General features: G+C 34.8%; 2 protein-coding genes across 3 annotated transcripts; both read left to right on the top strand.

The window, feature by feature from the left end:
- Positions 1 to 11,801: 11,801 nt before the first annotated feature.
- On the top strand, positions 11,802 to 18,967 carry LOC145061995 (receptor-like serine/threonine-protein kinase SD1-8). The gene is made up of 7 exons (XM_079009601.1): positions 11,802 to 13,192; positions 16,130 to 16,303; positions 16,455 to 16,648; positions 17,203 to 17,410; positions 17,499 to 17,736; positions 17,812 to 17,962; positions 18,635 to 18,967. The coding sequence occupies exons 1-7, from the start codon at positions 11,893 to 11,895 to the stop codon at positions 18,941 to 18,943; spliced, it is 2,574 nt and encodes an 857-aa protein (XP_078865727.1). The 5' UTR covers positions 11,802 to 11,892; the 3' UTR covers positions 18,944 to 18,967.
- Positions 18,968 to 28,613: 9,646 nt separating this feature from the next.
- Positions 28,614 to 49,387, top strand: LOC145063175 (receptor-like serine/threonine-protein kinase SD1-8). 2 transcript variants are annotated; one of them, XM_079010759.1, is made up of 7 exons: positions 28,614 to 29,973; positions 42,467 to 42,682; positions 42,898 to 43,079; positions 47,975 to 48,185; positions 48,275 to 48,512; positions 48,631 to 48,781; positions 48,922 to 49,387. In XM_079010759.1, the coding sequence occupies exons 1-7, from the start codon at positions 28,680 to 28,682 to the stop codon at positions 49,228 to 49,230; spliced, it is 2,601 nt and encodes an 866-aa protein (XP_078866885.1). In that variant the 5' UTR covers positions 28,614 to 28,679; the 3' UTR covers positions 49,231 to 49,387. The 2 variants fall into 2 exon arrangements, with proteins under 2 accessions (XP_078866885.1, XP_078866886.1); XM_079010760.1 differs by lacking the exon at positions 42,467 to 42,682.
- The last annotated feature ends 22,702 nt before the right edge of the window (positions 49,388 to 72,089 follow it).

The following is a 72,089-nucleotide window of genomic DNA, read 5'->3' as shown; positions in this document are numbered from 1 at the left end:
GAGAAGGTATAAAGAGAGAGGAGGGAGGTTAGAATTCTTCTCTAAGACTTCTTTGGAAGGGATACACGAATTCATGACCCTAGGAGTGTTTATATAGGTGTAAAGATAGGGTTTCAGTCATTATCCTTATCTAGTTGATTATCCATTAAGCAACCAATAAGATAATCCTTGAATCCTTATCATACTCAAATTCTAAGTGATTATCACCTCAAATTCGTTCACCATATATATAAGATAATCCTTACCTTATTTTGTAACTATCACATAATTACAATTCAACCCCTCTAGTTTAATTAATTACATTTGATCACAAAACTAATTCTTAATTAATTATTGACCAATATTAATTAAACAAATATGATTTCTCCTTTAATATATTATTCTTATAACATATTTGTAACGCCCGCAAATCTGGGCTAGTCAAATTAGAGGCAATAGGGGTCGAAAACGACTTTTCGACAAAAGATTATTTAGAATAAATAATCTTAACCAAGTTGTAGAGTATGTTACAAGGTTTTCGTACATATAAAGAACGCCGAAAACCGAGTTATAACGAAAAAGTTATGACCCGTTGAAGTTTCGCGATGGAACCGGCACGATACCGGGAAGCGTAAATAGTGAATTTACGATAGAGCGAGATTTAGCCTTAGCGATCTAAACGAAAGTCGTAGAATATGTTAAACTAAGAACATCGATAAATAGAATGCCTAAATCTGACTTCGTATGAGGAAGTTATGATTTTTTTAAGATTTAGCATAGCAGTGCACAACCCGAAATCTGAATTTTAGATCGGTCGATTTTTAGCCGACGGGATCTAAATGAAAGTTGTAGTACTCGTAAATACCAACGCGTGGATATAAAGAACGTCGATAATAGAGCTCGTATGCAAAAGTTATGGACGAAGCTTAGTCCCTACTTTTCGAGCGCGGCGAATTCGATACAGTTTCGTAAATACGAGATAGAATGAGAATTAGCCAACGAGGTCTAAATAAGAGTTGAAGATCTCATTAATAGGAACTCAACGGTAAAAAGACAGACAAAAATGGAGCTCGTATGCGAAAGTTATGGACGAAGCTTAGTCCCTACTTTTCGAGCGCGGCGAATTCGATACAGTTTCGTAAATACGAGATAGAATGAGAATTAGCCAACGAGGTCTAAATGAGAGTTGAAGATCTCATTAATAGGAACTCAACGGTAAAAAGACAGACAAAAATGGAGCTCGTATGCGAAAGTTATGGACGAAGCTTAGTCCCTACTTTTCGAGCGCGGCGAATTCGATACAGTTTTGTAAATCCGAGATAGAATGAGAATTAACCAACGAGGTCTAAATGAAAGTTGAAGATCTCATTAATAGGAACTCAACGGTAAAAAGACAGACAAAAACGGAGCTCGTATGCAAAAGTTACGGACGAAGCTTAGAGACTACTTTACTATAAAACTCCTATAAATACAAGGGTGAACTCCTCATATTTTCTTCACACCATAAGCCTCTCTTTCTCTCTCTAACTTCTCTCTAGCCTCCCTAAACCCCTCCCAAGTCTACGGAACCTCCCTAGCACGAGAAGAAAGCCCCTGAGCGCCCGACGGCTCCGAGAAGAAAAGCTTTTGGCTTGGAAACGCTACTCCAGCGAAGCCCGATTTTTAATAAAAACTCGCTGTAAGTGAGCTACGCCTATACTATATTTAATATAGATTTTATTTAATTATAGTAACATTATTAGGACCTTAAAATAATTATTTGGGCTATTATTATGAGTTATATTGATTTTTATTTAACGCTTATATAATAGTAATAATAGCTAGACTATTAATTAGTCGTGGTTAACGTTAAAAACTAAACCCTAGTGGTATTGATACTAGGTTTTGTCGAGGAAAATTGTTTTGAGATAACGAAGTGCTGTCTGAGTTCGGAATCACCACCTAATCAGGTGAGTGCATAGTTACTTTCATCTTACACATAGATATGAAGTATTTTATTATAAATTTACGTGCTATGTGTGCATATTGTCTAAATACTTGTTGTCTATGCTGGTGAAAGATTTTTATACATGTTTTAAATGATGTAAACTGTATAAAGTATTTTATATCTACAAGATATGTTGGGTAAAACATGGGTAGATGAATGATGATGGATAAAAGCTGAAATAGAGGAACATTAGTAGTACGGACCTAGTGCCCTATAGGTATACATTGGCAGCAGTGTACCTAGTACCCTATAGATGAGCACTGGCAGCTGCGCCACAACCCGTAGATGATTTAGATCTACGGTAAACGTCCTAGCAGCTGCGCTCCAAGGATAGTATCGGCAGCTGCGCCTAATAGGGAGCCTTATGACCATGACAGTAGTGTTTAAAGGTTAATACCGGCAGAAGCGCCTCATAGAAAATGTCCTAATTCTGGCAGCTGAGCCTAAGTGACAATATTAGCAGCTGCGCTTGACCAATGTGTCATTGGCAACAATGGACTTCATGTTGTTTCCTTAGGATGATCCTTAGGAATGAATGAATGAGAAATAGCTGATTCTTAGGGTAGATCCTTAAGAATAAAGAAGATAATGGGGATGGGTAATTGGGTTGATTGTTTGATTGTTTAAACATAATAATTATATTATTGTGGGTTGAAAACCCTATGTACTCACCAGGTTTCCCAACCTGACCCACTCAGTTTATTTATATCACAGGTGTTGATATGAAGTGACATTACACTGAGAGATTTAAAGAGATGTAGATCACTAGTGTAAATAATTGTAAGTTCTGTTTATGCTTATGTTTCTGTATTAACGATGACATCCCAAACGTTTTAAAATGAAATAAATACGTTTCTTCGAAAATGTTTTAATAACGTATTTACCATGTTTTTCTGGGAACAAATTCCGCAACATTTTTATAAAATGAAGTACTCTGATTTTTATAAAGCATAAACAACATCGGTCTTTTTTGGCCGTGAAAATGGGGATGTCACAATATTAATAAATCATATTATCCTCTCTCTCTTTATTCATTTCTCCAATCAAGTTGCTTTGGTGAAGGCAACCCAAAAGGACCATGCACCATCGGGTCAAGTACATACCAAAATAGTTATGGACTTAGACACTAATCCAACAAGACTAGCTTCGTGAATGAGGCCTACTAACGGTAAGACTGACTTTTACTCATACATATATATAATGTTAGACTTTTAATGTTATATATAGTATAGGGTGTATTTTATACTTTCAAAATACTAGTTGGTCTAATTTAACAATTATACTTTTAATTCAATTAAATTGTAGACCTAAACTTTTATGGATTTATTAAACTTCTTTTAATTATACACCTTAATTAATTAACAAAACCATAAGGTGTGATTTGAACTTTTTCAAAACTATACTAGAGTTTTAGAATTTAACATTCCTAATTAAACTTTTAATCGACTTTTAAATTCCAAAACTTGAGGGCAAGTTTTGAAACCTTTTTTCAAAACATTAGGGTTTCAACTATTTAAATTTCAAAACTACAAAACTATTGGGTTCAAATTTAAACTATAAAACCTAAAGGGCAAAATATGAAACTTTTCATAACAACAAGGATCAAATAACAAATAATCTAAACTAACATTTAATTACATAATTATCCATATTTGATTTGTTTAATGATTTCTTGCAAAACAATTTATCAATTTACTCAAAATAATTAATCAATTATCTTATAAGGAAACAATTATCTTATTAATTGATAAATATCTTCAATTAGATCAAAAAAAATAGTAAAATATATCATATAATCGGATTAATATTGATCTATCATGATAAGGTAACTATCCCAATGCAAAAACAGCAAGAAATCCCGAGATAAGCTCTATCTGACGAGTTGACTCGTCGAGTCACCTTGGACTCGGCGAGTTCAGCTATGGACTCGGCGAGTCCAGCCTCCAAAACACCAAAAAACGAATTTTTTAGATATACAATGCATCAATACAATTGAAACCAGGCTAGGCTCTGATACCACTGATGGGTTTTGGTCATAAGACATCCTATGTGCTCATACAAACCCTAACGCTTGGATCTAGGTTTCTCTATTGTACATGGTTTGAATCCAAGACTATAAACCCTAATTCTAGCATATGGAAATCAATATTAACATATAATTAGGTTTAAGATATTACCTTGATTGTTATGTAGTAATAACAATCCCAATTCCTCCTTGAATTGACTTTGGAAGGCTTAGAGTCACAAGTGTCACTCCTCTAATGACTTACAAACACCATAAGCAAGTGGAGAAGGTATAAAGAGAGAGGAGAGAGGTAGGAATTCGTCCTTAGGACTTCTTGGGAAGGCATGGACGAATTCATGAGCCTTAGGGGGTTTATATAGGTGTCAAGATTAGGGTTTTAGTCCTTATCCTTATCTAGTTGCTTGCCCACCAAGCAACCATAAGATAAGTCTTAGAAACCCTTATCCTAGTCGAATTCTAAGGCATTATCTCCTTAAATTCGTTCACCCTATATTTAAGATAATCCTTACCTTATTTTGTAACTATCACATAATTACAATTCAGCCCCTCTAGTTTAATTAATTACACTTGATCACAAAATTAATTCTTAATTAATTATTGACCAATATTAATTAAACAAATATGATTTCTCCTTTAATATATTATTCTTATAACATATTAATAAATCATAATAACCTCTCTCTCTTTATTTATTTCTCCAATCAAGTTGCTTTGGTGAAGGCAACCCAAAAGGACCATGCACCATCGGGTCAAGTACATACCAAAATAGTTATGGACTTAGACACTAATCCAACAAAAAGTTTCTTGGAAGGTGATTTGTGAAGATGCAACCCGTGAGTAAGAGTACCTTTAATACACCTCAAAATTCGTTTAAGAGCATTAAAATGAGATGTTCGGGGTGCTTACATATATATGAAACTTGTTGAACTGCGTAGCTTATGCCTGGCCGTGTGAAAGTCAAATATTGGAGAGCCCCTGCCAGCTGACGATACTGTATTCCCCTGGCAGGTAAAAGAGTTCCATCGGTGCTGCTCAACTTGGCCTTACTGTCAACGGGTGTGGAAGTTGGTTAACAAGAGGTCATTCATGCTCGTTCCATAATTTATGTGGCATATTTTTGTTGTGACAAACAAATGAATCTTTGTAACGAGACACCAAAATTCCAGGAAAATAGTTTAGGGGTCCAAGATCTTTCATGGCAAACTCTTTTGCTAATAGACCCATAAACTCATGATGTAAGCCGAATGAGGAGATGATGAGTAAGATATCGTCTACGTATAGACAGAGGAAGGCCATATGGGTTCCCTTGGAGAAGAAGAAGAGAGAAAAAATGGCGTATAGGGAAAAACAAGAGGCGGAAGTAGGGTTAATGATATTTGTGCTATGATACCAAGTTAATTGGTATATTTCGGTGTCTCATTCCAATGATTTACAATTCGTATTTATACAACATCATATCGCTATCTACAATAAAGATAAGGTCTATCAACTATAACAATACTTCATCAATATGAGGAAGGATATCTTAATATTTACTATAAAAATTTAAGTAAACTTCGCTAGACCTTTATGTAAATAAAACATATCCATAAGAAAATATAATGCAGTTTCAATTATAAAACAAATGTAAAAGACTAGCTATATCTAAGATACTAATAGAGAATGAGTTATGAGTCTTATATCAATATATGGTTAAACATGGGGACTTAATTTTAATATTTATTATTATCTATTTTGCACCCTACCTAGAATTATCTCAAGGATAGCATACATAGAGTAGTGATGTGAGTAGTGGAGTATCCAATATTTCGCATTTTGCTAGTCTACGGTGATTATTTGGGTAGAAGGTTGTCTCTTTAGAGAGCCATTTTGATTAGCGCAAGAAGAACCATTTGGGGCTTCAATGATTTTTTCTTTCGTTTATCTTCATTCATTAATATAATCATAGGCTTTCATTTGATCCATGGGGGGCTTTGAATGGGGGGAGTTGCATAGGGCACAATTTTTTTATTTTATATATATATATATATATATATATATATATATATATATATATATATATATATATATATATTTAAAATAAAAATTTATAATAACGATAATAGTCCTTTTTTTCAAACTCGTCATGTGCCTTTGAAGATATCTAATTCATCAAGACCGGCCCTGATTTGATCTAAAGAGTCTTATACTCAAGTTGTTGTTGAATTAATTCATATTAATTGGTTCCATTATCGAGAATCGAACCCGAGTCTCCCGGGTGAAAGCCAAATATCCTAACCGTTGGAAGATAATGGAAATGGAATCAATTGATAGGAATGAATTCAACAACTTGAGTATAAGACTCTTCAGATCAAATGAAAGCATATGATTATATTACTTCATACATTACTAATGAAGAAGATAAACAAAATAAGAAATTCAATGAAGACCCAAATGGTTGCCCTAATCAGAAAGGCTCTCCAAAGAGACAACTTTTTGCCCAAGCAATCACCGTAGACTAGCAAATTGAAAAAATACCAAATGCTCCACTACTCCTATCAGTACTCTACTTATTCTATCCTTGAGATAATTCTAGATAGGGTCCAAAATAGATAATTATAAATATTACAATTAAGTCACCCATGTTTATGAAAGATCTTGTATGCTCAAGAGTCATATTAAAATGATATTGCTAATTAACATATGATCTTAAGGGTCATACTAAAAGGGGCCGTAGAACTCAGATTCATTGTGTGCTTTACCATTGCTTTGTTCATATTTAAAACCGACATTCGAACTATGACTTGGGATTTCACGAACGTCACTTTTTCAACGAAACAATACTTGAAGGCTATAGATCGGGCAAAAGCGAGTAGGAAAAACTATTTAAATTTGTCGGAAAAGTTGTTCAGAATGGGAACCGGGACGCATCTTACGATTTATAACTTTTCACCATACTCGCTTTTGGATAAAAATGCCTTCACAGGGTCGTAGATCGGGTTGATACATGTTGGAAAAAGTATTTTTGGTCGTTGAAAATTTGCCCGGAGGCTCGCCAAAAAATTTCCAAAAATCACTTGTTTGCTAAAAAAATGGTTGCACAAGTGGTTTTCAGGCGGAGGTTTGAGGTGAGACCTAATTTCGAGTGTTAAGGGGGTGGATGTAACATACACGTTTTGAAATCGTGTATTGTAAATTATAAGAGTAAATAATATTATAAAATATTATGTCAAATTGAGTGTTGAGTTCTAACGGATAGTTTTTACTAGAAATAAAGTAAAACTATGTTTAGAATCACTCAGAAAATATTGGAAGTCTTATGAGATTCCGATTAAAAGCCAAATAGTGAAATTTAACGAAAATATAAAATTTGAAATAAGTAAAATTTTATTATTGAAATTTGTAAATAATCTCGTTAGAAACATTTAGGCGAAAACCTCATCGAAATCCGAGTTATAACGAAGAAGTTATGACCAATCGAAGATCCGCAACAAAACCGACACAGTGCCGAATGACGTAAAAACTGAATTTTTGATAAACTATTTGTTAGCCTTAGTAATCTAAATGAAAGTCGTAGTATTCGTTAAACCGAGAAGTTCAATAAAAAAACGTCAAAATCTGACTTCGTATGAGGAAGCTATGATTTTTCTAAGTTTCAGCTTAGCAGTAGACAGCTAAAAACTCGAATTTTAGATCGAGTGATTTTTAGCCGACACAAGCTAAACGAGAATTGAAGATCTCGTCAATAGTAGTACAACGGTAAAAAAAGTCTGACGAAAACGGATGTCGGATGAAGAAGTTATGAATTTTTAACGGATTTACCAGTCCCGATCTGTTAAAAATAAAAATATTAAAAATAAAGTCAAAATTAGCCGACGAAGTCTAAATGAAAGTTGTAGAGCATAATTTTACCTACTTGTGCATATAAAGAACATCAAAAACGGAGCCCGTATGCGAAAGTTATGGATTTTAGAAGTTTGGGGCACAAAAATCAAAATTAATTACGAAATCCGAGAAAATCGCATGGCTCAGCTTCAGCCACGTCGCTGGATCCGCGCATGTCCGACCCGTGTCCGCCTCGTCTCCGACGTCGTCGATCCTCATGTCCGATGCATGCGTTGTGCGTCCGAGCGTCCGATGCGTGTAGTCTCGCATCTGACGCTTGTTTGGTCTGGAGTCTGAAGCGCCAGCTGCCCCCCTTCGCGTGTCCGAGCCTCGCACAAGCCACCTGGCCCTCGTATCTGCTGCCGCGTGCAGCCTTTTCAGCCCTCGGATGCGAACCCTCTCACCCCTATAAATAGAAGGCTACGAGCCTTCCCGAGTAATTTTGGAAATTAGCCATTTTCACCCCCATTTTTTATATTTTTATTATTTTGACATCCCCTGAAGCCCCGATATTAATTTTAGCACCTGAAATACGTCCCAAAGTTCCCGAGAAGCCCGAAAAATTTATCTTTTTGGTTTTGAAGCTCTACCTTTGCAAAGCCCGGTTTTCAATAAATCTCCCGGTTTTCAACGAATAAAGTCATATTTGGAGCCGAAATGCTGCTCAAATTATTATTTTAACCCCCGGTTATTTCAAGGTGAGTTTAATATATAGGAACGATTAAATGTTATATGTTATATGTGCTATGTGCTTTTCAGTGTTATTATTCCGGGTTATTTTCCCGTGTTATTTTTATTCGCTATTTTTAATAGCAAAGAAATACATATGACCATGTGATCAGTGGAAGGACTTAGATTCACGTTGGTACTGGTACGTAGCCTTTGGCCATGTAGAGCATGTCTCCGTAAGAGAATGACTTCTATTCTATGGCATTGACAGATGGTTAGACAGGGCTATAAGCCTGAAATCTACCGAAATGTTTAAATCAGAAATTGTATGTTTTCTGTGCCATTTGGGCCAAAGCTTTACTGATGTATATCAAGTATGTAAATTGTTATGTCTCATTGATTACATATATTTGAATCAAATTAGTGATTGATATGAAAAATTTGACACATAATTCACATATGCTCTTGTTGTTCCTTGTTCCTCTTTGCTTCTGCCATATTGAAGTATATATATGACATAACGTTATATTGTATCTATTATTGAACTCACTAAGTGTCACCGCTTACACTCTCAATGTTTAACAATTGAAGGAGATAAGTAATCAGTATGGTTATATATTGATAGAAGATTATGAATAGTTTGAAACTATTGTATTTTGCACTCCCATATGTATAAAACTATAGAATCCTGGGAAGTTATGTAATATATAACACTTTGAAATAGTCGGTTTGTATCCAGTAGTTTGTAACCTCTTTGTCCATGTAAAATATTGTTTTTATGAATATGCAAGTAGCATGTTTTGGAGTAACTTTATTGTCAAGTATGAAAGTATGGGTCTTTCAGAAATACAAAAGTGAGGGTCTTTCAGTGGAGGAGAACCTTCTGGTCGAATTTCATGTAATTTGGCGGTGGTTGACGACTGCAACTAGCGGCGGTGGTTGTTTCCGACAGTTATAGGGCTTATAAGCCTTGCCTGAGTTGTTGCTGGTCAAAGGGAGGACTATCGGATATGAGCTGCTGGTCTAGGGCTACGGCTTCAGGAAGCAGTGGCGGTGCACAGTGGCGACACGACACTAAGGAGTGTCGAAACCTTCTCATCGACGATGGTTAGAGAGAGAGAGAGAGAGAGAGAAAGAACCGAAAGGTAGATATAAATTGAGGATGGGTGAAAATTGTGTGAGATAAGCTTCTTATGTATAGATGGAGAGAGGAGGTGAGAACCTTTCTCTATGTGACACGTGTTGCCTCGATAACCCTGCCCGAAATTCGATTATGTTCCAACTTTTTGATTTTGCCTGTCAGATGTATAGAACATGCTGACTTCTATGATCGAAATTTCAGAATTAATGATGGTACTAGGTTACAATTGTATTCAAAGTTCTAACATAATTATATTTATGGTTTTCGAGAATGAAATCAAATAATAAAAAAGTATAGTCTTAGTCCAAAAACTTGTTAAAAAAATGCTTAACAAGATGTATAGCTAACCCAACGAATCGATATGATGTTTGTTTCTGGGAAAATCAGTTATATTACTGATTTTAGCTTTCTTAAAAAGAGTGTATATTTTGCGTACGATCTTCGTTTTCAACGTTCTTTATATTCACAAAATCTTGTTAACATCATCTATCCATTTATAAGTATGGAAACTTTATCTGCATGAATATGATGAAATTCAATACATTAGGTCTATTACCAGTGGTGTTCACGATGACTGAGATAGGTGAATGATTACCTAATTTTCTTGTTATAATTCTACAGTGTCCCAAACTCAAATTTATGTTGAATTTATTGGACACTTTAGCTTTAATCTTCCTTAAACTCATTTTGGCTTCTTTATAATTTCACTCATAAAATGTTTTCAGATCTATCTATAAGTCCCTATTGACCCAAGCTTAAAAGCCCTACAATAGTTATGTTCACTAACTAGAGATTTGATCTGAAATGTCTTCTCTTTAGCCGTCCAGGAGGCCCGAGGTATAAGGTATAAAGAGGTAAGATAGTGACTTGTTCTTTTCGTAACATTTAACTAAGAATCTTTCATAGTCATTTTTTTTCAAACCAAAGATCATACCCATTAGCAATTGCATAGCTGCTTAAGATATGCTTAAGCTTAGTAGGATTAGAAAATCACATACCTAACATTGGTTCAATCTTATCCCATGGTTGTCTGTCATCATGAACATCATCACGTACAGGGTATTAGGGTAGAACATTCTCATCATCTTCATTCCTAGGTACATCATTCCTAGGTACAGGAGGAAAAAGAATGTTTAAAAACCTGTCATTTATAGTTTTGTTGGTTGCAAAAGGAAAAGAAGCATCAACTTTTCTTGGTCAACAAGACATGAATATGAAAAGACTGAATCTTCATCTTCTTTATAGTATTGATCTTCATCTTCATTTGTTTCTACGGGTTCCTCAACCTCAATCCAATCAAAGATATGTCCATTGAGGTGGTCCACATACACATTCATTAGCATATGCCATATCCAAAAATTCTTTGTAACCATCGTTGTGCAATATACGAATGCCCTAAGTCAATGATTCTTGAAGAATGCAGAAGTACTCATATTTTCAACTCTTTCTGGTGAGTCTCTCAAGGAAATCAATGAACTCTATGTACCCAAACCCACTAAATTCTACGTCACGAACGGATTCTCCGTCAGGATCAAAGTAGACTAGGGCACTTGGTACAAACATCCCATTGTAATGGATGTCCACTACAATGAAGTTCCGATCACTAAGAGAAGATACAATTCTTTAGAGTAAGGAGTGAGATGAAGAATCGAAGCCCTAATTGAGTTTAGGGATTAAATGTGAACTCAATGTCTATTTGTGTGTGTGTGTGTGTGTGTGTGGTGGTGGGGGGGGGGGGGGGGGGAGAAATGTCATTTCCACATAATGTTTCTTTTAAATGTAATTAAAGACAAACATGTAAAACCGATTATAACCGGTATAATATACACATTTGAATAAGTTTAAGGGTAAATAAAACACGAAAAATAATTCAATAACCAAATATGAACATTTATTAAAGTAGGTTCCCATTATCCCTTTAATATATATCAAACTCTTTATCTTATTCACTATTTTCCACAATCACCCAATGACTATGACGAACTTAAGATATGATTTCCATTACTTTTTTCTTGATAATCAGGCAATTATCATTTGTAAAAGAAAATTCAACTTACCAAACTGGATTCAAGAATTAAAAAAATGTAACACATACCCTATTAACATCTGGAGACTTATTCCACCATTTCCATGAATTCTTTAAGATGAGAACCAACATAAAATCTCCAGTACCCCAAATTAGTAAACACAAAACAAAATTATATTGGTGTATGTAACTTTCAAAGAATGAAAACCCTCAATCGCCATGGCACTGCCTTCATCTTCATCTTCATATTCTATCTCATCTCCTACCCTTTTCTCTCTGTAGCCATTGACACCATCACCCCCACACAACCCCTCACCATGAATCAAACTCTTGTCTCTAATGGTCAAGTCTTCGAGTTGGGTTTCTTCAATACAAGCAATAATTTTTACATCGGAATTTGGTATAACCAAATTCAGCCGAGAACGATTGTTTGGGTAGCTAACAGAGACACCCCCATTAATTCATCCACCGGGAAACTAACCATCATCGACAACGGCAACTTGATGCTCGTAGATAAAGCAGACACCGCAGTCTGGTCGTCAAATCAATCTACACCGATGGTGAAGACGGTGGCGCAGCTTTTGGACAACGGTAACTTTGTGCTTCGTCCGGAAAACGATGAGAATCCAGAGAATTATATTTGGCAAAGCTTTGATTATCCGACTGATACTCAATTACCTGGGATGAAACTTGGGTGGGACAGGAAATCTGGAATTAATCGGGTTCTCCGGTCGTGGAAGACAAACGAAGATCCGGCGACCGGTGATTACTCTTATCAAGTGAATATGATTGGATTCCGGGAGCTTTTGTTACTGAACAACGACGGAAAAATAATCTGGCGGACTGGGCCGTGGAACGGGAGAAAGTTTAGCGGTGTACCGGGGATGAAAACGGTGAGTATAATGCAGTTTGAATTTGAGGAGAACTCCGAGGAGATAATTTATTCATTTGAAATGCTGAATGCTTCTCTTTATTCACGTGTGGTTATGAATTCTTCTGGTATTGCTCAACGATTCGTTTGGGCTGAAACAACGAAAACATGGAATGTATTCTGGTCTTTCCCTGATGATTATTGCGATAAGTTTGGTGAATGTGGTTCGTTTGGGTTTTGTGACGCAAACACTGCGCCGATGTGCAATTGCATGACACCCGGATTCGAGCCGAAAAACAAACAAGCATGGGATTTTCGAGATGGGTCGGATGGGTGTGTTCGGAATCGGAGCTCCAAATTGGATTGTGAGTCGGATGGATTTCTGCCATTGAAGAACATGAAATTGCCGGAGAGTTCGAAAGCTTTTGTAGATCAGACGAAGAATTTGAGCGAGTGTGGTGAGATTTGCAAAAAGAAATGTTCTTGTGCAGCTTATGCTAATATGGATGTCACTGAAGGCGGGTCGGGTTGTCTGATTTGGGAAATGGATCTGGTCGATATGAGGCGATATGCTGATTCTGAAATTGGTGGACAGGATTTTTACGTTAGAGTTGCAGCTTCTAACTTGGGTATGTTTCAATTTTCATAATGCACATTTATATTTTGTTACACCCTTCGATCAAGATTTTGAAAATACTATGTCATATGATTCTTTGATTCTTTATACAATCATTCTAATTCAATTAAACACAACAATTTATTAAGAAGACTAATTTTCTATATTCTTCATATGGTCGCTAGTTAATTTTATTTTTATCATATTATTAATAAGCCGTCCCAATTTTTTTATTAGAGTAAACTAATTTTTCGGTCCATGTGGTTTGTACTCGTTTACATATTCGGTCAAAGTGTTGAAATTGATACGGATGGTTCTTGTAATTTTAAATTCCATCGCATTTGGTTTTTTTTTTCTTAAGACTCTCATAATTTATTTATTTTTGCTATTGGACTAAATATAATAACATCTATAAACTTCATGAACTATTTCTAAAATCATTAGCGAGTGTGAAAGAAAGGTCATACTCTAATGGACTCTTTTGTTCAACATAATCCCTCCACCTCCATCAATGTATTCATTACTTGACAACATCTGTTTTCCATTAACGGCTACCTCGACCCACATCTCTCTCCCTCTCCCTTAGGCCAAATCTACAAAGTGCAAACCACATGGACCAAAAATATAATTTGCCATTTTTAATATAATATTATTATTTATAGTCCTATTACAATTTATTGTTTAAACTTATAATAATGTTAATATTTTTAATTTTAAAGAAAAAATAGAATAAACTTGTATTTTTATTGTTATTTTTAAATTTTATGATTATAAAAAAATAAAAAAGTTTATTAAAATATGTAAACACTTATGTATCAATCAAAAAACTATTATAGAACGAGTTTGATCCTCTTTCTTGGTATTCTTCTTTATAAGTACGATTTTGATTGCTACAATACATGTGTATATGCTAAAAAAATATTTATATTTCTAAACATATTAATATATGTATTTAGACATCTAAAAAACATATATACATCTAAAAATTTATATATATATATATATATATATATATATATATATATATATATATATAAAAGTATTTTATTATATATATATATTTTTAAAAATATATTTATACTTCAACATGAATACATATAATATAAAAAAATTAGGATAAAAACATAAATATACTCCATTTTTTAATTAAAAAAATCATAAATAAATATGTTTTATTCTATATGAATTAATACATATAATATGAAAAAAAAATCTATATATTCATGGTAAAAACGGAAAAGATTACAAACTTAGAAGTATATTTCGAATATACTGAAACATGTGATAACATAATAGTGAAAATAGAAAAAGTTTCCAAATTTATGCATCTAAAAAAATTGCTCTTTTAAACCTTCATTTCCAACATATTGTAGGGTTTATCTTAATATCCCAGAAATCAAAGCTAACCAAAGTCTAGTTCTAGAATGGCTTCGTTGATTTTTTTTTTCTCTTTTTTATTCTTCTTTTAATTAGTAATTAATTATGTGAGAATCTTTGACAGTTTTAACGACCCATTCATCAATGAGCTTAGCATAACAAAGACAGTTTGTTAATTAAACTTTTAAGCAACATCATAAATTGGTCTTTTCACGAAGCGATTGGGAAAATTGTTCTAAATGTGATAATTAAAACAAACATCAACATCACTGATTCACAAATAAAAAAAAAAAAAGAACCATTAATTAAATATTAAAAATGACCGATGAAAGAAATTATGACACCATTGTATGTTATGGTCGATGTGTTAAAACTATAATCAGTAATATTAAATCTGTGAAATACTTAAAACGTTGTTTTTCTGAAGAGAAACTTATTACATATAGGTTTTGCCTTCAAATTCTTTTGTTTGACATGTGAGTTCGTAGGTTTGACCAGAAAAAAATGACCAAAACTTTAGAAAAAAAAAAAGATTGACATAAGAAACTATATATTGTTATATACTGCCAGAATTGTTTATATTTTTATGAAAACCATTAATTATTGTGGTAGTAATCTTCAAATACCATTTTCACAGGAAAAGTAAAGATTTCATTGATAAAATGAAGTGATTTTAAAAAAAAAATAGTATATAAATAAAAAAACTGAAAAAACTAATGAAGGCATGTGAAAGTAGTGGTTATTTAATAAAAAAAAAACTTTGTTTTCATCTATATTTCGGAAAAAGCATAACAATTGTCTTTTTCACAATAAAAAAAAAAACATTTTTTGTCGCATGAACATCATTTCAAATCCAAACCTCGATACATATAAATACAATACAACGGATTATGTTTTGCATAACAAATATTACAAACCGTAGTTTATTTTCTTGCCCATGAGGCCATGAATGACCATACTTCAAAATAAGTAGCTATCTTTTATTCCAAAAGTTTCTTTAATTTGTCATCTTGATAATATAATCAGTAGTCAAAAGTTTTATTTAGGCATGTTTTACCCAACGTTGTTCTTTTGGAAGAAAACGGACTCACGATCAACCAACATTTATCGAATTTGGAAAATAGTCAGAGGAGATGGTTTGATCCTCTTATTTTTTTTTCTCGAACCAAGAGATCTATGAATCGGGATCCTGATGCATATAGATACAAATGGTCCACTGGGAGCAAGAATTTACAGGAACATTTCGTTTCTGAGCAGAAGAGCCTAATGTGTATCTCATGCATTAAATATCCTCCTAAATTTTATTTCTACAAATTCTTCTACCATATCAAATGTTGACATGTGTCACATTTAATCAAATTAATACTAATTTAACACATTTGTCATCATTTGATATAGTAGGAAGATAAATAAAAATAAAATGTAGGAGAATATTTAGACTTTGTTACTTTGGGGGAGACACAAAAACTTACTTTGGAAATTTTGTGAAATTTATTATATGTATTAAAAGTTGTAGATTTGCCTTGGATTTTACAATTTCAAATATCACTAAGTACGAATCTATTCACTGTAGGCGAATCACCGATGACTAAAAGTTCTAAAAATAGCTCCAGCAGCAACAACAAAGTTGTCAAACTTGTCGGCATTACCATCGGTTCTTGTGTGGTGCTGATATTTCTAATTATACTCTTTCACTTGATGAGGAAGAAACTACAAAGGTTGAAAAAACTAGAGTCAGATATACCAGGTAATTTTTAACTTTGAGGAGTATAAATATCATTAAATTAACATACAAAATAATTTAAAATCACATTAACACTTAAAGATTTCTAAGGTCAAAACAGGTTGTTTTCTCGATTCACATATGACTAGTATACTTTTTTAATGATCCAAATTAGCTCCAGAAAAACGAGTCAAAGATTTCATATTAAAAGATGGGGTGGTGGTGCCAAATAAAAGAGATTATTATGGTGAAACAAAGACAGATGAACTTGAGTTACCTTTGTTCGATTTTATGACACTTGTTATGGCTACAAACAACTTCTCGAACTCAAGTAAACTTGGGCAAGGCGGATTCGGGTGTGTTTATAAGGTAAAGTATCTCTTCTACGTATTAACAATTGAAATACCCCCAAATTGCATAAAATAGCAAATTACTTTACTCTTTTTACCCATATAAACAACATACTATACATTTTACTCATAACGACAAGGTACTTAACAACATACTTTCTTTTATCTACGGATTATACCAACATTTTACGAAAGTTACAAAATACTTACTAGTGTTAGATTACATATTATTATTATAGGAAAAAAAGAACAAGTGCATTGTTATTATTAGTAAATAGATGTACTTATTTTGCTACTATTCTATGGCTAAGAAATGCATTTAACTTGTTAACATGAGTAAGAAATTAAGTATATTTTTATAAGTTTCATGATACATATTTTGTTGTTATCGGTGAAGAAATATAAGTATATTGTTATTATGGGTACAAAAGTATAACTAGTGTTCTCGGAAAAAATAGTGCATTCCCTATATTGATATCAAGAGTATAAAATGTTATTTAATTTTCCTTTTTAAATTATTGTGTCGTGATAAACATGAGAGCATCAAGAAGATTTTTGTTGTTGGTAATACAGGGTACATTAAAGGAAGGTGAAGTAGCAGTAAAAAGGCTCTCAAGAATTTCTGAACAAGGGATTGAAGAACTTAAAAACGAGGTTCAATTAATCGCAAAACTCCAACATCGGAACCTTGTTCGAGTATTAGGTTGTTGCATTGAAGCCGAAGAGAAGTTATTGGTTTATGAGTTCATGGAAAATAAAAGTCTCGATATGTTCCTTTTTGGTAAATTTTTCACAGGCTTTATATATTTTTTTTTCATTCGATACATATTTTTTATTCAAATCTAAGGTGTCTTTTGAAATAATTATAGACAAAGAGAAAAATGTGACACTCAGTTGGAAAATCAGACTCGAGATCATATGTGGGATTGCTCGAGGGATTCTTTATCTTCATCAAGATTCAAGATTTAAGGTCATTCACCGGGATCTAAAAGCTAGTAATATTTTGCTCGATAGACAAATGAACGCGAAGATATCTGATTTTGGTATGGCACGGATTTTTGGGGGTGATCAAAATGTAGCGAAAACAAAGAAAGTGGTTGGAACATAGTAAGTAACAATCTATTTATGCAAACTAATATCATTATAGTTTTAGACTTATTATATTTCTAAAATTTCTTGCAGCGGTTATATGTCACCTGAATATGCAATGGATGGACATTTTTCAACAAAATCAGATGTGTTCAGTTTTGGAGTTTTGGTTCTCGAGATAATAAGCGGTAAAAAGAACACCGGATCATGTTATACAAGTAGTCAACACAACCTTCTTAGACAAGTAAGTATTAAGATAGTGTTTGAGTTATAGTAATACAAAGGGAATAAAATGAAGCATTATGTGGCAATAAATAGATCTTCTTTGTTTATCCTCATGTACAAATGAATCTGCGCTTTCTATGATGATTGTGATTATTTCTCTTTAGGCAATTTTCATTTTGGGGAGATCTGTTCTTGCCATTTCCTTTTTAATGGAATAAAATATAACTACTTTATAAAATTCAGTAATATTTAAAAAAAATCAAAACTTTAACTAAGTTAACTTTTGTTATTTTATAAAGATTAAGAATCGATTTTGATTATAATTTTACTTTACTTTCATTATACTCAATTTTGATTTTGTTTTATTTTTATAAACAAGCTTTTAAAGATTAATTACTTTCCACTGTTTGAAATATTTATTATATATTCAAATGTTATGAAATATGTTCGTATGTAATTTTTTCTTTCATATATTTTTAATTTGTTAATATTAATTTTCTAATAATTTGTTGCTTTCGTTTAAACTAATAAACATGATAATATAATATAACGACTCATTAAATTACATTGTTCATTCCATTGCTTTGTTAATTTTATTTCATCATATCAAACATACCTTAACTATGATAGATTAAGAAATTCTAATCATTTCTTGATATTATCTCATATGTAACGATTACAACGATTTTAGACATGGACGTTATGGAATGAAGGCAAGGCTTTAGAACTACTAGATGAATCTATCAGGGCCAATATTTTTGAGAACGAAGTATTAAGATGCATACAAATTGGATTGTTATGTGTTCAAGAACATCCAGAAGATAGACCTAACATGTCAAATATATTGTTGCTACTGTCTAGTGAAATCGCACAAATATCACTACCAAAATATCCTGGATTCTTTATTAGAAAAAGGAACACTGAAACGGAATTTTCAAGAATACAAGATGATTTAAGGAGCATAAACGAAATCACAGTATCAATATTACATGGTAGATAGTGAAAGTAGGTTAGGAACAATCTACATTTGTACAACAGTTTATTCTATTTCTTTATTACTTTTGCTTTATTAAATATCTTATTACAAGAAAGTGGAGATTATGTTATTTTTTCCATATCCATGCTCTTCTCATCTATCCTTTCCTCATCCCAAAATGAATGAGTTTCAGGGACTCCATCAATTATAATTTGACTATCTATTCATATATCATGTAACAAGCATAACAATAAATAGTTAATAGATTAAACACCATAAGTGATGCATATTACATAACATGAAGAATGAGAAAGCATACCACAAACATATCAAGCTCCATATGTACTTATTTTACCAACTTCAAACTCTTGTAATTTTGCTTCATTGATTCTGATACAGTCTATGATCTCCTTTGTAGTGTACTTTGATAGTTAGGATCCTTTGTAGATTCAAGAAGACCCTAGCATATGAAGAAGTAAGTTATTAATTGTGATGGGATGTCAAGTCCACCAAGCAAATTACACCATTTGTTTGCAAATAAAACGTAATATAATGGTAAAAAGGGGTATCAATCATCGGGGAAATTGTTGTATTCAATCACCAATGCAATCTAAAAGAACTAGTGTAAATAAACTAATTAACTACAATTAAACTAAAAGGGGGGTGTTATGATTGATTGAAAACTAAAAGACTTGAATAACTAGAAAACTTGCAATTAAGCAAGGCGATGAGATACTCAAATATTGGAGTGAATTGGTAAACCAAGGCAATTCAATACAATGAACATTTGTGTGTTTATCATTGGGATTTAATATGAAGCTTATCATTCATCCCAAATTGGTTATAGCAATCATGAAACATGATATGCCAAGATTTCTCATAGGTAGTATGGAGGTTAGGGAAGCCCACAACACACCTTTTTAATCAAAATCAAAGATCCAATTAAAGCAATTGAACCCAAGAAGTTGATTAGCCTTAAGAATGAAGAAATACCCAATGCCTAGAGGATGTCAATGCTTACACATCCAAAAAGGAATTATGATTCATAAGCTAGAGATGATTTCTACCATCATAAAGCCCTTGTTCTAAGTAAAATTCAATGATTCAATGCCAAACCAAAGAAATAAACTAACAATTGCTTATTAAAGTACCAAGCTCATGATCAAAGCATTAAACAAGCATATGAGATATGAACTAGAATGATAGAAATAAGACAAATGATAAATAAGCATAAATCCTTCAAAAACCCACAAACATTCAAAGGTTTTAGCGAAGGTCTACCAAAATAGAGAGTTTAGCCACACATGGCAATAGAAAAACAATCACAAAAGTCTAATTGCATAAAGAAACTACCAATAACTTGGAAAGATGAAAAGAAATGAGTCTTGAGCTTCAAAATCGCCTTCTCTTGGTCTCCAATGGTGTAAAATCGAAGTTATGGCTGATAGATCTGATCCCCCAAGGTAATGGCAAGCCAAATGACCAAAATGCCCAAAACTGGGTAGTTGCGCGTGTACCCGCGTGACGGAAATTCCACCCGCGCAAGTTCTGCTAGAATGCAATTGGCTCATTTTTCTTCCATTAACCATCCCACTACCAAAGATTCCCTTGGTCCCCTCCATATCCCACATGATTCAAATTAACCAATCATCTTTTAGCTTCAAATATGGATGCTCCAAGCGCAAATTAACAATCCATGATCTATCTTTACAAGTCCACTCCATCCAAGTCTTTAGCCTTTTAAGCCCAAATTTCCTTTAATGGATCCACAAAGCCCAATAATGCCTCGGAAGCCCACAAAGCCCATTTCCACGCTAAACTAAAACCGTAACAAGCTCCAAAAGCCTACAAATTACCTCATGCAACATAAAAAAGTATTCGGTATGATCCATAATAAAAAAATATAAATAAAATACAATGCAATAATGATAAAAAGATCTAAAAATCTAAAATAAACCAATAAAAATAAGAAAATAAAATAAGCTATCAAATCTCCCCAAGCTTAACCCTAACTTGTCCTCAAGTTAGAACAAGACTAAAATGAGCTCGGGATGAGCTAAACTAAAAAGGAAAGAGAAAGATACCATAGAACTTTTTTAACATCAGTCAACATGGTCATAATCAGTCGGTCATGGACCATACACATCTTCAAAATTTTCCCCTCTTTAGAATCATAGACCACATTCTCAACCACTTGATGGGCGAATAGGTCACGGATGGATGTAGTTGCGGTGTGCAAGACAAAGGAAACAGAGGATGTGCCCAATAGAGGCACTTTAAATCATCAATGTAGACCATAGTGCAAGAAGGAAAGACGCCTCTTCACACACTATGATTCCTACATTTGTCAGACTAAAGTGTATAGTACGAAATAGGGTTTTGCAGCGCAGCCTCCGGGCAAACATCCGATTTCAGAGGTTTCTCCCTTGTATTGTCCTTTACAGTCTACCGTCTCATCGTCATGACCTTTTCTCACCAAAAAATCAAAAATAAAATAAAATAAAATAATAAAAAAATCTACTCGTCCTAAACCTAAACCTAACAACTTAAATCTTCAATCTTGAACTTCTGTTATTTGGTCTTCAACCTTCTTTGCAACTCGATCTTTTTTTTTAAAATAAGATAGTCTTGAGCTTGGATTCTTGTTCTTCTTTTTGTGTTGCTCTCTTTCTTCATTTTTTTTCTTCTTTGTGTTTGTTGCTTTTCTTTAATCTTTTTCATTGTTTCTTTTTGTCTTCACTTTTACACTTTCTTCATTTTTTTGTGTTTTCTTCTTAGAAGGTCTAAGGAATTTCACCATGTAACATAGGATGGAGGCTAACATGAACACCTAATGATCATTGACAATGTGCCAAGATCAACTAACAAGGGTGGGATATGACTCAAAAATGGGTGTTACCGAAAAAACTTGGTCCGAAAAGATGTGAATTGGGGGACTAACTTCAAAGTTCATCAAGCACCTCAATGCAAGGTGTGATAAACAAAATATATATAACTATCTACTCTAGAGCCCTAGAAAAATGATGACCTATCCTAAAAAGGTGGTGAGAATCTAACTAAGCAAGGCTCGGACGAGACTCAGGAGTACTAAGGGGTACTCCCCCCAAAACCAAGATGTGAGTCTTCAATGTCTTCAAAATACCTTACCGGGCTAATCTTTGCTCGCACACATCGGTTTGACCAACCACATCCCTCCGCACCTAGACCCAATCAAGCTACCTGCATCTGACCCCCACACAAGCGGTCTCAAAGTGGTCTGTGAGGCTAAAAACGTGTCCCATTTATCCAATACAAGGAATTCCATATCAAGACCCAGGACCAATCTATGATTCAATACTTATGACTCGGCGCTATGGTACCTGTAGGGATGAGAAGACAAGAGAAAAAAAATGCATGAACTTAAACTAGAATGCATCTAAAAAATATGAAAATTAGAAAAGAAAGAAAGAAAATATGCAATATTTTTGAATTTTTATGCAATTTTTATGAATAACCTAAATGACTTACTCTAAATGCAACTATATACAACCTAAATGCAATAAAAACATAAAAGATAAAGAACACCTCACCCTAAGATTAAAATTAAGCATTGTCCTTAATGCTTAGGATAAGAGTAAGGAAGGATCTGACCGGGATCAAGGTGGAGGAGGCTCGCGAGGACGGTATGGAAGCAACACATGGGTCATACAATGATGTGTGGGTGGAGTTATTGGGTGCAAATGGATCTTCAAGAAGAAGACCAACATGGATGGAAAGGTGCACACGTTCAAGGCACGACTAGTTGTGAAAGGCTTTACTCAAACCCCAGGGGTTGACTATGTTGAGACCTTCTCACCAGTAGCCAAGATCAAGTCTATTAGGGTTATGTTAGCCATAGTTGCATTTCATGATTATGAAATCTGGCAGATGGATGTCAAAACCGCTTTCCTTAATGGGAAGTTGACTGAAGATGTTTACATGTGTCAGCCAGAAGGTTTTATAGATGCTAAATACCCCAATACAGTGTGGAAACTTGAGAAATCCATTTATGGATTGAAGCAAGCATCTCGCAGATGGAATCTTTGCTTCGATGCGAATGTCAAAGAGTTTGGTTTCTCTAGAAGTGAGGATGAGTCTTGTGTATATGTCAAAGCTAGTGGGAGTATAGTTAGCTTTCTAGTATTGTATGTTGATGACATACTAATCATAGGAAACGACGTTCCAACATTCCAGGAGGTTAAGTACTGGCTTGGAAAGTGTTTCGCTATGAAGGATCTAGGGGAAGCTGCTTATATTCTAGGGATAAGGATTTTGAGAAATAGGAGTAGAAGACTAATTGGACTTAGTCAAAGTACTTACTTAGAGAAGGTGCTAAAACGTTTTAGCATGGAGAATTCCTAGAAAAGGGAGTTACCTATCTAGAGCAATACCAAACTGATTAAGACTCAGAGTCTGAGTATTGATGCAGAGATAGCGAAAATGATTCGAGTGCCACATGCTTCCGCCGTTGGCTCGATCATGTACGCTATGACATGTAATCGCCCTGATGTGGCTTTTGCGTTGAGCATGGTAAGTTTATATCAAGGGAAATCGGGTAAAGCTCACTAGAAAGTAGTTAAGAACATTCTTAAGTATTTACGAAGTGCTAAGGATTGGGTCCTTGTACTTGGTGGCAGTGATGACTTGAGAGTGACAGGGTATAGTGACGCCAACTTTCAAACCGACCGAGATAACTTCTGTTCTCAGTTAGGTTGGGTGTTTACCCTTAATGGAGGAGAATTTACTTGGAAAAGTTCCAAGCAGGAGACCATAGCTGATTCAACGTGCGAAGTGGAGTATATAGCTATGCATGAAGTGTAATGCCCGTAGATCCGGGCTAGTCAATTTAGGGACGATAAGAATCAAAAGTGACTTTTTGATAAAAGATTATTTAAAATGAATAATCTTAACTAGGTTGTAGTGGTCGTGACAAGGATTCCAGATATATATGAAGAACGAAATCCGAGTTATAACGAAGAAGTTATGACCTGTCGAAGTTTCGTGACAGAATCGATACAAAAATACGTGACGTAAATAGTGAATTTACGATTAGTAATCTAAACGAATGTCGTAGAATACGTTAAACCGAGAGTGTGCATAAAAAGAACGTCTAAATCTGACTTTGTATGAGGAAGTAATGATTTTTCGAAGTATCAACATAGCGGTATGCAGCCCAAAGTTCGAATATGAGATCAAATGATTTCTAGCCGAAACAATCTAAACGAGAATCCAAGATCTCGTTAATAGTAGTGCACCGGTAAAAAGACAGACGAAATCGGACGTTGGATGGAGGAGTTATGAATTTTTAACGGACTTTTCCTGTCCCAGCCTGTTAAAAATATAAAAATAAAGTCAAAATTATCCGACGGAGTCTAAATGAAAGTTGTAGAGCATAGTCTCACCTATGTGTGGATATAAAGAATGTAAAAAACAGAGCTCGTATGCGAAATATACGAATTTTTGAAGTTTGGAAATGCGGAGTACGCCCAGTGTACTCATGGTTCATGGTCTGGGTTGGTCCACGTCGCCCTACTCCACCACTCAAGTGCCCCGGGTCCGTAAGCAGTGACACATTTGGTCTAATTTGCTTAGTACGCCCAACGTACTGCTTGTAGAGGGAGTACGCCCAACGTACTTTGAAGTTACGCCCAACATAATCGCAGGGATCAGCCCCTATAAATAGAATTCAAGGGCTGCCGAGTTTTGCTGCTCATTTCTTTCCTCTCACTTCTTATTCTATCGTTTTACGTGAAAAATATACCCTCGAAACCCCGGTATCATCCCGACACCCGAAGCAAGTTCCGAAGCCCCGAAGATCCTGAGAAATAGAGTTGTCGAGCCGAAACTCTGCCCGCGAGAAGCCCGATTTTTGGAAGATATCCCAGTTTCATGAAAGATTATTATTTTAAGAGTCGTAGTGCTGTCCGAGCATCGTCTTATCATGTGAGTGCATAGTCCCTTTTATGAACATGATTTTAATACAAGTAATATTTGATTATATTAAGTATATGTTTTGTGAGTTATTTGATGATGTCGGAATTATGTGTTAAAGATCATACCTGATTTTTTTATGATAACTTGGGTTAAAGGGTAAACCTAAGGTTTGTTATAATGGTTATGGGGTAGTATCTCTTTCTGAGTACGAGCGAGATATATACGGAGAATATAACTTTAAAATATGTCATTGATCTGGAAGCATGGATTAGACATAGTTATTCGTCCCTAGTCCGAGAGTATAGATTGGACTTAGTTAATTGTCATTAATCCGGGAGTATGGATTAAGATATAGTCAGTTGTCCTTAATCCGGGAGTATGGACAGGACATAGAATATGTCATTAGTCCGGGAGTATGGATTTAGACATGGACCAATTGTCCCTTATCCGGGAGTATGGAATGGGCACAATTATGGACTCGAGAACATGGGTTAGATCCGAGAGTAAGAGTTAGAATTTGAGGTCCAGGGGTATGGATATATATATATATATATATATATATATATATATATATATATAGAGAGAGAGAGAGAGAGAGAAAATTTTATATTGTGCGAATTCTAAATTATATATATATATATATATATATATATGTTATAACATTGTGGGATTGAAATCCTTATGTACTCACAAGGTTTTCCAAACCTGATCCACTCAGTTTTCTTTGTATCATAGGTAGTGACACAAAAGCATAAATTGGTTGACATGATGAGAGATTTTGGATTAGAGATCAGTAGTTATAAATAACTATTGTAAGGTCTATTTTATATTGTTTATGCTTTTGGTCTGTAGCGGAACATGACATCCCAAGATTTTGTTATTTAATGAAAAGACATTTCTTTAAAGAAATGTTTTTATAAATTCTTATCACGTTTTGTTTTGGGAACAAATTCCACACCAATTTTCTTTAAACAATTACTCTGATTTTAAAACAAAGCATAAAAAAAATCAGTGTTTTCTGGTCGTGAAATTTGGGGATGTCACATTAAGCGTCAAAGGAGGCTATATGGTTGAAGAACTTCATTGGAGACCCTGGAGTTGTACCAGCCATAAAGGAGCCCATGGAGATTTTCTAAGATAATGAAGGAGCGGTTGTCTTAACCAAGAAACCAAGGGATCATGGCAGATCCAAACATATCAATAGAAAATACCACTTCATCAGACATCGGGTAGAAGAAGGACTCCTCGTCGTCAACGAGGTATCGTCAAAAGAGAATCATGCGGATCCCCTCACAAAGGGTCTAAGTAGGATTAAGCATGTTCAGCATGCGAGGAGCATTGGTCTGAAGGACGATATTAGTTTTAGTGATTAGATGGATATTTTAGAAAGTTATAACATTATAAATGTAACTGACATTTGATGATTAAGTAATGGAAGATTTATTTATGAGTAAAGTTTACTATCTTTTCTCAGTTGTTTATTTTGTGTTTCACTTTTGCATGTTTTACTTCCTGAATAATTGGATTATTCAAATTATCCACAGTCGATCATACTTTGGAAGTAAGTAATGAGGTAAGACTTTCATGAATTGGCTTGTAGATTGTCTAAGTGCTTAGACATAGCAAACGTTTGTTGCAACGTTCATGAGTACTCCTGAAATAGGATTTGTGTATTGGATTAAACCCACGCTCATTTGAATTACTTCATGGAATTTATAACGAGTAATTGTGAGACGATAATATCGTATAATCTTTAAACTGAGATATATGAGTTGTTGTTTACGAGTTGGTTTTGCATTGATAATGTGTAAACGCATCAATAACTTCATGTTATAAAACGTATTGTTGTGTATGATTTAATGAGTAAATAGTATAAGCATATAAGTCAAAATTTATCTGCTCCTTTTGCCCTAACAGGAAAAGCGATATCTTGGGCCCCTCGATGATTTTTTGTTGACTTACGTGTCGGGCCCGGTCAGGACTGAGTTGATGAGTTCAATTAAGTTCCTTGTCATACAAATCAGAAATCGGGAAACAAATTGTTGGACAATGAGAATGATTATATTCCATGTCTTTGTCCATATGATATCTTATAGAAGGGAGGATTATATGATCCCTTATCTAAAGGATGCGTCATTGACCGGGTCAGAGTTCGATAGCGGCTTTTGAGAGCTACGACAACATCATTGATTACACGGTGAACAATGGGAATATCACGACGTTGAATAAAATTTATTAAAAAGAAAGAAAAATGAAAAAGTTCAGAGATTAAACAGAAAAGTGATAAGAGTTATAAAATACTAGGGTAACAGAAGAAATTGGAAGTCTTACATCAATGTTGAACACAACAGTTTCATCTGCTTGAATAAGGTTTCAACCATTTATAAGAACATAATCTCCCTGAAAATATATGAAGCAGAAATTAAAGAATTCATACATCTGTTTAATGTGGAAACTTATAAAGATTTGTATAAAGATTGTACATTCTCAAGTCAAAAAGAAAAGTAATAATTGTGCGAACTTAAATTGGCATGTCACCATTAAGCTTAAATCTAGATTGTTATTTACACCATTTAGCAAAAACCAATAGTTATTCGAGTTGTTTCAAGAAACAATCTTGATTGGATCCAGATTCTCATTCACAGATATATGAACTTAAAATTATGAGTTATACAAAGAGGTTTTTGCTTTATCTTCCTAAATTTATACAATACGTAATGCTCTGAAACTACTCTGTCAATGCAAATTTAGGTTTACCGCATAGGTATAAAAAATATGAGTACAGAATAATCAAGATGCATGAAAATGGGGATAACAGAATTCTCGTATCATCTGCAGAAATCAGAAATAAGAAATGAATGAGTGAAGGTATGCATCTAGGTTACATGTTGTAGAAAGAGATAGGATAATGTACCCAGAGTGATGGCCTGCTCTAAGGCATGTATGACATTAATGAACTTCAACGAACTGATTGAATCTTCGATGAAACCCATCCTCCTAAAGTTTCAATCTTTCTAAATTCTAATTGCTTCCAACTTCACTTTCCGATTTCATAAATCAACCTTTAACAAGGGTTGGATGATTGAACGTCTATGGAATTCTCAGCAATTCTTTCAATACTAATATTTAGATGTCATACAATTATATTAAACAACTTGTCCAAACGTTAACATGATAGCAAATTAATTAAACAACAATGGAATCATAAATTCCCAAATCATATTAACATGGAGAGAGAGAGAGAGAGAGAGAGAGAGATGAGCGGCTAAATTAGGGTTTAAAATCGATTTGCGGCTGCCTCCCGATAGTAACGAATGAATAAGAGGCACAAATGGTAGTTTTGGAGAATCACTTAAGTATTTTAGGCCGGATAAATCGATGGAGGGGAGCTAATACAATACCACGTGTCAAAATTGGTTTTATTTATTAGATTAGGGGATTTATATATCTTTTTACCTAAATAAATAAAGTTCGTAATTCGACTAATAAGTATGTATATACATTAGTATTTTAGTATTTTTAGTATTTCTTTTTTCCCAATTTGACTGTTTCTATGTCTGTCCCTAATCATCCACATTAGTTTACTTGCCATTGCTCTTGACTTCTTGAGGTTCTTACCATATAATTTCCGTAAATTATTAATCAAGTTTTATTCGAAAGTCAACTGATCAAATTGGATTCAAGAATTATAAAAATATAAACACCATCTTCACGAATTCTTTGAAGTTGACAACCTTCATATAACCTCCAATCACACAAATCATTGAACACAAAAATTCTGTTAGTGTTAATCTGTAACTTTCAAAGAATGAAAACCCTCCATAGCCATGTCAGCACCTCCATCTTCATCTTCATCTTGTCACTCTTGTACCCTTTTCACTCTCTAGCTATCGACACCATCACATTCTCACAGCCACTTACCATCAATCAAACTCTAGTTTCTAAAGATGAACATTTTGAGTTGGGGTTCTTTAATCCAGGCAACAATAATTTGTATATAGGCATTTGGTACAAGCAAATTCAGCAGAAAACATATGTTTGGGTAGCTAATAGAGACACCCCCATTACTTCATCCTCCGGGAACCTAACCATCATCAGCAACGGCAACATGGTGCTTGTAAATCAGACGGGAACCATCGTCTGGTCGACAAATCAACCTACACGGGCGGGGAACACGGTGGCGCAGCTTTTGGACAACGGTAACTTTGTGCTTCGTCCGGAAAACGATGAGAATCCAGAGAATTATATCTGGCAAAGCTTTGATTATCCGACTGATACTCTGTTACCGGAGATGAAACTGGGGTGGGACAGGAAATCTGGAATTACTCGGATTTTGCGGTCATGGAAGATGAACAACGTAGATCCGGCAACTGGTGATTATTCTCTTATGATCACTGTTCGTCAGTTCCCGGAGATTTTGCTTATGAAAAACGAAACAATAATTCGTCGGAGTGGGCCATGGACTGGAAGAAGGTTTAGTGGTGTAGCGGAGATGAAAGGGATGAGTAGAATGCAGTTTGACGTTCAAGATAATTCAGATGAGGTTTATTATTCATTTAAATTGGTGGATAATGCAATTTATTCGCGACTGGTTGTAAATTCTTCTGGTGTGAATCAAAGATTGGTTTGGGCTAACACAACAAAAACCTGGATTGTGTACTGGTCTTTCCCCGGTGATTGCGATCACTATGGTGAATGTGGTCCGTCTGGCATTTGTGCTGCAATCCCTGCACCGAACTGCAGTTGTATGACCGGATTCCGGCCGAAAAACAAAGAAGCATGGGATTTCCACGTTGGGAGGGATGGGTGTGTTCGAAACTCCAGCTTGGATTGCAGGTCGGACTCGGATGGATTTAAGCTATTGAAGAACATGAAGCTGCCGGAGACTTCAAAAGCTTTTGTAGATCAGACAATAAATTTGAAAAAGTGTGGTGAGATTTGCAAAAGGAATTGTTCTTGTGCTGCCTATGCTAATATGGATGTCACTGAAGGCGGGTCGGGTTGTGTGATTTGGGAAGGGGATCTCATTGACATGAGGCGGTATGATGATTCGGATAATGGTGGAGATGATCTTTACGTTAGAGTTGCAGCTTCTGATTTGGGTACGTTTTCTAAATCAATCCAAAAATCTATAATGATTAGTGCATTAATAGCTTGTACAACCCAAATCTCTAAGGGTGCGTTTAGTTAGGGAAAAATTGGCCGTTTTCGGGAAAAGAATTTCAAGAAAAATGAGAATTTTGAAAACGCGTTTAGTTTGTTTATTTTTTAAAATTTTTCACATAAAATGAAAATTTTCTGTTTTCTAAAATTACAAAAAAGTTGTAAATTTTTGGAAAACTGATAATCATTGTTTTTCATAATTTTCTAATTTCAAAATTTTTCTAAAATATAAATACACACCCACTCTCACCCCATCCACCTCTACCTACCCTCACCTTAACACCCCCCCCACTCACCCACCCCCACACACACACACATACATACATACATACCCACCTACCCACACAAACACACGCACACACACACTCATCCCCACTCCCACAAACCCACACCTACCTCCACCCCCATCCCCACCCACATCCTACCACCGTTACCGTTTTCTAAAAATAAAAACCGACAGAAAAATACACATCTAAACACGTTTTTTAATTTTCTAAAACGGAAAATGAAAAATGAATAAGTGTTAACTAAACGCGTTTTCTAAATTTTTCAACAAAAAATGAAAACGGAAAACGAAAACTAAAAAGAAAAAACAAAAAACGGAAAATGAAAGCTGTTTTTTTGTAACTAAACGCAACCTAAGGCATTATTTTTTCAAGAAAAATGTTTCTTAAAAGTTTTGGAATGATGGTTTATCTGAACATAATTTATGTGGATTTACTAAACTGCAGTTATTATATTTATTTTTCAATTTTTTCAATAAGTATTAATATTATTAAATAAAGATAATGACCCACATACTCACCCCACGCCCCCTCCCTCCCAATCCAAAATCTATAATGATTAGTGCATTAATAGCTTGTACTACGCAAATCTCTAAAGCATTTATTTTTTCAAGAAAAATGGTCCACAAAAAAGATTTGGATTGATGGTTTATCTGAACATAATTACCAAAGGCTTTTAGCCTAACGGTATCTAGTATTGCCCTCACTCCTTAAGGTTAAGGGTTCAAGTCCCGTTGTGGACATAAATGGATTTAAGGTATAGTTTATGAGCATGTTAGATTTGTCTTTCAAAAAAAATCTAAACATGATTTATGTGGATTTACTAAACTATCGTTATTATATTTATTTTCCATTTTTTATATAAATATTACTATTATTAAATAAAGATAATGACTCACATACCCACCCCGTGCCCCCTTCCTCCCAATCCAAAATTGAAATAACTAAATTGTCATTATTACATTTATTGTGTAATAAAAAGAAAATGAAAAAAATTATATAAAAGCAAATTAAATTTCAGTTTTAGGCGGGACTAAAACCATATACAACATGTCTAAAAGAACCATATATCCAAAAAATTTAAGGTTTGGACATTTTTCTAAAAAAATGCAAAGCATAAGGACCATTTGTAACGTCTCATTTTTACGGCTGAAATTTTTTCATTTTTTTAAAGTAAAATTTCCCAATTATAAAATTAATTTTTAGAAAATCATATGTCCCAATATTAATTATTAAAAATCAGAGTATTATAATGAACGCAAAATAACAATCATACAACTCACTACACCCTATTAGTCCTCATATCACACACTGTACCGCTACCAACCATCCTTAATGAAATGCAAACCATAAATGACCAGAGGTGAGATAGCCAATCGAATATATGATCTTACTCTAGAGTCACAACAAAACCAGGAACATGCAATAAATCTTAGATCAAGAGTTCTCAGACTATCACTACAAATAAAATGACAATTAATGACATAGAAAAAGTACCACTAAAGGGGGAGCGGCACAAAAAAATAGTTCCACTAAAACCGTTGTCACTAAAGGCATTTAGTGACACTTTTTAGTTGTGTCGCTGCAATCCTATTAGGTTTTAGTGACACTTTTATTATGTCACTAAAGCATTTGTAATTTTAGTGGCACTATTTTTATACCACTATTTAACTATTAAAATAAATATTATTTTCTTGGTGACACTTTTTTTTACCACAAAAAAAAAAACTATATTCATAAATTAGGTCTGATTTTTTAATTTTAAATGGAATATATAATAATAACAAGAAATTTAAGATAATAAATGAAAAAAAAAATAATATCATTACTTTAATTCAATCTCATCAAACAACAATTTTATCAATATTTAAACACAAATTTCTTCAAGAGAGTTAAATAAGTCTAAATGCTATGCTAGTACTCAAAGCATAATATTATCGAACTAAATATTTATTGCGGAAGAAACACGGAACTTTGTTAACCTCAAACTAAATATTAGCTTGTGAACTTCAAGAGTTCCCGCTGAATGTCAGTTTTTACTTTTTTTAGTTTTCTCGTCTTTACATCTAAAAGCTTTAGTAAATCTCCATCTCATTGGACTACCATTTCTTGCTCTCTTTCTTGTTCTCTTCCTTTGAAACATGGAATTGGAAAGGGAAACAAAATTGTTAACTACAATAATTCATAACTTCATATATGTCGAAGTGGAAGCATGTACCTAGAAAGATACAAGTGTGAGTAAACTCATAAATATGCCCCTTTATCAATCATATCATATTCCCGTTTATGTATCATTAGAACTATTTAACAATCTAAGGGGAGAAAAATGCAGATTACCATACCATGCAAACTGGGGCGGAACACACACATTAAAAATGGAGGGGCCAAAACCAAGTTTTCAAACAAAAACAATATAAAGATGTTTATGGATTTTTTTTTCTTGATATTAATGTATATTATATAATGAAATTAACTAATATATAACATATAACAAAAAAAATGATCAAATAGATATTATCAAACAATTAGTTATTTTTACAAAAGTATATGCTAAAAACACAAAATGAAATTAAAATTAAACAGTTAATAAAGTTCTTTGATAGGTTTATGAATTAAAAAAAAAAACTTATGCTTTAATAATTAACCTAACTACTTAATACAAATCAATAAAGTGTATATTTATTTGTTTATATTATAAAATATTGATTAACAAAAATAAATACGGTTATAAGTTAATCAAAACTAATTTCATGAATCAACATTATTAAATAAGACATGTAATAAAATTATTGTAAATATATAAATATAAATATAAACAAGTAACAAATATAGTTATATCATAAAGCCACAGATCTCATCGTCACAATAATTACCTTTACTGAGTGTATAGCCCATTTGTCTCTTTACCTTCTAAATATTTGAGAGAGAGAGAGAGAGAGAGAGAGAGAGAGAGAGAGAGAGAGAGAGAGAGAGAGAGAGAGAGAGAGAGAGTTCATATTACTCTTTGGCTTGAAGGTCTGTTTCAAAGAAGATATGGGCTACGTTGATTAAAAAAACATCACTTAAAATATGATTCAGCTTCACCTTCTTCTTGATTAAAATATGAGCTTTAACTTGAACTTTTTATCTTAGACATTTCATCAAACAAGTTGGGTGCATCAGAAAATTCATTTATATTTTAAAGCCCTTCATAAATTTCTTCACCCAAAATTGTTTCAAAACATAAAAATAGGATTAAATACTTGAACTTTTCACAGAAATCGAAATTCTATCCAATTATTAATTCATCCTTTGAATATTGTTGATCCAGTAGTTGATGAAAACTTTAGGAGCACATAAAGAGCATAACATCTTGAATACCTTTTAGGCGGGGAGAGAGAGAGAGAGAGAGAGAGAGAGAGAGAGAGAGATTAATAGCAAAATTGAAGAACCTAATACTTCAAACAAACATTAATACCCATGGTGTTGAATATGTTTTGAGTATTGTTGATCCAACACTTTGAACAAGGATTAAATCTTTAAGGGTTCTTCAAGAACTTCCCAAATATCCAAGCCTGAGACTGAAGCAATCAGTTGGCCAATTGTTTTCAGGTTCATCAATCAAAAGGTGAGACTGGAATCAAGACTTCCCGTAATGAACAATTAAGACCTCTGCCTATATGACTATAAAAGTCTCAAATTTTATATCTACACAAGTCATTACTAAAAGATAAATATTTTTAAAATCAAAGAGCATATAACATCTTTCCACAACCTAATACATCACCTATTTCAACAAATCAAATGTAGAAGGGTGGGGGTTACATGATATGAGAGATGCGAGTGCTAGAGTGAACTAGGAAAGATTGTGAGGAACATCCTTCTTGATGAAAGGCAAAGGTCTGGAGAGACCTAGTGATTAACATCGCATGTAACTCTATTAATAGATAGGATGAGCTAAACATTTTTATTTTATAAACTGAAATGAGCAAATTGTGACTGTATACATTATCACCTCGGAAAAGAAAAAATATATAAATCTACAATCACAAATATAAATCATCAAACTCCTACCAAATTAGAATATAGAAAGGAGATGGTCGAGTGGTTGAAGGAGAGCGAAATTATTGAAGAATGCATACCTGATTAGGATTTGTGTTCATTATGAGGGAATAACGGAAACCCTAAATCTACTCTAATGTGCGATAAATATGATTTTATATTCGATACCATCCGATCCTTTGTGACATACATTATATTTGAATATCTGATGTGGTAGAAGAAAAAACCTTGATAATGGGGGGATTATTGGAGGATTATGCTTGATCCATAGAAGATCAAGACAGTGTTCCAGTGTTGTTGGTGACGTCCGTGAGGAGGATAACTAGTGGTGCTCCAATGATCGTCGTGGGGAGGAGAGAAAGAGACGTGGAGAGGTGACTTGGAGAAGCGGCAGTGAGTTTATGAGATGAAAAGATGAGTGCTCTATTCCTTAGTTCCATTTGATTTCACGAAAAAAGAGCGGACCATTTGATTTCACCAAAAGAAGAGCGGACCATGGAGGGAATTAGGAGCGGTACATTAAAAATAGAATTTTAAGCAGATATAGTGGCACATAAATAGATGTGCCACTAACACCTCGTTCCCGAGTTTAACAAAAGAAAAGAAGAGAAGAGAAAAGAAAGTCCCGAGAGAAAAGAAGAGAAAGGAAAGGAAAGCAAATTTTTTTTTGTGTTCCCGAGTTGGAGAGAAGTGGAAGGAAAATGAATCATTTTGTTCTTTCTTTCCAAATCCTCCCAAATCGGAAGGAAAGTTAGGAGAGAAAGTGATCATTTCATTTCCCTCCACTTCCCTCCTTTAATGAAACTCGGGAACACCAATTTCACTTATTTTCTTCTCATTTCCAACCATTTCCTTTCCTTTCTCTCGTTAAGTTGAACTCGGGAACGGGGTGTAAAAGAATTATATAGTGGAACAAACAAAAATGTGTCACTAAAGCCTTGTGCCACTAAATGTAATTTTATTTGTAGTGTATCCTACGTGACCACATACAGTCCTTAAGACACTCCACTAGATAATAACCAACAAGTACAAACAGACATACAGATCTACAGATTACTACTGCATAGAAACATCCTGTATATCAGGTTATATATCTAACAGATCACTAAGACATAACAACATCCTATATACCAGGATACATATCTAATAGAGGACTACAACATAGCAACACACTATATACCAACAATCTAAGGAATGCATAACCGTATATACTCAAAGGTGAGATAGACACCTGGACATGTGATCCTACTCTAGAACCACAACCAAACGAGGAACATGCAAGAAATCCTAGATCAAGAGTCCTCAGTCTATCCTACATGACTACATACAGTATCTAAGGCATCTTTCTACTATCATATAACAAAAACCAATAGGCCGACATTGGTGCCTTCGACCCACAGGTGCAATGAGGCAAAACTCAACTGAATCAAAGAGCTTTGAACACATCGATATGATCCCTTTTTCAACACTGCTTGTTCTCGCAAATCTACTAACACAAGAACCAGATCGAATCTCAATCAATAGCCAAAAATCCTAAAGTTCAACCCAAAGTCAAACTTGGTCAAAAAGTCAACGGTCAATGAAAGTCAATAGTTAACAGAACCTCAGGACATGACCATCTATAGTTCACATCTGAGCCATTGCAAGTCAAAATAGCTGGGTATTATAATCCTCACGACGTGACATGCATCTTCCTCACTTCATGAAATTCGTCTGTACGCCATTTTGATCCAAAAACCTCTTAATTCGTTAAGCCACTAGTCCATCTTTTTTAGGAGACTTCCTAACACTCCTAGGATCATAAAAATCAATGATTTCAGGTCTTGTATGTCTAATACAAGACTTGAGCTCAAATTAGGTCATTCATGAAGAAAAATGATGTAATTTTTCAACCATGGACTCAAACATCCTTCAAACTTCAGATCCATGACATATAAGCACCAATGGACCCCTTGGACCCATAAAGTTGCCAAAATAAAACTCGGTCAAAAAGTCAACGACCAATGGTCAACGAATGTCAATAGTCAACAGACCCTCACAATGTGACCATCTATGGTTCACGTCCTGAGCAACTATAGGACAAAATAGCCAGGTCTTACAAACCTCACTATGTGACATGCATCTTCGATATCAGAAAAACATCTCATCCCTACAATTGGGTCCTTGACCCCATCAAACTCTGGATGCTTCGTATTATCGAAGTCCCGATACTTGAAAGATCTCTCTCCTCAAACGCCAATGCAGAAACAACCACGGTAGCTGCAACAACTGTAACCTCAGAAAGTGCAGCATAGTGATCATCGAATAGCTCGACCATGGCATCTGGAGTAGCCTCCCTGATCACATCCGCTACTTCTGCAGTAATGACCCTACAAATCTCCTCAGACCTTCCCTTCCCATGATGCCAGCTCAAAATCTAGGTTTTACTATTATAGCAACCTACATTCAAAACTACAAGAATAATGCTACAAGAGGGATATATAGAATTACTAACACGAAAAGTTGATTGCTTTTAAAGAATCACACCCAAAGTTCTAAACAATAGAAATCATGGTGAGAGGAAATAAGATATAGCAAAACTCGTATTCGAAGAATGCTATGAGAACGAAAAAAATATGAAGGCTCAAAGGTTCCATTTATAGTTGAGTAAATTTGTAGAGAAAGCATATTTGAATTAATTCAATAATCAGATTTATTCAAGTTGTTCAACTATTGAACGATTAATATTTAGTCCATATACCTTTAAATACTTTCCTGATTAATCTAATTTATTCTAATTAGTTCTAATTTATTATAAATTCATTTTAACAAGTTTCTAATTAAATTATCAAGGCATGATAAATTAATAAACTATTTTTATCTCACTCTCTTAAACCTTTTTCTATATATTTTAGCTCTTGAGGACAACTCTAAAAGGACTTTTGTTATTATTCGACAAAACTGCAAATTTAGTCCTTGTGGTTTGCAAAAATCTTTGGGTGGGGTCCAAAAAGTTTCCAGCTTGCATAGAAGGTCCAAAATCAAGGTTTTTCTGGGTTTTTAGTCTAAAAAAACTTAAAAGGACGATTATACCCTTTTAATTTCTTTTTTTTTATTTTTTATAATTATTCTAATACCATTTTGTCTTAAAAATGAAAAGAAAAGAAATATATTATCCCCCACCCACCCATACTTTCTCTCTTTCTCTCTCTTTCTCTTTTTTTTCTCTTTCTTTCTCTCTCTCTCTCTCTCTCTCTCTCTCTCTTTCTCTCTCTCTCTCTCTCCCTTCACCAATTATGCATCTCTAGCGTAGGAGGAAACCGGTGGAACTAGGAGACCACCAATCGCCACCATGACAGTAATCCTCCTCTTCCTAATCTGCTCACCGGTCTCAGCCAAACACCCCCCTTTCATCGTTACTGCTACTGCTCAAATCCACAGCCTACAACGAGAAGGGAAGGAGTCAAGTGGGGCACCGAAGCTACCCCTTCCTCCGTGGCGATTGGTACCCAAACACCCCTGACTCCTTCACTACCGACGATGAGAAAGGAAGCCACGACGGGCCTGTCGGAGACGTCGACTGCAACCCCTCCTATTGAACAAGAATTACCCAAATGCTTCCCATGCCCACTGTTGTCGATGGATCGAAGACAACAACCCCCGATGAGGTTTTTTTGTTGGTTGATTTATGTTTGTTGGGTTTGTTGGTTGATTTGTATTTGCTTCGATGAGATTGAATCAATGAATAAATGTGTCTTAGATGAATCTAATTTCTCTGAAAGGGTTCTCGATCCAAATATTGAAAATGGAATCCCGATTCATTTCTCCAAGAACAACATAAGACCAACATATGTTTCCAATTTCTTCCCTATTAAATTCAAGAGCTGGAAAGCTTTCAACTTTCAATGGCTGAGAGATGTGTGAGTCATTCAGCTCCGAATTGTGTTTTGGCTGAGAGATATGTGGAGAGGGATTATTTTGATTTTATTGATGGTGATTCGTTTGGGAGTGATTCCAGTTTCTTCAAGTGTGCATTTGATGTCATATTCCAATCTCCTGGTAATCTGTGACATCCCCAAAATCACGGCCATAAAAGACCGGTTTCATTTATGTTTTTTTTTTTTAAATAATTTCAGAGTAAATCCTTTTGATTTTAAAAGAGATGCGAAATTTGTTCCCAAAAACAAAACATGATAAAATAGATCTTTTATCAAAACATTTCATAAAGAAATATAATTTCATTTCATAATCAAAATCGGGATGTCATGTTCCGATACAGATCATAAAGCATAAACGATAACATTACAAGTCATTCAACAAATATATACATATACAGACTAGTAAACAAAACAAGTTGATGATTCATCCATCTTTATGCTCTTGCGCCACTTCCTATAATACAAATAAATTGAGTGGGTCAGGCTTGGGAGCCTGGTGAGCATATAGGGTTTTCAACCCACAATAAATAATTATATTTAATTCAACAATCAACAATAACTCGATTAACCATTCCCGTTATCCTCACTTTACGTCCCTAAAACAACATCTATTATAAGGGACCTAATCTAGGATTTTCATCGGGACGGACATTTCTGCAAAGGGGCTTCCTTAGCAATAAATATCCTAAAGGCAACCATGAGGGGGATAGAGTACACCGGTGAACACATCGTTCACAACACCTACAGGTTATGAGCCTGCTAGTGTTCCACATGACTGTCTAGAAAGAGTCCGTGGTCGTTATCCATACTCTGCTAAATGACTAGATCAACGAAAACAACATCGAGGCCTCTCATCTGCTTATTACACACCAATTATCTACCCATGTTCTACCCAACATATTAGTAGATAAAAATATACATTTTTATACATAGTTTAAAACCTGTATAGCATGCTCAATCAATACATTTTTCCACATAACAGATGAGGCACACACACATAACACGTATTTCATAGAGAATAAATCAGATCTATGAGATAAAAGAAAGTGAATATACATTCACACATATAATCAACAAAGTATACACGTAACATGTATTTCGTATAAAATACTTCATAATAATGTGTTAGAAGAAAATGACTACACACTCACTTGATCAGAAGATGATCAGACAGCACTACGGCTTGCAAAAGTAGTGTTTCTCCGTAGATCTGGAAGATCTTCACAAAAACCGGGCTCCTCGCGGGCAGGGCTTCGACTCAGAAATCTCACTTCTCGGGATCCTCGAGGCTTTCGGAACTTGCTTCGGGGCTCGGGAATGATACCGGGGCTTCGGGATATGATTGGCATGCAAATCGAGGCAAAAACTAGACAGAAGAAAGAGTTTGAACAAGAGAAAATGGCTGATCTCGGTTTCTATTTATAGGCTGTTGGGTCTAGGATTACGCTGGGCGTAATTTCCAAGTACGATGGGCGTAATTTGGTTATGTTGGGCGTACTTCGACGTCATTGCATGCGTCATTTGGTGGCACTCGAGTATTGGTCAGGCAACTTGCATCTCTCTGAGTACGCTGGGCGTACTCAAATTACGCTCGGCGTAATTTGACTCGTCAAACTTATAAATTGCATAACTTTCGCATACGAGCTCCGTTTTCGACGTTCTTTATATCCACGCGTAGGTGAGACCATACTCTACAACTTTCATTTAGACTCCATCGGCTAATTTTGAATTTTATTTTTATTATTTATTTTTAGTAGGCCGGGACAGGAAAACTTCATTATAAATTCATAACTTCTTCGTCCGACGTCCGTTCTCGCCTAACTTTTCATCGTTACGCTACTAACAACGAGATCTTCGATTCTCGTTTAGATTGTTTCAGCTAAAAAACCGCTCGATCTCAAATCGAGTATTCGGGCTGCATATTGCCAAGTCGAAACTTCATAAAATCATAACTAACTCATACGAAGTCAGATTTGGGCGTTCTATATATATTCGGAAACCTCGTTTCGGCCACTACAACTTTATGCAAAGATATCGAGTTTATTTTACAATTAAATTTGATGCTCATTTTGTTCTTAATTCATTAAATTATAATAATTAAGAAAATAAACACATAATTCACATAATTCACAAATAATACATTTTTATTATTTCAAATTGGGTTACAAAATTTAACCTAGACTATTATATTGCTAAAAATGGCAAGCCCAAAAACACGGGCGTTACATAATCGTTGAGCTCCATCGATGACACATCAACAACTTCATATCCAAGCTTTGATGATTCCGGTGGCGGAGGAAGATTCATCGCTAATCAAGCTATCTTCAAAGCAAGTGAAGGGTAAAGAAGAAGAAGAAGAAGATGGGAGAGAGAGAGTGAAAGAGAAAGGAAAGGGTCGGGTGGAGTGAAAGAGAGAGGGGAGGGTCGGATAGAGTGATAGGGTGGGATATGTTTTTTTTTAATTAAAAAGGTATTAAATAAATATATAAAATACAGAAAAGAAAATAAAAGGGCATAAGCGTCTTCTCAAGTTTTTTTGGACTAAAATCGCGGAAAGGTTTTGATTTTGGACTTGCCATGCAAGTTTAAAACTTTTTGGACCCTATCCAAAGATTTTTGTAAACCACAAGGACTAAATTTGCAGTTTTGTCTTATTATTCCTAAGGTTATAACAATTAGTTATGATACTGGACACCTATTTATAACAACTTATGTATCCAAGACTTTGAAACTGTACAAACCTTGTATGTTGATCGAAACGAGTAGTATGTCCTTCACATGTAATACCAAAAAGATTATGACACTCCCACGTGCCTTCTTGTATAAACAAGGCTCACTTACATTATTGGTAAAAACCAAGTTCCTCAATACTTACTTCAAAAAATATAAATTCTGATCCGAGATGATTACTTAATCCATGAAAGGGATCTATTATGCTTACACACTCTAATATGATATTTTGGAATTATAAAACCAATCGATTCTATCATATACACATTATGTACTAAGTTCTTAGGAGGATGGTTTTAATATCAATCTATAATCCTCATAATTAAACTATTTGGAAATGGACAAGATCCTAACTGAATTAAACATTGATATTTGAGAAACTATTCCATCATTAACGATTTTATGAGTTTCTTTGTAGCTTTTAGCAACTAATCGTGCTTTAGCTACCCATGACCATTTCCATTAGGAACATTTTCTAATATCTCTCCTTATGGGTATTTAGATTTTCATCTATTCCAATCTTTCTCTTGAAGACTCATTTATACCTAATAGTCTCATTATTAGGAGGTTTATCAAATAAGTCATGTTCTTGCTTGTTGTACATGGATTTGATCTCAACTTCCATCTCAACAAGTCATTTATTTGAATTACAATATGCCAGAGATTCTTAGTAGTTGGTTGGCTCATATAGAGCAAGTTTTATCCCTTTGTTATTAGTAACAATAACCCTTTATCTCTTATGTTCATAACAAGCTCTACCCGACTTGCAAGGTTCTAGTTTTTCAGATGGCACCTCAACAATTGTTTGTTGGGATCTCTTTTTTGGAACCCCAAAATATTATTAAAAAACCTACCAAGATGCTAGATAAAAACATTTTGTGTCTCTTAAATTTCTTCTAGTATCACTTTGTTATGAGTGTCTTCTTTAGCTATAAATTCTTTCTCCAAAAGACACCTTCTCCGGATTGTTAAAATAGAATGTCTTGGTTTCATTAGGATATCCATTTGTCAAAAGTGGTCTCCAACTCTAGACATCACATGTAGAGTTTGATTTCCACAAACCCTAAGGTAAAACAATGACTTGCATAAGTTATAATTTTTTGTCCTATCAACACATGTGATAGTTAGTCCACTGCATACCAAATATACTAGAATCTATTTTGTCAAATCATCTTATGCTTTATGGTATGTACACGTTCAAATGGGACCTAAAGGATTTAGGCTAAAGATATTTATAATATTTTTATAAAAATATGTAATATTACTTTTACCCGTTACTTTGACTTTCTTTTGGTCGACAAGTTATTTAGTAGTATTTTTAAATTTAAATAATAGTGGAATGTTTTCATTAAGCCACCTATATTACATATGTTTTTTTGGACAAATAATACTTCAATTATTTGTATAATATGAAGAAATATTGTAGATACCATAATGTATTAAAAGTTTGTTCATTACAGATGAACCTCCACCACCACCATCATCATCACCTTCACCACCACCACCACCACCACCACTACCACTACCACTACCACCACCATCATCATCATCATCACAAACTCGCAAATTTGGCATGGTTATCGGAATTAGCGTTAGTGCTTTTGCTATGCTTATATGTATACTGATACTCTTCTACTTGAAGAGGAAGAAAACACAATCGTTGGAAGATAGACAAGGTATTTTTTTTCACTATTTAGAGTTACACACCTTAATTTATAATTTAAAATATGAAAGTAGAATTAGCATAACATTGATAGCAACTCATAATTACATCAACCTATCAAAATATATAGCATTGAAATTAATAAAAAGTTTGAATATTTAAAGTCAAGATGTTGATTATCATATTGATTTCTATGTGTTAAATAGATTTTGCTATGATCTAAATTAGGTCCAGATGACATCATATTAAATGATGGAGTTATTCTACCAAGTAGGAGAGATTATCTTAGCGAGACAGCCATTGATGAACTCGAATTGCCATTGTTTGATTTTACAACATTGGCGGTAGCAACAAATAACTTCTCGGACACAAATAAACTTGGGCAGGGTGGCTTCGGGTGCGTTTACAAGGTAAAGTGTTTGTGATATTTGAAAACATAAAATTACTGGCTTCGGGTGCGTTTACAAGGTAAAGTGTTTGTGATATTTGAAAACATAAAATTATTGGTGTTTAAAGATAGAGATTTCGAAAAACGCATCCAAAATTCTTCAAATCCGCTCTTAAATAAGGTTGTGGGGAGTGGTTACACCCAATCCACCGAAAAAGCGTTGCCACCTGTACGCCACGTCAGCTTCACCATCAACCCACTAACCATTGGAAATGGATAACACTCCACAAATTTTTTTTTTATTTTTTTTTTACATCATATTAAATTAAAAACAAAATTTATAACATAAATTAATTTTTTGAAAACATAAAAAAAATAAAACCACATTTCATTAATTAAAAACATAGAAATTTAAAACTTAAATTGCTAAAATTAAACATTACATTGTCTAAATAAAATGAAAATTTTAAAAATATAAAAGAACATAGAAAAATTCTAATCGTCGTCGTTGTCGACAATGGCATCATTCGCCTCGTTGTCACCGTCCTCATCCTCTTTGTCGTCACCATCGTCATTCTCCTCGTCTTCATTGTCATTTTGCCCTTGGAATTCTGTTTCCCATATGTATTTGATCAAATCATGTCGTAGATTGTGATGTGTTTCACGGTTTTGTATTTCCAAAACCCTTGAGAAGTATGTCGGGCTGCCAACTTGTATTACTACAGGTGGGTTAAGTATATCGTTTGTGGTATATGAACAAATATCTCTACCCTCTTCTTATATTATCATGTTATGTAGAATAACATAGGCAATCAACACCATCGTCAATTTTTCTCTGTCCCATGTTCATGTCAGATGTTTGATTATGTGTCACTTTTGTTTGAGGACTCCAAATGCCCGTTCTACATCCTTCCTCGCAGATTCTTGTGCTAACTTGAACATTTTCCGTTTATTGTCGGCTGGAAATATGTATGACTTGATAAATGTAGCGTATTCTGGATATATCCCATCACCTAGGTAATACCCATACTTATATTCATTTCCATTTACAACGTATGACATGTTTGGTGCTTTACCCTGTAAAATATCGTTAAATATCGGAGACGCTTGGAGCGCATTCATGTCATTGTTTGACCTCGCCATACCAAAGTATGCATGCCAAAACCATAGGTCATTTGAAACAACCGCCTCCAATATAACAGTCGGCACCCATGATCACCTCGCGTAAACCGACCACGCCACACATTGGGACAATTTGCCCACTCCCAATGTGTACAATCAATGCTACTAAGCATCACTGGAAAACCATGTTTCACTTGATGCGCGACATCTAACTATTCGACATCGCTTTTAGTCGGATGTCGCAAGTTTATGTCACGGTAAAGCTCTATAACAAACTCACAAAATAGATATGTACACTCCCAACCTGTTCTTTCAGACATTTTCAGATACTCATCTGATGCTTCTGCGACGATGTTGTATGCCAATTGTCTAAGAGCGGCCGTACATTTTTGTATCATAGTAAAACCGTGTTTACCTCTTGCATCCCATCGCAATTGGAAAAATTCATAATTACTTCTTTGAATTTCGATAGATCATATAAACTATCAACAACAAAATAATCACGTACCAAAAGTTCATGTGCCGCCTCTCGATCCCGATTGATCCATTTTCTATGCTTTTTTCTCGACGTTTGAACTTACGCCCCTCTTACGTACCACGTCTCGTGTCGCGGACAACAGCGTATACAAAATCAAATCCTCATCAGAATCGTTATCATCGGATGACGAAGAAATCGGAGGTGGAAAATTATCCATTTTTTGGTTGAATGTGTGTGTTTGTTTTGAAAAAATATGGGTGTGTTTTAGTGGGAATTATGTGTAAAATGAATGTATATATAGAGAGAATTTGAAAAAATAATATTTTTTTTAATTGACAAATGGTTGAATATAACATTCGAAAATTGAATGCCCAATCAAAGCTTCCGTCTTCACACGTCTTCTGGCTCAGTCCACACGCAACCCACCCACCCTTGGGGCGGTGTTCGCGCATCTCCAGGGGTGTCCACATCAGCCCCACACATCTTCTTCACTACCATACCGGACAGCCTAATCCGAAACTATAAATAGTGATTTTTCATAATTTTCGATACTTGGATTACACGAGAATCCAAAATATAAATTTTTCATTTTCATTTTCAACTAGATTTTTAATTAGACAAAAATCTCAATATGCTTAAATTAAATCTGAATCTACAATAAAGGTGTAATGTTGTTCATTTTGAAAACTAACATATAATAAGGTAGTTGAATATATATATATATATATATATATATATATGTGTGTGTGTGTGTGTGTGTGTATGTGTGTATAGAGAGAGAGAGAGAGAGTGAGTGAGTGAGAGAGAGAGAGAGAGAGGCGGAGCCATGATCCATGATCCTATAATAAGGGGGCTTATATCTAGTGTTGGATGTAGAATATGAAACTAGTGTATATAGTAAAGACAAATTCAGAAAAATAAATTTATCCATAAGACAAAGCTCTAAATAATCATATCACAAATTATTATTATTTTTTCCTTAATAAAAACCATAAAATTTAATCTCTTTCATTCAAACGGAAAGCAAAAATTTTTCGTTTATAAACCCTTGAAATAAGTAAGATATTAATAGATAAACACATAAAACTGATAGCTTACATCTAAAAGGTTAAAACAATAAAAGAATTATAGATATAATTAAAAGAAAAAGAAAGAAAAAGTAAACAAGAAAAGATGGGATACATATGTTAGGTTCATTAAGTTCAGTTACATATACCTTTTTTTTTCTAGGAATCGTATACTTTTATCTGAACTACATTTTTATTGAATCTTTCCACAATTCCCAACTATGCACACAGACACACATAGTTAAAAAGACTTGTAAGAAAAATATATGTAGATCGATAGTTAGATCTTACAGAGCATTCATCCTCTGTATTTATTTCTTGGAGAGGAGAATGGAGCAGCAACAAGCGGAGTCTTGAAGGAAACGCTCATGGGTTTAGGATCTAAGATCCGATCAATCTTGTTTCGGTTATAGAGCTCGTAATCGGAGCCTTCAAGTAAGATGATGGTATTGGTCGGATCTCCATCTTGAATGATGATCAAATGGTAAGGCTGGAAAATGATCTCCACTGTTCTAGAAAATCAAGGTTCATGATGGCGATGTCACATGACTGTAACCCTTTGAAAAATGATTTTCATTTATTTGGAAGATTTTCAACTTATTTTTTATCTGTGGATCGGGGGTTTTCAAAAAGTTTTAAAACTGTTTGAAATTCCAGTTACCATACTATCCCTCTAAAAGATTTAAGATGTATTCCCCCCCCCCTTTTTTTTTTTATAAAATATATGTTTTTTAATTAAGAAATAAAATTGAAGACTTGTATAGATGTTGCCTTCATTATTTTCAATATGTGAGTATATACGATGGTATAAAAAAGATGGAGGTCTTTGTAAAAAGGTAGGCTAACATTAGACAAGTTGGAGGGGGCAAACACCTGCCTGCCCCCTACTCCCTCTGCCATTATATATATATATATATATATATATATATATATATATATATATATATATATATATATATATGCAAAAGTTTAACAAGGAACCATTTTAAACCATAGAAATAGGAACCATTATTTTTTCAAGTTTTAGATCTTATTATTTATCGAAAAAAGTTCTAAAAATATAGAAATTCAAAACTTTTTATCTTCTAACATTCATAACAAATTTGATATATTTTTTTTTAAAACTTTTTTTATATGTTTAGATTCACATTGTGAATTTATACTTTAAATCATTAATTTTGTATAAATTCACTCTATAAAACTACACAAATTCACATTGTGAATCTGCATAGATTCATAGTGTGACTCTGCACAAATTTCACAGTACAAATTTCACATAGTGAATCTGCACAGATTTGCAATGTGAATTTGAACAAATTCACAGTGTGAATCTATACATATCAATTTTACTTTATTATTTTTTAATCAAAATTGATATCAATGGATGAATGATAAAAAGTTATGAATTTCTATATTTTTAGTTTTTTTTATGAAAAAATTGCTCCAAAACTTGAGAAAAAGATTGGTTTCTTGGTTCTAAGGATTAAAATGGTTCCTTCTTGAAACCAACCCTATATATATATATATATATATATATATATATATATATATATATATATATATATATATATATATATATATATATATTACAAATGATTGTGCCAAGGGAATTGTTAATTTCATTTTTTTTTTCACCCGTAAAGTTTATTATCCTTTATAATTTTTGCCCCTGAACTAATCTTAATCTAATGCTTTTTATCCCTCAGAATTTAAAAATTAAACTATTGGTATGTTATACGTTTTTATTTTGGTCCTTTGTATTTAAAGTTATACTTTGGTCCCTTGCTTAATTTGTTTTCGTAGTTTTCGCTTTTATTAATATAATTTTTTATTATTTTATCTTTTAGTTAAGAGCTATTTGTGTATTGCATGAATCAAGATGCATTTTCAAACCTTATTGTTGTTGTCTCTTTCATATATAATTGTTTACATCGAGACTTAATTTTATACATTTGTGGTCCACTTTGCAAATAAGTTATCCGCTGCGTTGTGTGGGGTGACGAAATATTATAATTATTTTACTCTCTCTCTCTTTCTCTCTCTCTCTCTCTCTCTCTATATATATATATATATATATATATATATATATATATATATATATATATATATATATTCGGATATGTATAAAGAATTTTAGATATTGAAATATCTAAAATTGAATATATGTTTTCAACAATCATATTTAAACCATGGTACACGATAATAGGCATGGGGGTAGAAAAAGTGACATCATTATTGTTGGCGATATAGGGTACATTAACGGAAGGTGAGGTTGTAGCAGTAAAAAGACTCTTAAGAGTTTGCGAGCAAGGGATCGAGGAACTAAAAAATGAGGTTCGATTAATCGCGAAACTCCAACATCGAAACCTTGTTCGGGTATTAGGTTGTTGCATTGAGGTCGAAGAGAAGTTGCTAGTTTATGAGTTCATGGAAAATAAAAGTCTTGATGTGTTTCTTTTTGGTAAGTTTTCATGGGTATTGTTTTATATTTCTTTTGACGACTAACTTTATGTTGTTGGAATCAAACTGTTTTCTGGAAAATCATCATAGAGAAAGAGAAAAGCATCAAACTAAATTGGAAAATCCGACTTGAGATTATACGCGGGATCGCACGGGGCCTTCTTTATCTTCATCAAGATTCAAGATTTACAATCGTCCATCGAGATATGAAAGCAAGTAATATTTTGCTTGATAAGGAAATGAACCCAAAGATATCAGATTTTGGTATTGCGAGGATTTTTGGGAACGATCAGACAGAAGCAGAAACAAAGATAGTGGTTGGAACATAGTAAGTATATTTGTGTTTGTGTATAAATTAAAATATATGTGACACATAATTAATGATATAACATATATTTTAGAAACTTTTATTGTTTCTTATTATTTTTTTTTTAAATTTCTTCTAGTGGTTATATGGCACCCGAGTATGCGATGGATGGTCATTTCTCAACGAAATCAGATGTTTTCAGTTTCGGAGTTTTGATTCTTGAGATAGTAAGCGGTAAAAGGAACAGAGGATCATCCAACACAAGTAGCAAACTTAACCTTCTTGCACAAGTAAGCACAAGTAGTGAAATATTAGAAGCTTTCTAATATCATATTTTTTTCTAAAAGAATACCCATGTACGTGTAGTTAATTTCATATAGGTCCTTGTATTATTAAATAATCATATTTGTGATGAAAACAATATTTTTAGGCATGGACGTTATGGAATGAAGGAAATGCTTCAGAACTACTAGACGAATCTGTTGGGGCCCAATTTTCAAAGAATGAAGTTTTAAGGTGCATACAAGTTGGACTATTATGCGTTCAAGGACAACCGAAAGATCGACCTAGCATGTCGAAGGTGTTGATACTACTGAGCAGTGAAACTGTACGAATGCCACAACCAAAACACCCTGGATTAATTACTAGAAAAATAAACAACGAGACAGAATCGTCAAGCAAAGGTGATGATTCAATGACCGTAAATGGAATCACATTCTCGATATTAGATGGTAGATAGGGAAACTATGTTGGTTACCATCTAGAATCAATTCTACATCACAACTTTTTTCTTTAATCAATGTTGGTTTATTAATCTCTTTTCGTAAGTGAAAGGTAGATTATGTCATATTTATACATTATAGCAAGTCTGAATTTGGATTGAATATTTTATATTATGAGACAATGGTTTGTTAGAATTTCGGGGTAATAAAGGCACTTGACTATTCTGATAATTGTGATTTCACTATCAAATCAAAGTATTTGGGTGGTACTCCCTAATCTTTGATTGGATAAGACTCAGAAGAGAAAAGAACAAATAATGAGATGTATGAATTTCGTGAGTACCAGGAAAAATTGACAAAAATTGGTTAAAAACTTCATTTGTCTAAAAACTGTCAAAACTGTCATAAAACAGTTTTTCCGACAGTCAAAACTGTCATAAATCCGGGTTTTCTATAAGGATTAAGGTAAAGTAAAAAAACAGGTCAAATATTCAAAATATGGATTTCGACCCCAGCCAGAGGCTCTGTTCATTGGACCCCGCCAGGGGCCGCCACCCCTTGGACCCCGCTCCTAGGGGAGTTGCCCGCCGGCCACCGTTCGTTTAGGGGCTTCGCCCCTAAATGATAGTGTATTTTGAAACTTGATCAAACTTAAACAAATGTGTACTCCACATATTCCTTGTTTGTTTAATATTTATGAATATCACTTTTGGTCAACAAAGTAATCTCATTACATTTAAATAACATTATGAAACAAATCACCAACATGGTTTGCTAGTGTCATACAATAATTTTCAAACTTATTCGTTGTAAAACCTTAATTTTAATCCAAATTAATTTTTTTTTCAAATTAGAAGTTTTCTATAAATAATTTGATAGCTAACTACACACGAAAAATAGGCATGCCCGCTTGAACTTACCCTTTTACATTAATCAATAGAGTGGTCCTCAACATATTGTACGATCTAAAGTTCCATCATGTGTCATACTATTACTAATAGCATGTTAATTTTGACTACCGTCATAGCTTCATGTATTGTTGTGAACTTCTCCTTCAAATGAATAATCCAGATTTTACAAACACTATGGAAGATAGATCATTATAAATGAAAGGCTTCAGTCATTAAAAAATTGAGAACTTAATTGTCACAATTCATTGTATGCTAATAGAAACTATAAGAATATCCTCACTTCATTGCGGGCAGAGCAGATGGTTATTATAAAGGATTAAAGGCTTCTCTTCTAGACTTTGTAATCATATTGTGGTTTGAAAACATCCACACATCCACTGAACTCATATCATTCTTGCGTTCCCAACACATGCAATTAAAAAAGATTAATTTACAAACAAAGTTCAAAAAGCAAGAAAGGTAAAAAAAACAGTATTCATTTGCTCAAAAACATCAAAATTCAGGAATAAACATATAAAATTCACAAACGTTATCATCAATCATCATTTTTAACACACTGTACTTCGAAAGTAGAACACTATATAGTTGGGTAATTGTTTTCAAAGTATACCCAATTACAACATTTTACCTTCAAAGTATGATGTTTTGATAAGAAGATAAACACACAAACAATACAGACACAATCATATACTCTAACATACATGTTTTGAAATCGCGTTTTGTAATGAATAAAATTGTGAAATACTATGTGAAATTGAGTGTTGAGTTCTAACATATGGTTTTTACTAGAAATGAAGTAAAACTATGTTTAGAATCACTCAGAAAATATTGGAAGTCTTTTGAAATTCCAATTAAAAGTCAAATAGTGAAATTTAGCGAAAATATAAAATTTTAAATAAGTAAAATTTTATTATTGAAAGTTGTAAATAATCTCGTTAGAAACTTGTAGGCGAAAACCTCGTCGAAATCCGAGTTATAACGAAGAAGTTATGACCAATCGAAAATCCGCGATAAAACCGATACGGCGCCGAATGACGTAAAAAGTGAGTTTTTGATAAACTACTTTTTAGCCTTAGTGATCTAAATGAAATTCATAATATTCGTTAAACCGAGAAGTTCGATAAAAAGAACGTCCAAATCAGACTTCGTATGAGGAAGTTATGATTTTTCTAAGTTCCAGCTTAGCAGTAGATAGCTAAAAACTCGAATTTTAGATCGAGTGATTTTTAGCTGACACAACCTAAACGAGAATTGAAGGTCTCGTCATTAGTAGTACAACGGTAAAAAGTCTGACGAAAACGGACGTCGGATGAAGAAGTTATGAATTTTTAACGGATTTTCCTATCCCGGTCAGTTAAAAATAATAATATTAAAATTAAAGTCAAAATTAGCCGACGAAGTCTAAACGAAAGTTCTAGAGCATAATTTTAGCTACACGTACATATAAAGAACGTAAAAAACGGAGTCCGTATGCGAAAGTTATGGATTTTAGAAGGTTTGGGTGCATTTTTCGAGAAATTCGCATGGAAAGGAGTCGGCCACGTCACCCTCGCATGCGAGCCTACGCGGCTCCCTTGTTGCTGACGTATCCAAAGCGTGGCCCAATGAGAAACCAACGCATGTCGCATGCTGATTCAACTGAGGGTGCGGTCCAACGAACTTCCGACGCGCCTTGCCTATGTGTCCAAACCTCGTCCCTCCACTGCATTGCCTTTCGCATGCGAAGCCACGTCCGAGCCTCGCTGGCCCTCGCAGCTGCTGCCACCGAGCTGCTTCACACCTGCTTCATCACCCCTCCGAACCGAGCCTCGCAGATGCGACGTGGAGTCTTCTCAGCCCCAGGATCCGAACCCTCTCACCCTATACGAGCCTCCCCGGGTAGTTTTGGAAATTTACCACTTTTTCACCCTAATTCCATATTTTCACTATTTTGACTTTCCCTGAAGCCCCTGTATCAATTTTAGCACCCGAAACACGTCCCGAAGCTCCCGAGAAGCCCGAAAATTTTATCTTTTCGGTTTTGAATCCCTACCTTCGCAGAGCCCGGTTTTCAATTAAGCTCCTGGTTTTCAACATAGAAAGTCATATTTAAAGCCGACGTGCTGCCCAAATTACTATTTTGACCTCCCGGTTAATTCAAGATGAGTTCAATATATAGGAACAATTGTATGTTATGTGTTATATGTGCTATGTGCTTTTTAGTGTTATTATTCCGAGTTATTTTCCCGTGTTATTTTATTCGCTATTTTTATAGCAAAAGTAATACCTTTGACCATGTGATCAGTGAAAGGACTTAGATTCACATTGGTACTGGTACGTAGCCTCTGGCCATGTAGAGCATGTCTCCATAAGAGAATGACTTCTATTCTATGGCATTGGAAAATGGTTAGACAGGGCTATAAGCCTGAAATCTACCAAGATGTTAATCAGAAATCTTATGTCTTCTGTGCCATTTGGGCCAAAGCTTTATTGATGTTTATCAAGTATGGAAATTGTTATGTCTCATTGATTGTATATCTTTGAATCAAGTCATTGATTGATATGGAAAGCTTAACACATGATTCACATATACCTTTGTTGTTCCTTGTTTCTCTTTGCTTCTGCCATATTAAAGTATATATATGACATAACGTTATATTGTATCTATTATTGAACTCACTAAGCGTCACCGCTTACCCTATCAATGTTTAACAATTGCAGGTGATAATTAACTAGTATGATCACATATTGTTGAAAGATTTAGAATAGTTTGTAATAGTACTTTTGTACTTCAGTTTATATTTGTATAAATTACAATATCTTGGGTAGTTATGTAATATATAACACTTTGTAATAGTCGGTTTGTATCCAGTAGTTTGTAATCTCTTTATCAATGTAAAATATTGCTTTTATGAATATGCAAGTAGCATGTTTTGGAGTAATAATATTGTGAAGTATGAAAGTTTGGGTCTTTCAAAAATACGAAAGTTGGGGTCTTTCAATCATGGTATCAGAGCAGTAGTTTGAGTGAACTAAATGCCACGGATTGGTATTTAGACTTAATCTATTGGAAGTTCAATATATGAACTTAATCATTGTAAGTATAGGGATACAAACCATAGGAAAAATATAAGTAAAAGTATTAGGTAATAATAAACCCTAATATTCTAAAATACAATGTTACTCCGTATTTCAGATTGATGGCTGAATAAGTAAGTAGCCATACCCTGAGGTTGGTAGAGGTCCTCAACCCGAGGAAGTGAATACTCTAGTATCTCCTCGTGAGGAGCGAATCTTGGGTAAACTTACCGGTGTTATTCGACAGACTCTCGAAGAACACAAAAAGAATGGTGACAAAGGAAAAGAGAAAGCCACTGGAGAATCTTCAAGTGGAAAGGTGAAGCATCCCTCGTTCAAAGATTTCAAGAGTAGTGGTGCTACGGAGTTTTCTGGTGTCCTTAATCCTATAGTTGTTCTAACTTGGATTCAGAACACCGAGAAAGTATTTCGTGTCTCTCATGTGGATGATGAAGACAAGGCTATCTACGCTTCTGCAATGCTCATCGGAGAAGCCTTGGTCTGGTGGGAAGCAACATATGAAGCACTCAACGGATGTGACCAGGAGAACTTATCCTGGGAGTTGTTCAAAACTCGTGTGCTATAGAATTATTGTCCTCTATATATGAGGAGAATATTGGAGAAGGAATTCCTCGAGCTAAACAAGGAGGAATGACTGTGAATGAGTATGAAACTCAGTTCAATCATAAAGCACGGTTTGCTGCAAAGTACATTCCAACTGAAGATGAGAAAATTTAGGTATTTTTAGAGGGACTACGGCATGAAATCCATGATTTTGTAGCTAATCGGGATGTTCTGTCATTTGATAAAGCTGTTGAGTATGCTCGAAGGCGTGAGCATGACTTAGAGATACGTGGTGCCCCTCTTACTATTCCAAAGCATCCGCGTACTGAAAGAATTACTCTTGTTTCCACTATTCCACCAGCTCAATCTGTTCGAACTGATCCTAGCAAGCAAGCGCAATCTCAAAGTGCTTTTCGTGGCCGCGGCAGGTCACAATCTTTTTCTATTCAATCGCCTTCATGTCGCGTTTGTGGAAGGAATCATCCGGGTCAATGCAAAATAGACAAGGAATCCATTGTTTGTTATGGGTGTGGAGAAACTGGTCACATAAAGCCAGCTTGCCCAAGGAAGGATGTGACTTGCTATGCATGTGGTATTACTGTCCACAAGAAGCGTTTTTGCCCTACTCTTACCAGCCAAGTGACGGGAAGTCAAGCTTCTGTTCAACAACCGGCGAGAAGTCAAGTCCCTATCCAACAACCAAATAATACTCCAGCTAAAAAGGAGGAGGTTCCAAAAGCTAAGGGTCGTGCATTCCAGATTACCACAGAGGAATCACATGAGGACCCGAATGTTGAGACGGGTACATTTCTTGCCAACTCTAGACCTGCTCACATCTTATTTGATTCTGGTGCCCCAGATTCTTTTGTATCTTATGAATTTGTGCATTCTTTTCAAACTGCTTGCTATGCACTCGCGCAACCATTTCACGTAGATACTGCGGGAAGTATATCATTACTTGCTAATAAAATCTATAGGGATTGTGTCATAGAAATTGAAGGCTATAATTTTCTTGCTAACCTAATCCGTATCTCCTTGCCCAACTTCGATATTATTCTCGGCATGGATTGGTTGTCAAAGAACCATGCAGAACTCTTGTGTTATGAAAAGATGGTACGCATTCCTATCGAAGGGGAAGATCCTATTCATGTCTACGGTGAACAAAGGATCTTAAAAATGATCTCTTTCCTCAAAGCTCGTAAATTTATATCGAAAGGTTACCTTATCTATCTGGCCTATACAGTTGACATCTCAAGAAGGAGAATAAAACTGTAAATGATGTTCCCATTGTTAATGAATATCCTGATGTTTTCCCCGATGATCTACCTGGACTACCTCCGGACAGGCAAGTAGAATTCCAAATTGACCTTGTGCCTGGTGCTGCTCCGATTGCAAAGACTCTTTATCGTCTTGCGCCAACCGAAATGAAAGAAATGATGATCCAACTTCAGGAATTACTTGACAAAGGCTTTATTCGACCAAGTACCTCTCCCTGGGGTGCTCCAGTATTATTTGTCAAGAAGAAGGACGGATCAATGCGGATGTGCATTGATTATCGTGAGCTAAATAAGGTGACTGTCAAGAACAAGTACCCACTACCTCGCATCGATGATTTATTCGATCAACTTCAGGGTGTTAGCTATTTCTCAAAGATTGATTTGAGATCTGGCTATCATCAGTTGAAAGTACAAGAGCAAGATGTACCGAAGACTACTTTCCGTACTCGTTATGGGCATTTCGAATTCCTTGTCATGCCATTCGGTTTGACAAATGCTCCTACTGTATTCATGGATATGATGAATCGAGTATGCCGCCCAATGCTCGATAAGTCTGTCATCGTATTCATTGATGATATTCTAATATATTCCAAGTCTGAAGCTGATCATGCTGTTCATATTCGTGAAATCTTAGAACTTCTTAGAAAGGAGAAACTTTATGCTAAATTCTCGAAATGTGAATTTTGGCTTCGCCAAGTTCAATTTCTCGGCCATGTTATTTCTGGTGACGGTGTATCCGTAGATCCTACCAAAATCGAAGCCATTCAAAATTGGGAAGTGCCCCGTAATGCTTCCGAAATTTGTAGTTTCATGGGTCTTGCGGGTTATTACCGAAGATTCATTAAAGATTTTTCTCGTATAACTGTACCTCTCACTAGTCTTACTCGAAAGGAAGCAAAGTTCGAATGGGGTGAAGCCCAAGAAAAAGCTTTCTCGACTTTACAAGATCTTTTGACTCATGCTCCCATCTTATCACTTCCAGAAGGTGATGATGATTTCTCCGTGTATAGCGATGCTTCAAGATTGGGACTCGGTTGTGTGTTGATGCAGCGTGGTAAAGTGATAGCCTGTGCCTCAAGACAACTGAAAGATTATGAAAAGAATTATCCCACCCATGATCTAGAACTCGCTGCAGTAGTATTTGCCCTAAAACTTTGGAGACATTATCTTTTTTGTACGAAATGCCAATTGTTACCGACCACAAGAGTCTCAAGTATATATTCAGTTAGCAAACTTTGAATATGAGACAACAACGAGCCATGGAGCTGATCAAAGACTATGACTGCGAAATCCTGTACCATCCTGGAAAGGCTAATGTGGTTACAGATGCACTTAGCAGGAAGGTTTATCGTAATAGTATGTGTTATACTATTACTCACACTACGGTGAAGTTCACTATTCTTGATGAACTAGAGAAGTGGCAAGTTGAGGCCTTAAAGCCAGAAAATGTGAAGAAGGAAGGAATGGTACATTATGCTGATGTTTTAGTTGATGATCCATGAGGAATAAAGTATTTAAGAATCGGCTATGAATTCCAAAGATTGGTGGACTAAGACAGAAGATTTTAGATGAAGCTCATAAGTCTAAGCTGTCAATACATCCTGGTACAAGTAAAATGTACTATGATTTAAGAGCTGATTATTGGTGGCCTAGATTAAAGAGAGACATTGGGCGATATGTGTAGGAATGCTTAGTATGCTTTCAAGTCAAAACAGAGCACCAAAAGCCTTACGGAACTCCAGAAAGCCTTAGTGTTCCTGTAAGGAAGTGGGAAAAGCTGTCCATGGATTTTATTACCAAATTGCCAAAGACTGCTAGACAATATGATAGCATTTGGGTAATCGTCGACCGCCTGACTAAGAGTGCACATTTTCTCGCCATGCGTGAAACGACTCCAATGGAGAAATACGCACAAGTATACTTGGATGAGATTGTCGCAAGACTTGGTGTGCCACTAAAGATCATTTCCGATCGTGATACTCGCTTAACTTCTCACTTTTGGGCGAGTATGCAACGTGAATTAGGATCTCGAGTTGCTCTCAGCACAACTTATCATCCCTAGACAGATGGTCAGACGGAGAGAACAATCCAAACAGTAGAAGATATGCTTCGCGCATGTGTTTTGGAGTTTGGTGGTAACTGGGATAAATACTTACCTCTTGTCGAATTTTCATATAATAACAGTTACCACACATCAATCAAAATGCCACCATATGAAGCATTATATGGTCGCAAATGCCGTACACCATTATGTTGGCGTGATGTAGGACAGAAGATCCTTGGAGGCCCTGAAATGATTCAAGACACCACCGAAAAGATTCAAATCGTACGAGAAAGAATGAAAGCAGCCCAAAATCGACAAAAGTCCTATACAGAAAAGAGAAGACGACCTATAGAATTCCAAGTGGGTGATTTCGTGATGCTGAAGGTATCCCCATGGAAAGGCCTTATGAGATTTGGGAAGAAAGGAAAGTTGAGTCCTAGATTTGTTGGTCCTTTCAAAATCATCCAGAGAATTGGAAAGCAAGCATACCGCTTAGAAGTGCCTGAAGATTTGGCAGGTATTCATGATGTGTTTCATGTGAGTTATCTGCGCAAATGCTTGAGCATCTACGATGAGACGGTTCCGTTATCCGATGTGAAATTGGATAATAAGTTAAGATATGTCGAAGAGCTTGAAGAGATCGTGAATGAAAGAACAACTAAGCTACATAATAAAGAATTAGAATTGGTGCTAGTCAAGTGGAAACACCATCGAGGCCCAAACTATACTTGGGAGAATAAGAATAAGATAAAAGCGAAATATCCCCATTTATTTTGATCGATATAATTTCGGGGACGAAATCATCAAAAGGATGAGGTATTTGTAACATACACGTTTTGAAATCGTGTTTTGTAATGAATAAAATTGTGAAATACTATGTGAAATTGAGTGTTGAGTTCTAACAGATGGTTTTTACTAGAAATGAAGTAAAACTATGTTTAGAATCACTCAGAAAATATTGGAAGTCTTTTGAAATTCCAATTAAAAGTCAAATAGTGAAATTTAGCAAAAATATAAAATTTTAAATAAGTAAAATTTTATTATTGAAAGTTGTAAATAATCTCGTTAGAAACTTCTAGGCAAAAACCTCGTCGAAATCCGAGTTATAACGAAGAAGTTATGACCAATCGAAAATCCACGATAAAACCGACACGGCGCCGAATGACGTAAAAAGTGAGTTCTTGATAAACTACTTTTTAGCCTTAGTGATCTAAATGAAAGTCGTAATATTTGTTAAACCGAGAAGTTCGATAAAAAGAACGTCCAAATCTGACTTCGTATGAGGAAGTTATGATTTTTCTAAGTTCCAACTTAGCAATAGACAACTAAAAACTCGAATTTTAGATCGAGTGATTTCTAACCGACACAACCTAAATGAGATTTGAAGGTCTCGTCATTAGTAGTGAAACGGTAAAAAGTCTGACGAAAACTGAAAGACCCCAACTTTGGTATTTATGAAAGACTCAAACTTTCATACTATTCCAACATTATTCTTTAAGTTACTTCCTCAAAACATGCTACATGCATATTTATGAAACAATATTTTATATTGATAAAGTGATTACAAAGGATTGGATACAAACCGACTAAGTTTTATTACATTTCATGTCTACCCCGGAATCTACTATTCATATACATACATGAACATTAAAATACAGAGAAATAGTATTAACTATTTTAAATCTTTCAGCAGTATAAAACTATATCGGATACTCATCACCTGCAATTATTATATATTGAGAGGGATAAGCGATAACGCTTAGTGAATTCAATAAATAGATTCAATATAATCTTATGCCTTATATATACCAATATGACAGAAGCAAAAGGGAACAAGAACAATAATAGCATATGCGTATCATATGTCAGGCTTTCAATATCAACTCAAGATTTGATTCAAAGATTTACGATCAATGAGACATAATGATTTCAATACTTGATATGCATCAATAAATCTTTGGCCCAAATGCCATAGAAGACATATAATTTCTGATTAACATTTTGGTAGATTTCAGGCTTATAGCCCTGTCTAACCATTTGCCAATACCATAGAATAGAGTTCATTCTCTTATGGAGTCATGCTCTACATGGTCAGAGGCTACATACCATTCCTATCTAACCTTCTGCCAATGCCATAGAATAGAAGTCATTCTCTTACGAGACATGTTCTACATGGCCAGAGGCTACATACCAGTACCACCGTGAATCTAAGTCCTTTCACTGATCACATGGTCAATGGTATAACTTTGCTATTAAAAATAGCGAATAAAAATAACACGGGAAAATAACTCAGAATAATAACACTGGAAAGCACATAGAACATATAACATATAACATACAATTGTTCCTATATCTTGAACTCACCTTAAAATAATCGGGGGTTAAAATAGTAATTTGAGCAGCATATCGGCTCCAAATATGGCTTTATTTGTTGAAAACCGGGAGAATTAGCTAAAAACTGGACTCTAAAAAGGTAGAGCTTCAAAACCGAAAAGATAAATTTTTCGGGCTTCACGGCACTTCGGGGCGTGTTTCGGGTGTTCAAATTGACACCGGGGCTTCGGGGGATGTCAAAATAGTCAAAATATGGAAAAAGGGGCCAAAAATGGCAATTTTCTAAAATTCCTCGGCAAGGCTCGCAGGCCTTGTATTTATAGGGAGGAAATGCGAGGGTTTGCTGATCAGAAGGAGGAGTCAGCGAGACTGATGGCAACTCGCGAGAGGACCAGATGGCGCGCATGCGAGGGCTCCATGTGTCTCGCTTCGGACGCAACAGGCGTCTTCGGATGCGAGGAGTCACCGGGTGACTAAGCAGCTTCAGACGACTCATCGCGACACGCGTCGGATCCGGGCGAGGGTGAGTCAGACGTCGGAAACGAGGTGGACACGACATCGGACCAATCAGAAGGTGCCAGTGAGGCTACGGTCTAATCAGAAATTGCCACGTGGATCAACACTATTCATGCGAAAATTAAATAAAAAATGTACCAAATCTTGTAAAATCCATAACTTTTACATACGCGCTCCGTTTTTGACGTTCTTTATATGCACGCGTAGCTAAAATTATGCTCTACAACTTTCGTTTAGACTTCGTCGGCTAATTTTGACTTTAATTTTTATATTATAATTTTTTAACAGACCGGGACAGGATAATCCGTTAAAAATTCATAACTTCTTCATCCGACATCCGTTTTTGTTAGACTTTTTACCGTTGTACTACAAATGACGAGACCTTCAATTCTCGTTTAGGTTGTGTCGGCTAAAAATCACTTGATCTAAAATTCGAGTTTTTAGTTGTCTACTGCTAAGTTGAAATTCGAAAAATCATAACTCCTCATACGAAGTCAGATTTTGGCGTTTTTTATATGAAAGTTGATTATTTTCACGAGTTCTACAACTTTTATTTACATCACTAAGGCTAAAAATTAGTTTATCGAAAACTAAATTTTTACGCGACAAAGTATTTTCCGGATTTATCACGGATCTTCGTTTGGTCATAACTTCTTCGTTATAACTCGGATTTCGACGAGGTTTTCGCCTAAATGTTTCTAACGAGATTATCTACAACTTTCAATAGTAAAATTTTACTTATTTCAAATTTTATATTTTCGCTAAATTTTCATTATTTGGCTATTAATTGGAATCTCATAAGACTTCCAATATTTTATGAGTGGTTCTAAACATAGTTTTACTTCATTTCTAGTAAAAACTATCCGTTAGAACTCAACACTCAATTTCACATAATATTATTCTCTTTTATAATGTATAATACATGATTTTCAAAACGTGTATGTTACAAATACCTCCTCCTTTTGAGGATTTCGTCCCCGAAATCATAACGATTAAAATAAATGAGGATACTTCACTCTTATCTCATTCTTATTTTCCCCAAGTATAATTTGGGCCTCGTTGGTGTTTCTACTTGAAAATCACCAACTCTACTTCTTTATTATGTAGATTAGTCGTTCATTCGTTTACAGTCTTTTCAGGGTTTTCTACATAATCCAATATCTCTTAGGATAACGGAATCATTTCATCATATACGCTTAAGCATTTGCATAGATAACTCACATGAAACACTTCATGAATATCTGTCAAATCTTCAGGCAATTCCAAGTAGTATGCTTGCTTAGCAACCGTTCTTTCTTCCAAAGTAGAATAACGCCTTTTCATGAAATACCTTCAGTATTACTAAATCATCCACCCGAAATTCTATGGGTCGTCTCCTCTTTTCTGCATAGGACATTTGTCGATCCTGGGCCGCTTTCATTCTTTTTCGGCAAAATTTGTATCTTGTCAGTGATGTATTGAATCATTTCAGATTCTCCAAAGATCTTCTGTCCTACGTCACGCCAACATATTTGAGTGTGACATTTATGCTCATATAGTACTTTATATACCTTCAATATATTTTCTACTATTTGGATTGCTCTCTTCTTCTGATCATTTGTCTGAGGATGATAAGTTGTGTTGGGAGTAATTCGAGATCCCAATTCACTCTTCATACGCGCCCAAAAGTGAGAAGTGAAGCGAGTATCATGATCGGAAAAAAATCTTTAGTGGCACACCATGTCTCGCGATGATTTTGTCTAAGTAACTTACGCGTATTTCTCCAATGGAGACGTTTTACGTGCGGCGAGAATATATGCACTCTTCATCAGCCGGTCGATAATTATCCAAAGGTTATCATTCACAGTTTTCTTCTCCTCTTTCAAGGTATTAATTGTATAAGCCGGATAAGTAGAATATCCCTTCGATATAATTTACGAGTTTTTAAGAAAGAAATTTATTATTTTCACCGTAGACGTAAATAGAATCTTCCCTTTCGATAGGGATGCATATCATCTCTTTGTAACACAAGAGCTCTGCGTGGTTCTTTAACAACCAATCCATGTCGAGAATAATATCAAAGATAGGAATTAGGTTAGCAGGAAGATTATAACTTTCAATTCCTATAACACTAACTCTATAGAATTTATCAACAAGTAATGATATATTTCCTATGTTATCTATATGAAATGATTGGACAATTGCGTAACAAGCAATTTGAAAAGAATATGCGAATTTATAAGGAACGAAAGAATCTGAGGCATTGAAATCAAATAAGATGTGAGTAGATCTAAATTTTACGAGAAAATTTCTAGTCACAACATCCGAGTCCTATCTTACTTCCTCCGTGGTAATCTAAAATGTACGATATTTAACTTTTAGTTTGCCAAACTATTGTCAAACTCTTCAAACTTATTAATTACTAGCGGTGCTCAAACCTGCACCCACTCATCATTCTCTTTTGGGCTTTTGATCCTAATCTTTGAGTTAAAACTCAATTCTCATTGTAGACTCCTGCTCCTTCTTGGTTTATAGACTAAACCCATAAGGTCTTTACTTTTGCTATAACAACAACTCAAATGGTTTTATTCTAATGACATTTGTATTTATAACACACAAGACACATAACGAACCAAACTCTTGTATTAGAATCAGATCAAATAAATCAAGCTGATGGAATAAAGAAAATGAAAAGAGTTTGATCAACACGTAGATGCTTTGGAACAAAAGGAATAGCACCACATATCTCTAATTCGTGCTTTCGGACCTACACATCTTTTAGCTTTTAGCACCTCCTCCTTTTTAGTTGGAGTACTCTTTGATTGTTGAACGGAAACTTGACTCCCTGCCATTTGACTAGTAAGAGTAGGGCAGAAACATTTCTTGTGGCCAGTAACACCACATAGCAAGTCACATCTCTGGCTAATGATTGCTCAATTCTTTAATGAAGATCGTTATATTTCTATCGACTACCTCGACCATTTACTTCTTCAGTATTCCTACTGAAGTTTTATCACTATATAAGACATGGTTCTCTGAACCAATCAACTCCTTTCACGGATTGATACTAATCGGACTCGATTCTTTATGACATTAAGATTTGAACGATAATTATCTTCTTAGTCATTACCGAAATGAAGGTAACAACACACATGAATAAAACGAAATCATTTACTAGCTTCTTGGTAACCTTGTGACTTTTTTCTGATCCAAGTGTGAGTCCTCTGCTTCCAGTAGTATAGGCCTCTACTACTATTCACACCTACTCATACTTATCCCAAGTGTTGTCTCGCAGTTCCCAAGTCACCATTCAAAAGTTTTCACAAAGAAACTTATCACACATGAATGTGTTCAAACAAATACATACAGCAGTTTCTCCTAGACTCAACTAGGGTTTTCACGTTTCTATCAAACATATATTGGATTACCTATACTCGCCTTCTAGGATTCTTCTTATGCATATGCTCACTTTAATATATCCTAATACTTTTCCATAGGTCGATAGAAGTTTTACTTACATTTCTTCATATAAATTCTTTCTCGAGTAGTATCTACTCTACAAGACACACTATTCCAAAATTTACTCTAGCAACATGGAGACAAAGGGTCTTCTACTACCTGCATCATCTTTTAACTCATGCAAACCATCATGCATTTTTGTTCATTTCATTATTCTTCCTTGAAATCGTTATTCTTGTATTTGAGTAAGTCTAAGTCTACTTCTTAGGAGTCTATCCTAAAAAGTCTACATCATAGCTGCATCTCAGCAAGCTCTACTAGCTTCAACTTGGTTCTCTGTCATTCCTGACTACAACATCTCTTCTCATACGATACTATGGGTGTATTTCTTCTTTAATTAAGCATTCTACCTTACTTAAACAAGTAAGTTGCTTAACCACTTACCACTAAATGATTCAATTCACCATCCCAATCTTGTATGTTAAAGTCGGCTTAACACACAATGGAACTTCTATAAGGATGGGATAGAAGTCAATCATCACTTAGTATTATTAAATACTAAGTCTGAACATCTTGTATAGGGTTACTACTCGAACTGCATACTACATTACAATGTTTTTAACGAAGTCTTGGCCTATTGAGTTTGAAAACTTCATTAGTACTTCCTTTAATTCTTCTAAATCTTGTACAACATTGATTAAGATACTATCGAAGAATTAACCGCCATCTTCGGTTCTTCTGACTCTCTAAACAATCACTGCTTCAATCTAAACATCGGTGGAAACAACTTCGTGGATTTGCACCAACACATTTATCTTGCCCAAACGTGTTTCAAACGCACATCTTTCTTCCAAAGATGTTATTATATATCAAACATACTTTAAATGTATATTACCACTCTATTGGTATTAATACACTTATTACGATAACAATTCATATTTATTATTTTACGATATATATCGCGATCGTTTATTTATAAACTTATCGATGTCAACTATCATAAGTCTCTTTATCACTTCGAAAAATTTTATTACGAATTTTTTTTTTAGAATTCTGAACATAAAATTTTCTAAACCAAGGTCGGCAACAGACCTTAAGCTTTCTCAAATAATAGCAATTATAGATAAGCACCCTAAGGCATGCTATATTCATTTATCATTTAGCACATATTAGAATATAAGACATATCTCCTCTTAATATTCTAGTGTTTGATTCCATTAGGTATTCAACCTAAAATATACCAGATACATATCGTATCATCTTCACTTAACAATTCTTGTTTAAGTTTGGAAATTCTCAAAATTTCTAGTTCACTTAAACTAATTTTCTTAAAATTCTGAAGTAACTTAATATCTTAGAATACTAGGGTTTATCACTACCTGATCCCCCACTTAAGTATTTCCTATGGTTTGTATCCATATACTTATTATGAATCAGCTCATATATTGAGCTTCCAACAATTTAAGTCTAAATACCAATCCATGATATTTAGTTCACTTAAACTATTGCTCTGATACCATGAGTGAAAGACCCCAACTTTCGTATTTATGAAAGACCCAAACTTTCATACTATTCCAACATTATTCTTTAAGTTACTTCCTCAAAACATGCTACATGCATATTTATAAAACAATATTTTATATTGATAAAGTGATTACAAAGGATTGGATACAAACCGACTAAGTTTTATTACATTTCATGTCTACCCAGGAATCTACTATTCATATACATACATGAACATTAAAATACAGAGAAATAGTATTAACTATTCTAAATCTTTCAGCAGTATAAAACTATATTGGATACTCATCACCTGCAATTATTAAATATTGAGAGGGATAAGCGATAACACTTAGTGAATTCAATAAATAGATACAATATAATCTTATGCCTTATATATACCAATATGACAGAAGCAAAAGGGAACAAGAACAACAATAGCATATGCGTATCATATGTCAGGCTTTCAATATCAACTCAAGATTTGATTCAAAGATTTACGATCAATGAGACATAATGATTTCAATACTTGATATGCATCAACAAATATTTGGCCCAAATGGCACAGAAGACATATAATTTCTGATTAACATTTTGGTAGATTTCAGGCTTATAGCCCTGTCTAACCATTTGTCAATACCATAGAATATAGTTCATTCTCTTACGGAGTCATGCTCTACATGGTCAGAGGCTACATACCATTCCTATCTAACCTTCTGCCAATGCCATAGAATAGAAGTCATTCTCTTACGAGACATGTTCTACATGGCCAGAGGCTACATACCAGTACCACCGTGAATCTAAGTCCTTTCACTGATCACATGGTCAATGGTATAACTTTGCTATTAAAAATAGCGAATAAAAATAACACGGGAAAATAACTCAGAATAATAACACTGAAAAGCACATAGCACATATAACACATAACATACAGTTGTTCCTATATATTGAACTCACCTTAAAATAATCGGGGGTTAAAATAGTAATTTGAGCAGCATATCGGCTCCAAATATGGCTTTATTTGTTGAAAACCGGGAGAATTAGCTAAAAACCGGACTCTAAAAAGGTAGAGCTTCAAAACCGAAAAGATAAATTTTTCGGGCTTCACGACACTTCGGGGCATGTTTCGGGTGTTAAAATTGAAACCGGGGCTTCGGGGGATGTCAAAATAGTCAAAATATGGAAAATTGGCCAAAAATGGCAATTTTCTAAAATTCCTCGGCAAGGCTCGCAGGCCTTGTATTTATAGGGAGGAAATGCGAGGGTTCACTGATCAGAAGGAGGAGTCAGCGAGACAGATGGCAGCTCACGAGAGGACCAGATGGCGCGCATGCGAGGGCTCCAGGTGGCTCGCTTCGGACGCAACAGGCATCTTCGGATGCGAGGAGTCACCGGGTGACAAAGCAGCTTCGGACGACTCATCGCGACACGCGTCGTATCCGGGCGAGGGTGAGTCAAACGTCGGAAACGAGGCGGACACGACATCGGACCAATCAGAAGGTGCCAGCGAGGCTGCGTTCCAATCAGAAATTGCCACGTGGATCAACACTATTCATGCGAAAATTAAATAAAAAATGTGTCAAATCTTGTAAAATCCATAACTTTTGCATACGGGCTCCGTTTTTGACGTTCTTTATATGCACGCGTAGCTAAAATTATGCTCTACAACTTTCGTTTAGACTTCGTCGGCTAATTTTGACTTTAATTTTTATATTATTATTTTTAACAGACCGGGACAGGATAATCCGTTAAAAATTCATAACTTCTTCATCTGACATCCGTTTTCGTCAGACTTTTTACCGTTGTGCTACAAATGACGAGACCTTCAATTCTCGTTTAGGTTGTGTCGGCTAAAATCACTCGATCTAAAATTCGAGTTTTTAGCTGTCTACTGCTAAGCTGAAACTTCGAAAAATCATAACTTCCTCATACGAAGTCAGATTTTGGCATTCTTTATATGAAAGTTGATTATTTTCACGAGTTCTACAAATTTCATTTACATCACTAAGGCTAAAAATTAGTTTATCGAAAACTAAATTTTTACGCGACAAAGTATTTTCCGGATTTATCACGGATCTTCGTTTGGTCATAACTTCTTCGTTATAACTCGGATTTCGACGAGTTTTTTGCCTAAATGTTTCTAACGAGATTATCTACAACTTTCAATAATAAAATTTTACTTATTTCAAATTTTATATTTTCGCTAAATTTTCAGTATTTGGCTATTAATTGGAATCTCATAAGACTTCCAATATTTTATGAGTGATTCTAAACATAGTTTTACTTCATTTCTAGTAAAAACTATCCGTTAGAACTCAACACTCAATTTCATATAATATTATTCTCTTTTATAATTTACAATACACGATTTCAAAACGTGTATGTTACAAAAAGAGACGTCGGATGAAGAAGTTATGAATTTTTAACGGATTTTCCTGTCACGGTCTGTTAAAAATAATAATATTAAAATTAAATTCAAAATTAGCCGACGATGTCTAAATGAAAGTTGTAGAGCATAATTTTAGGTACGTGTGCATATAAAGAACGTCAAAAACGGAGTCTGTATGCGAAAGTTATGGATTTTAGAAGGTTTGGATGCATTTTTCGAGAAATTCGCATGGAAAGGAGCCGGCCACGTCACCCTCGCATGGGAGCCTACGCGGCTCCCTTGTTGCTGATGTATCCGAAACGTGGCCCAATGAGAAACCATCGCGTGTCGCATGCTGATTCGACTGAGGGTGCGGTCCAACGAACTTCCGACGCGCCTCGCCTATGTGTCCGAACCTCGTCCCTCCACTACATTGCCCTTCGCATACGAAGCCACCTCTGAGCCTCGCTGGCCCTCGCAGCTGCTGCCACCGAGCTGCTTCGCACCTGCTTCATCACCCCTCCGGACCGATCCTCGCAGATGTGACATGGAGTCTTCTCAGCCCCAGGATCCGAACCCTCTCACCCTATAAATAGGGAGGCTGCGAGCCTTCCCGGGTAGTTTTGGAAATTTGCCACTTTTTCACCCTAATTCCATATTTTCACTATTTTGACTTTCCCTGAAGCCCCTGTATCAATTTTAGCACCCGAAACACGTCCCGAAGCTCCCGAGAAGCCCGAAAATTTTATCTTTTCGGTTTTGAAGCCCTACCTTCGTAGAGCCCGGTTTTCAGTTAAGCTCCCGGTTTTCACACATAGAATGTCATATTTAAAGTCGAAGTGCTGCCCAAATTACTATTTTGACCCCCCGGTTAATTCAAGATGAGTTCAATATATAGGAACAATTGTATGTTATGTGTTATATGTGCTATGTGCTTTTTAGTGTTATTATTCCGAGTTATTTTCCCGTGTTATTTTATTCGCTATTTTTATAGAAAAAGTAATACCTTTGACCATGTGATCAGTGAAAGGACTTAGATTCACATTGGTACTGGTACGTAGCCTCTGGTCATGTAGAGCATGTCTCCGTAAGAGAATGACTTATATTCTATGGCATTGGCAAATGGTTAGACAGGGCTATAAGCCTGAAATCTACCAAGATGTTAATCAGAAATCTTATGTCTTCTGTGCCATTTGGGCCGAAGCTTTATTGATGTTTATCAAGTATGGAAATTGGTATGTCTCATTGATTGTATATCTTTGAATCAAGTCATTGATTGATATGGAAAGCTTAACACATGATTCACATATACCTTTGTTGTTCCTTGTTTCTCTTTGCTTCTGCCATATTAAAGTATATATATGACATAACGTTATATTGTATCTATTATTGAATTCACTAAGCGTCACCGCTTACCCTGTCAATGTTTAACAATTGCAGGTGATAATTAACTAGTATGATCACATATTGTTGAAAGATTTAGAATAGTTTGTAATAGTACTTTTTTACTTCAGTTTATATTTGTATAAATTACAATATCTTGGGTTGTTATGTAATATATAACACTTTGTAATAGTCGGTTTGTATCTAGTAGTTTGTAATCTCTTTATCAATGTAAAATATTGTTTTTAGGAATATGCAAGTAGCGTGTTTTGGAGTAATAATATACTGAAATATGAAAGTTTGAGTCTTTCAAAAATACGAAAGTTTGGGTCTTTCATATACACAAACACACACACCGTGACATCCCCTAATTTTCATAATTATATAAAAAATTTCTTTATGCTTTCAATACTAGGTTGTCTTTGTTGTAGAAAATCTCAGTTTAATAAAATGTTTTGAGATAACAAACATTGTTTCAAAATACCAAAGTCACTAAGGATATCATAATTAATATATAACATAGGTTACAACGTAAAGACATATCAGTCCCAGAGAGTACTACTAGTTGTCTCTTTATTCATTCATCATTTTTAATCAAGTTCCAACGACATTAGTATTGGTACCTATGATGCATATAATTTGAACCTGGTGAGACACATAGTGTTTTCAGTCGTACAATATTATAATGGACATAAATCATATTTAATAATCCCGCAAAACAAACATTACCTGACAATATAGATATATAATCCAACATAAATATCTATTATACAATCTACCCATAGTGACCCAACCAAAGTAATTCTCACAAATCTTAATCAATGATCATCTGGAAGAATCACCTTAACTGATGAATCGTTTTGAGCAATGTTTTGACTACACAACTAGGGGATTCCATGGTTGGTGTTAAGTCATAAGGAAATCCAAACATTAGAGTATTTGATAAATATGATATCCTATTTCATCTATGTTTATGGTTTATAAATCCACATCAACAACATAATTCATAAGACCGTCTAGAATAATTAGGTGTTGTTATCTTACTCTGGAAGATGACTCAGGCACACCCACTAGGTGTCTGAAAAAAGATGAATACTACACTCCGCTTCAATTTCATGCATTACCCCAGAATGAGACTACCCATTATTCAACTTAATTTGAAATAATAATCCTTTATAAGTCTTATTGTAAAACCAGACAAGACCACAATACGTGTAATACTCTTCCAATACTAATTTCCTATTCATGCAATACTATCACAATGCAAGGTACACATTTAGCACATAATTCAAATAGTAAGCATTCATTATACATTCACTCTTTTAAATAACAATTACTTTTAATAAGATTGTGTGTCAAAAAAGTAACTAAGTACTCACATTATTAAAGGTAGATGATCTGCGGGTAAGTTAGCTCATCGTCTAACACTTTTTCTTTCCCTTTCAAATAACATAGACACAATTATTACTAAGTTTTAGTTAATCATTTATATTTATATTTTTGAAGATTATATTAACTATTTCCTAGATTATTCGTTAATCCCAAAGAATACTAAGTTCTATCAAATAAGGAATGACTATGTAAGATCATACTTGAGGTAGGATCTGTTTGGTATATGTAAATTCACTCTTTGGAAATCCATTTTAAACACCTCGATCATTAAATCTTGCCTAGACACCACATATGTAAATAGATCAATGCGTATTATAACTTCAATTACTGATAAATCTTATTTATAGGTTCACAACAACGAAAATGAACACAATACAAGTTACACTTAACAAGCATAGTAAGTGCAACTCACCTTAGTAGATCGTCTATTGAAGACCTAGAATTCAGTGAGCGTGACTTTGTTGCTGAATCTTTTTCTTAAAAGATTCTTTAACAGTCCAGCATACTGCTAATGATACAAAAGAACGAATAAATCAAATCATGGGGGACTAAAATTTTGAGGGTTGAGAAAGAAATTCGATCGGAATTAGAAATAAAACAAGGAAGGAGTTGTTGGACCCTAGAAGATTGAGCTTGAATTTATTGGGCCTCATGGTCCACTGTGGAGTAAGGCCTCCGGGCCTAGGACTAGGATTTATGGTGTTGGGCCTTTGTGGCCTCATTGGGCTTTATTGGGCCTTCAAGTTAAAGTAATGAACTTTGGCCTTAAATTTATTATGGATTGGGCCTCGGGGGGGGGGGGGAGGCCCATTAGGGTAAGGACTAGGGAACCTTGCATCTGGGGCATGAATTAGAAGTTAAGCCATAAGGGAGTTATACTTGGGCCCAATAACTAACTAAGGGACTTGCTATGCTTTAGGAGAGGAGTACCGAGTCATCCAAGGAGTACAATTTCGGCATGCACAAGTGAGGTGAGTTACCTTCCTGTAAAAGCAGGTCTAAGGCACCAATGTCGACCCACTAGTAGGAGTATAGAGTAGAGATGATTGTCTTTGTGATAATTGTTTGGTTTGCCACTATATGTTATGTTGTATGTGCTTATTTGTTAAGATATTATGTGATAGTAGTATGGGGTGAAATAGACCCAATATCCGGTTGAAATAGACCGAAGGGGAGGCCAACACCCAGATATGTTCGGCAGTATCCGGTTAAATAGACCGAAGGGGAGGCCAGCACCCATATATGCTCGACAGTATCCGATTGAAATAGACCGAAAGAGAGGCCAACACCCAGATATACTTGGCAATGTATTTGTTATATGGTATGTGGTATGCTGGGGAACTCACTAAGCTTTGTGCTTACAGTTTTCAGTTTTGGTTTCAGGCACCTCATCTTCGAAGGGAAAGGAGCCATCATGATTGTAGCTAGGGGTCCAAACGAGCTGGTCGAGCTCGATCCTGGCCAGGCTCGGCTCAGGCTCATTTAAGTTATATGAGGCTCGATCTCGAGCTCGGCTCGATTCGAGCTTTCTTGTACTGAGCTCGGCTAATGGGTTATATAATTCCATGTATACTGTACAATTTGATATTTATCTCATTAGCTCATCTAATGACTAGGTTTCCAAGTCATTAATGAATGTGGTAAATTTTGTGTTACAGGTAAAAAAAACGGGGGGGGGGGGGGTGGATGAGTTCATGATATGTATATGCTGGGTTACATAAAATATAATTAGACGATTCAAAATTTCTTATAAACTTAAATAATGATGAAGGATATCAAGTTTTACGATAGACGTAACATTATATAACCCAATCTATCAGTAACGCCCGTGTTTCTGGCTAAGCATTAATTTTATAATGGTAAACAATTGTAACCTATTTTGAAGTAATGAAGAAGAATTATTTGAGTATTATGTGATTTATGTGATTTATGTGTAACATATTTGCTTATAACGATAAAATAAATAATAATAAAAATATGCATCAAAAAGTAGAATGAAGATTTGACCCAATATCTTTAAAGAAAGTTGAAGTAGTCGTAACAAGGATTTCGGGGATATAAGGAACGCTGAAATCCGACTTATAACGAAGAT

Source organism: Lactuca serriola, chromosome 7 (genome assembly GCF_051521515.1).
Source record: "Lactuca serriola cultivar US96UC23 chromosome 7, Lser_US96UC23_V15, whole genome shotgun sequence".
NCBI classification, from domain to species: Eukaryota; Viridiplantae; Streptophyta; class Magnoliopsida; order Asterales; family Asteraceae; genus Lactuca; species Lactuca serriola.
The sequence above is the reverse complement of the archived record's forward strand: the minus strand, read 5'-3'. Positions and strand labels throughout refer to the sequence as shown.

Bases quoted from the DNA above. Each gene is read 5' to 3' on its own strand.
- LOC145061995 (XM_079009601.1), top strand. From the start codon at position 11,893: ATGAAAACCCTCAATCGCCATGGCACTGCCTTCATCTTCATCTTCATA. The intron at 16,649-17,202 runs GTAAAGTATCTC...TTGGTAATACAG, and splicing joins GATTCGGGTGTGTTTATAAG to GGTACATTAAAGGAAGGTGA. The intron at 17,963-18,634 runs GTAAGTATTAAG...CAACGATTTTAG, and splicing joins AACACAACCTTCTTAGACAA to ACATGGACGTTATGGAATGA.
- LOC145063175 (XM_079010759.1), top strand. From the start codon at position 28,680: ATGAAAACCCTCCATAGCCATGTCAGCACCTCCATCTTCATCTTCATC. The intron at 48,513-48,630 runs GTAAGTATATTT...AATTTCTTCTAG, and splicing joins AAGATAGTGGTTGGAACATA to TGGTTATATGGCACCCGAGT. The intron at 48,782-48,921 runs GTAAGCACAAGT...CAATATTTTTAG, and splicing joins AACTTAACCTTCTTGCACAA to GCATGGACGTTATGGAATGA.